Source organism: Spermophilus citellus (assembly GCF_964194105.1).
Source record: "Spermophilus citellus genome assembly, chromosome: 8".
Lineage (NCBI taxonomy): Eukaryota > Metazoa > Chordata > Mammalia > Rodentia > Sciuridae > Spermophilus > Spermophilus citellus.
Window position 1 is genome coordinate 85,400,025 of NC_138189.1, and position 72,089 is coordinate 85,472,113.

Genomic DNA, 72,089 nt, shown 5'->3' on the forward strand with positions numbered 1-72,089 from the left:
CAAATCCCTTTCGTGGATAGGGGTTGCCAAGCTTCCAAAAAACTACCAGTTTCCTTAAATCTCAGCACCCATTTTTTCACCCAATTTGATGACACTTTCAGGTAATGATCAGTACCCCAATCCCACTTGGCTCACCAAATTCCATTCTTCTAGGTTAAACCGTTCGTTGGCAGTAACAGTCTTAATTTTTATGTTTCACTGTTTTCTCCTTATGGATACATGTAGTTGGAACTCTAGATCAAACACGGATTCTGCTAGCTCTTTGAAACTTGACACAATAAAGTAGTTCCACGTTCTATCTCTATGGTTTGTTTCCAATTGATGTAGCCCTAAGCAGAGACTGGCACAAATCACTTTCATGGAAAGGGGTTGCCAATCTTCCAAGAAACTACGAGTTTCCTGAAATCTCAGCACACATTTTTTCACCCAATCTTGATGACACTTTCAGGTAATGATCAGTACCCCAATGCCACTTGGCTCACCAAATTTCGTTCTTCTAGGTTAAACCGTTCGTTTCCAGTAACAGTTTTAATTTTTAGGTTTCACTCTGTTTTCTCCTATATGGATACATGTAGTTGGAACTCTAAATCATACACGGTTTGTGTTAGCTTTTTGAAATTGACACAAGAAAGTAGTTCCAAGTTCTATATCTACGGATTGTTTCCTATTGATGTAGCCCTAAGCAGAGACTGACGCAAATCACTTTCATGGAAAGGGGTTGCCAATCTTACAAGAAACTACGAGTTTCCTGAAATCTCAGCACACATTTTTTCACCCAATCTTGATGACACTTTCAGGAAATGATCAGTACCCCAATCCCACTTGGCTCTCCATATTTAATTCTTCTAGGTTAAACCGTTCGTTGGCAGTAACAGTGTTAATTTTTAGGTTTCACTCTGTTTTATCCAATATGGATACATGTATTTGGAACTCTAAATCAAAGACGGTTTGTGCTAGTTCTTTGAAACTTGACACAATAAAGTAGTTCCAAGTTCTATCTCTATGGTTTTTTTCCTATTCCTGTAGCCCTAAGCAGAGACAGGCGCAAATGACTTACATGGAAAGGGGTTGCCAAGCTTCCAAAAAACTACGAGTTTCCTGAAATCTTAGCACACATTTTTTCACCCAATCTTGATGACACTTTCAGGTCAAGATCAGTACCCCAATCCCACTTGGCTCACCAAATTTTGTTCTTCTAGGTTCAACCGTTCGTTGGCAGTAACAGTTTGAAATTTTAGGTTTCACTCTGTTTTCTCCTATATGGATACATGTAGTTGGAACTCTAAATCAAACACGGTTTGTGCTAGCTCTTTAAAATTGACACAAGAAAGTAGTTCCAAGTTTTGTGTCTATGGTTTGTTTCCTATTGATGTAGCCCTAAGCACAGTCTGGCGCAAATCACTTTCATGGAAAGGGGTTGCCAAGCTTCCAAAAAACTACGAGTTTCCTGAAATCTCAGCTTACATTTTTTCACCCAATCTTCATGTCACTTTCAGGAAATGATCAGTACCGCAATCCCACTTGGCTCACCAAATTTCGTTCTGCTAGGTTAAACCGTTCGTTGGCAGTAACAGTTTTAATTTTTAGGTTTCACTCTCTTTTCTCCTATATGGATACATGTAGTTGGAACTCTAAATCAAAGACTTTTTGTGCTAGCTCTTTGAAACTTGACACAATAAAGTAGTTCCACGTTCTATCTCTATGGTTTGTTTCCTATTGATGTAGCCCTAAGGAGAGACTGGCGCAAATCCCTTTCGTGGAAAGGGGTTGCCAAGCTTCCAAAAAACTACCAGTTTCCTTAAATCTCAGCACCCATTTTTTCACCCAATTTGATGACACTTTCAGGTAATGATCAGTACCCCAATCCCACTTGGCTCACCAAATTCCATTCTTCTAGGTTAAACCGTTCGTTGGCAGTAACAGTCTTAATTTTTACGTTTCACTGTTTTCTCCTTATGGATACATGTAGTTGGAACTCTAAATCAAACACGGTTTCTGCTAGCTCTTTGAAACTTGACACAATAAAGTAGTTCCACGTTCTATCTCTATGGTTTGTTTCCTATTGATGTAGCCCTAAGCAGAGACTGGCACAAATCACTTTCATGGAAAGGGGTTGCCAATCTTCCAAGAAACTACGAGTTTCCTGAAATCTCAGCACACATTTTTTCACCCAATCTTGATGACACTTTCAGGTAATGATCAGTACCCCAATCCCACTTGGCTCACCAAATTTCGTTCTTCTAGGTTAAACCGTTATTTTCCAGTAACAGTTTTTATTTTTAGGTTTCACTCTGTATTCTCCTATATGGATACATGTAGTTGGAACTCTAAATCATACACGGTTTGTGTTAGCTCTTTGAAATTGACACAAGAAAGTAGTTCCAAGTTCTATATCTATGGATTGTTTCCTATTGATGTAGCCCTAAGCAGAGACTGGCGCAAATCACTTTCATGGAAAGGGGTTGCCAAGGTTAAAAAAAACTACGAGTTTCCTGAAATCTCAGCACACATTTTTTCACCCAATCTTGATGACACTTTCAGGTAAAGATAAGTACCCCAATCCCGCTTGGCTCTCCAAATTTCGTACTTCTAGTTTAAATCGTTCCTTGGCATTAACAGTTTAAATTTTTAGGTTTCACTCTGTTTTCTCCTATATGGATACATGTATTTGGAACTCTAAATCAAAGACGGTTTGTGCTAGCTCTTTCAAACTTGACAGAATAAATTAGTTCCAAGTTTTATCTCTATGGTTTGTTTCCTATTGATGTAGCCCTAAGCAGAGACTGGCACAAATCACTTTCATGGAAAGGGGTTGCCAAGCTTCCAAAAAACTACGAGTTTCCTGAAATCTCAGCACACATTTTTTCACCCAATCTTGATGACACTTTCAGGTAATGATCAGTACCCAATCCCACTTGGCTCACCAAATTTTGTTCTTCTAGGTTAAACCGTTTGTAGGCAGTAACAGTTTTAATTTTTAGGTTTCACTCTGTTTTCTCCTATATAGATACATGTATTTGGAACTCTAAATCAAACACGGTTTCTGCTAGCTCTTTGAAAGTTGACACAATAAAGTAGTTCCAAGTTCTATCTCTATGCTTTGTTTCCTATTGATGTAGCCCTTAGCAGAGACTGGCGCAAATCACTTTCATGGAAAGGGGTTGGCAAGCTTCCAAAAAACTACGAGTTTCCTGAAATCTAAGCACACATTTTTTCACCCAATCTTGATGACACTTTCAGGGAATGATCAGTACCCCAATCCCACTTTGCTCAACAAATTTCTTTCTTCTAGGTTAAACAATTCGTTGGCAGTAACAGTTTAAATTTTTAGGTTTCACTCTGTTTCTCCTATATGGATACATGTTTTGGAAGTCTAGATCAAAGATGGTTTGTGCTAGCTCTTTGAAACTTGACACAACAAAGTAGTTCCAAGTTCTATATCTATGGTTTGTTTCCTATTGATGTAGCCCTAAGCAGAGACTGGCGCAAATCACTTTCATGGAAAGGAATTGCCAAGCTCCCAAAAAACTATGAGTTTCCTGAAATCTCAGCACACATTTTTTCACCCAATCTTGATGACACTTTCAGGTAATGATCAGTACCCCAATCCCACTTGGCTCACCAAATTTCCTTCTTCTAGGTTAAACCGTACGTTGGCAGTAACAGTTTTAATTTTTAGGTTTCACAATGTTTTCTCCTATATGGATACATGTAGTTGGAACTCTAAATCAAACACGGTTTGTGCTAGCTCTTTGAAACTTGACACAATAAAGTAGTTCCAAGTTCTATCTCTATGGTTTGTTTCATATTGATGTAGCCCTAAGCAGAGACTGGCGCAAATCACTTTCATGGAAAGGGCTGCCAATCTTCCAAGAAACTGCGTGTTTCCTGAAATTTCAGCACACATTTTTTCACCCAATTTGATTACACTTTCAGGTAATGATCAGTATCCCAATCCCACTTGGCTCACCAAATTTCATTCTTCTAGATTAAACCATTCGTTGGCAGTAACAGTCTTAATTTTTAGGTTTCACTCTGTTTTCTCCTTTATGGATACATGTAGTTGGAACTCTAAATCAAACACGGTTTGTGCTAGCTCTTTGAAACATGACACAATAATGTAGTTCCAAGTTGTATCTCTATGGTTTGTTTCCTATTGATGTAGCCCTAAGCAGAGACTGTCGCAAATCACTTTCATGGAAAGCGTTTGCAAAACTTCCAAAAAACTACGAGTTTCCTGAAATCTCAGCACACATTTTTTCACCCAATCTTGATGACACTTTCAGGTAATGATCAGTACCCCAATCCCAATTGGCTCTCCATATTTAATTCTTCTAGGTTAAACCGTTAGTTGGCAGTAACAGTTTTAATTTTTAGGTTTCACTCTGTTTTATCCAATATGGATACATGTATTTGGAACTCTGAATCAAAGACGGTTTGTGCTAGTTCTTTGAAACTTGACACAATAGAGTAGTTCCAAGTTCTATCTCTATGGTTTTTTTCCTATTCCTGTAGCCCTAAGCAGAGACAGGCGCAAATGTCTTACATGGAAAGGGGTTGCCAAGCTTCCAAAAAACTACGAGTTTCCTGAAATTTTAGCACAAATTTTTTCAACCAATCTTGATAACACTTTCAGGTCATGATCAGTACCGCAATCCCACTTGACTCACCAAATTTCGTTCTTCTAGGTTAAACCGTTCGTTGGCAGTAACAGTTTTAATTTTTAGGTTTCACTCTGTTTTCTCCTATATGGATACATGTAGTTGGAACTCTAAATCAAACACGGTTTGTGCTAGCTCTTTAAAATTGACACAAGAAAATTGTTCCAAGTTTTGTGTCTATGGTTTGTTTCCTATTGATGTAGCCCTAAGCACAGTCTGGCGCAAATCACTTTCATGGAAAGGGGTTGCCAAGCTTCCAAAAAACTACGAGTTTCCTGAAATCTCAGCTTACATATTTTCACCCAAACTTCATGTCACTTTCAGGAAATGATCAGTACCGCAATCCCACTTGGCTCACCAAATTTCGTTCTTCTAGGTTAAACCGTACATTGGCAGTAACAGTTTTAATTTTTAGGTTTCACTCTCTTTTCTCCTATATGGATACATGTAGTTGGAACTCTAAATCAAAGACTTTTAGTGCTAGTTCTTTGAAACTTGACACAATAAAGTAGTTCCACGTTCTATCTCTATGGTTTGTTTCCTATTGATGTAGCCCTAAGGAGAGACTGGCGCAAATCCCTTTCGTGGAAAGGGGTTGCCAAGCTTCCAAAAAACTACCAGTTTCCTGAAATCTCAGCACACATTTTTTCACCGAATTTGATGACACTTTCAGGTAATGATCAGTACCCCAATCCCACTTGGCTCACCAAATTCCATTCTTCTAGGTTAAACCGTTCGTTGGCAGTAACAGTCTCAATTTTTACGTTTCACTGTTTTCTCCTTTATGGATACATGTAGTTGGAACTCTAAATCAAACACGGTTTCTGCTAGCTCTTTGAAACTTGACACAATAAAGTAGTTCCATGTTCTATCTCTATGGTTTGTTTCCTATTGATGTAGCCCTAAGCAGAGACTGGCACAAATCACTTTCATGGAAAGGGGTTGCCAATCTTCCAAGAAACTACGAGTTTCCTGAAATCTCAGCACACATTTTTTCACCCAATCTTGATGACACTTTCAGGTAATAATCAGTACCCCAATCCCACTTGGCTCACCAAATTTCTTTCTTCTAAGTTAAACCGTTCGTTGGCAGTAACAGTTTTAATTTTTAGGTTTCACTCTGTTTTCTTCTATATGGATACATTTAGTTGGAACTCTAAATCAAACACGGTTTGTGCTAGCTCTTTGAAACTTGACACAATAAAGTAGTTCCAAGTTCTATCTCTATGGTTTGTTTCCTATTAATGTAGCCCTAAGCAGAGACTGGCGCAAATCACTTTCATAAAAAGGGGTTGCGAAGATTACAAAAAACTACGAGTTTCCTGAAATCTCAGCACACATTTTTTCACCCAATCTTGATGACACTTTCAGGTAATGATCAGTACCCCAATCCCACTTCCCTCACCAAATTTCGTTCTTCTATGTTAAACCATTCGTTGGCCGTAACAGTTTTAATTTTTAGGTTTCACTCTGTTTTCTCCTATATAGATACATGTAGTTGGAACTCTAAATCAAACACGGTTTGTGCTAGCTCTTTGAAACTTGACACAATAAAGTAGTTCCAAGTTCTATCTCTATGGTTTGTTTCCTATTGATGTAGCCCTAAGCAGAGACTGGCGCAAATCACTTTCATGGAAAGGGGTTGCCAATCTTCCAAGAAACTACGATTTTCTGAAATCTCAGCACACATTTTTTCACCCAATCTTGATGACACTTTCAGGTAATGATCAGTACCCAAATCCCACTTTGCTCTCCATATTTAATTCTTCTAGGTTAAACCGTTCGTTGGCAGTAACAGTTTTAATTTTAGGTTTCACTCTGTTTTATCCAATATGGATACATGTATTTGGAACTCTAAATCAAAGACGGTTTGTGCTAGTTCTTTGAAACTTGACACAATAAAGTAGTTCCAAGTTCTATCTCTATGGTTTTTTTTCCTATTCCTGTAGCCCTAAGCAGAGACAGGCGCAAATGACTTACATGGAAAGGGGTTGCCAAGCTTCCAAAAAACTACGAGTTTCCTGAAATCTCAGCACACATTTTTTCACCCAATCTTGATGACACTTTCAGGTAATGATCAGTACCCCAATCCCACTTGGCTCACCAAATTTCTTTCTTCTAAGTTAAACCGTTCGTTGGCAGTAACAGTTTTAATTTTTAGGTTTCACTCTGTTTTCTTCTATATGGATACATTTAGTTGGAACTCTAAATCAAACACGGTTTGTGCTAGCTCTTTGAAACTTGACACAATAAAGTAGTTCCAAGTTCTATCTCTATGGTTTGTTTCCTATTAATGTAGCCCTAAGCAGAGACTGGCGCAAATCACTTTCATAAAAAGGGGTTGCGAAGATTACAAAAAACTACGAGTTTCCTGAAATCTCAGCACACATTTTTTCACCCAATCTTGATGACACTTTCAGGTAATGATCAGTACCCCAATCCCACTTCCCTCACCAAATTTCGTTCTTCTATGTTAAACCATTCGTTGGCCGTAACAGTTTTAATTTTTAGGTTTCACTCTGTTTTCTCCTATATAGATACATGTAGTTGGAACTCTAAATCAAACACGGTTTGTGCTAGCTCTTTGAAACTTGACACAATAAAGTAGTTCCAAGTTCTATCTCTATGGTTTGTTTCCTATTGATGTAGCCCTAAGCAGAGACTGGCGCAAATCACTTTCATGGAAAGGGGTTGCCAATCTTCCAAGAAACTACGATTTTCTGAAATCTCAGCACACATTTTTTCACCCAATCTTGATGACACTTTCAGGTAATGATCAGTACCCAAATCCCACTTTGCTCTCCATATTTAATTCTTCTAGGTTAAACCGTTCGTTGGCAGTAACAGTTTTAATTTTAGGTTTCACTCTGTTTTATCCAATATGGATACATGTATTTGGAACTCTAAATCAAAGACGGTTTGTGCTAGTTCTTTGAAACTTGACACAATAAAGTAGTTCCAAGTTCTATCTCTATGGTTTTTTTTCCTATTCCTGTAGCCCTAAGCAGAGACAGGCGCAAATGACTTACATGGAAAGGGGTTGCCAAGCTTCCAAAAAACTACGAGTTTCCTGAAATCTTAGCACACATTTTTTCACCCAATCTTGATGACACTTTCAGGTCAAGATCAGTACCCCAATCCCACTTGGCTCACCAAATTTCGTTCTTCTAGGTTCAACCGTTCGTTGGCAGTAACAGTTTGAATTTTTAGTTTTCACTCTGTTTTCTCCTATATGGATACATGTAGTTGGAACTCTAAATCAAACACGGTTTGTGCTAGCTCTTTAAAATTGACACAAGAAAGTAGTTCCAAGTTTTGTGTCTATGGTTTGTTTCCTATTGATGTAGCCCTAAGCACAGTCTGGCGCAAATCACTTTCAGGAAAGGGGTTGCCAAGCTTCCAAAAAACTACGAGTTTCCTGAAACCTCAGCTTACATTTTTTCACCCAATCTTCATTTCACTTTCAGGAAATGATCAGTACCGCAATCCCACTTGGCTCACCAAATTTCGTTCTTCTAGGTTAAACCGTTCGTTGGCAGTAACAGTTTAATTTTTAGGTTTCACTCTCTTTTCTCCTATATGGATACATGTAGTTGGAACTCTAAATCAAAGACATTTTGTGCTAGCTCTTTGAAACTTGACACAATAAAGTAGTTCCACGTTCTATCTCTATGGTTTGTTTCCTATTGATGTAGCCTAAGGAGAGACTGGCGCAAATCCCTTTCGTGGATAGGGGTTGCCAAGCTTCCAAAAAACTACCAGTTTCCTTAAATCTCAGCACCCATTTTTTCACCCAATTTGATGACACTTTCAGGTAATGATCAGTACCCCAATCCCACTTGGCTCACCAAATTCCATTCTTCTAGGTTAAACCGTTCGTTGGCAGTAACAGTCTTAATTTTTATGTTTCACTGTTTTCTCCTTATGGATACATGTAGTTGGAACTCTAAATCAAACACGGATTCTGCTAGTTCTTTGAAACTTGACACAATAAAGTAGTTCCACGTTCTATCTCTATGGTTTGTTTCCAATTGATGTAGCCCTAAGCAGAGACTGGCACAAATCACTTTCATGGAAAGGGGTTGCCAATCTTCCAAGAAACTACGAGTTTCCTGAAATCTCAGCACACATTTTTTCACCCAATCTTGATGACACTTTCAGGTAATGATCAGTACCCCAATGCCACTTGGCTCACCAAATTTCGTTCTTCTAGGTTAAACCGTTCGTTTCCAGTAACAGTTTTAATTTTTAGGTTTCACTCTGTTTTCTCCTATATGGATACATGTAGTTGGAACTCTAAATCATACACGGTTTGTGTTAGCTTTTTGAAATTGACACAAGAAAGTAGTTCCAAGTTCTATATCTACGGATTGTTTCCTATTGATGTAGCCCTAAGCAGAGACTGACGCAAATCACTTTCATGGAAAGGGGTTGCCAATCTTACAAGAAACTACGAGTTTCCTGAAATCTCAGCACACATTTTTTCACCCAATCTTGATGACACTTTCAGGAAATGATCAGTACCCCAATCCCACTTGGCTCTCCATATTTAATTCTTCTAGGTTAAACCGTTCGTTGGCAGTAACAGTGTTAATTTTTAGGTTTCACTCTGTTTTATCCAATATGGATACATGTATTTGGAACTCTAAATCAAAGACGGTTTGTGCTAGTTCTTTGAAACTTGACACAATAAAGTAGTTCCAAGTTCTATCTCTATGGTTTTTTTCCTATTCCTGTAGCCCTAAGCAGAGACAGGCGCAAATGACTTACATGGAAAGGGGTTGCCAAGCTTCCAAAAAACTACGAGTTTCCTGAAATCTTAGCACACATTTTTTCACCCAATCTTGATGACACTTTCAGGTCAAGATCAGTACCCCAATCCCACTTGGCTCACCAAATTTCGTTCTTCTAGGTTCAACCGTTCGTTGGCAGTAACAGTTTTAATTTTTAGGTTTCACTCTCTTTTCTCCTATATGGATACATGTAGTTGGAACTCTAAATCAAAGACTTTTTGTGCTAGCTCTTTGAAACTTGACACAATAAAGTAGTTCCACGTTCTATCTCTATGGTTTGTTTCCTATTGATGTAGCCCTAAGGAGAGACTGGCGCAAATCCCTTTCGTGGAAAGGGGTTGCCAAGCTTCCAAAAAACTACCAGTTTCCTTAAATCTCAGCACCCATTTTTTCACCCAATTTGATGACACTTTCAGGTAATGATCAGTACCCCAATCCCACTTGGCTCACCAAATTCCATTCTTCTAGGTTAAACCGTTCGTTGGCAGTAACAGTCTTAATTTTTACGTTTCACTGTTTTCTCCTTATGGATACATGTAGTTGGAACTCTAAATCAAACACGGTTTCTGCTAGCTCTTTGAAACTTGACACAATAAAGTAGTTCCACGTTCTATCTCTATGGTTTGTTTCCTATTGATGTAGCCCTAAGCAGAGACTGGCACAAATCACTTTCATGGAAAGGGGTTGCCAATCTTCCAAGAAACTACGAGTTTCCTGAAATCTCAGCACACATTTTTTCACCCAATCTTGATGACACTTTCAGGTAATGATCAGTACCCCAATCCCACTTGGCTCACCAAATTTCGTTCTTCTAGGTTAAACCGTTCTTTTCCAGTAACAGTTTTTATTTTTAGGTTTCACTCTGTATTCTCCTATATGGATACATGTAGTTGGAACTCTAAATCATACACGGTTTGTGTTAGCTCTTTGAAATTGACACAAGAAAGTAGTTCCAAGTTCTATATCTATGGATTGTTTCCTATTGATGTAGCCCTAAGCAGAGACTGGCGCAAATCACTTTCATGGAAAGGGGTTGCCAAGGTTAAAAAAAACTACGAGTTTCCTGAAATCTCAGCACACATTTTTTCACCCAATCTTGATGACACTTTCAGGTAAAGATAAGTACCCCAATCCCGCTTGGCTCTCCAAATTTCGTACTTCTAGTTTAAATCGTTCCTTGGCATTAACAGTTTAAATTTTTAGGTTTCACTCTGTTTTCTCCTATATGGATACATGTAGTTGGAACTCTAAATCAAAGACGGTTTGTGCTAGCTCTTTCAAACTTGACAGAATAAATTAGTTCCAAGTTTTATCTCTATGGTTTGTTTCCTATTGATGTAGCCCTAAGCAGAGACTGGCACAAATCACTTTCATGGAAAGGGGTTGCCAAGCTTCCAAAAAACTACGAGTTTCCTGAAATCTCAGCACACATTTTTTCACCCAATCTTGATGACACTTTCAGGTAATGATCAGTACCCAATCCCACTTGGCTCACCAAATTTTGTTCTTCTAGGTTAAACCGTTTTTAGGCAGTAACAGTTTTAATTTTTAGGTTTCACTCTGTTTTCTCCTATATGGATACATGTATTTGGAACTCTAAATCAAACACGGTTTCTGCTAGCTCTTTGAAAGTTGACACAATAAAGTAGTTCCAAGTTCTATCTCTATGCTTTGTTTCCTATTGATGTAGCCCTTAGCAGAGACTGGCGCAAATCACTTTCATGGAAAGGGGTTGGCAAGCTTCCAAAAAACTACGAGTTTCCTGAAATCTAAGCACACATTTTTTCACCCAATCTTGATGACACTTTCAGGTAATGATCAGTACCCCAATCCCACTTGGCTCACCAAATTTCATTCTTCTAGATTAAACCATTCGTTGGCAGTAACAGTCTTAATTTTTAGGTTTCACTCTGTTTTCTCCTTTATGGATACATGTAGTTGGAACTCTAAATCAAACACGGTTTGTGCTAGCTCTTTGAAACATGACACAATAATGTAGTTCCAAGTTGTATCTCTATGGTTTGTTTCCTATTGATGTAGCCCTAAGCAGAGACTGTCGCAAATCACTTTCATGGAAAGGGGTTGCCAAGGATAAAAAAAACTACGAGTTTCCTGAAATCTCAGCACACATTTTTTCACCCAATCTTGATGACACTTTCAGGTAATGATCAGTACCCCAATCCCAATTGGCTCTCCATATTTAATTCTTCTAGGTTAAACCGTTAGTTGGCAGTAACAGTTTTAATTTTTAGGTTTCACTCTGTTTTATCCAATATGGATACATGTATTTGGAACTCTGAATCAAAGACGGTTTGTGCTAGTTCTTTGAAACTTGACACAATAGAGTAGTTCCAAGTTCTATCTCTATGGTTTTTTTCCTATTCCTGTAGCCCTAAGCAGAGACAGGCGCAAATGTCTTACATGGAAAGGGGTTGCCAAGCTTCCAAAAAACTACGAGTTTCCTGAAATTTTAGCACAAATTTTTTCAACCAATCTTGATGACACTTTCAGGTCATGATCAGTACCGCAATCCCACTTGACTCACCAAATTTCGTTCTTCTAGGTTAAACCGTTCGTTGGCAGTAACAGTTTTAATTTTTAGGTTTCACTCTGTTTTCTCCTATATGGATACATGTAGTTGGAACTCTAAATCAAACACGGTTTGTGCTATCTCTTTAAAATTGACACAAGAAAATTGTTCCAAGTTTTGTGTCTATGGTTTGTTTCCTATTGATGTAGCCCTAAGCACAGTCTGGCGCAAATCACTTTCATGGAAAGGGGTTGCCAAGCTTCCAAAAAACTACGAGTTTCCTGAAATCTCAGCTTACATTTTTTCACCCAAACTTCATGTCACTTTCAGGAAATGATCAGTACCGCAATCCCACTTGGCTCACCAAATTTCGTTCTTCTAGGTTAAACCGTTCGTTGGCAGTAACAGTTTTAATTTTTAGGTTTCACTCTCTTTTCTCCTATATGGATACATGTAGTTGGAACTCTAAATCAAAGACTTTTAGTGCTAGTTCTTTGAAACTTGACACAATAAAGTAGTTCCACGTTCTATCTCTATGGTTTGTTTCCTATTGATGTAGCCCTAAGGAGAGACTGGCGCAAATCCCTTTCGTGGAAAGGGGTTGCCAAGCTTCCAAAAAACTACCAGTTTCCTGAAATCTCAGCACACATTTTTTCACCGAATTTGATGACACTTTCAGGTAATGATCAGTACCCCAATCCCACTTGGCTCACCAAATTCCATTCTTCTAGGTTAAACCGTTCGTTGGCAGTAACAGTCTCAATTTTTACGTTTCACTGTTTTCTCCTTTATGGATACATGTAGTTGGAACTCTAAATCAAACACGGTTTCTGCTAGCTCTTTGAAACTTGACACAATAAAGTAGTTCCATGTTCTATCTCTATGGTTTGTTTCCTATTGATGTAGCCCTAAGCAGAGACTGGCACAAATCACTTTCATGGAAAGGGGTTCCCAATCTTCCAAGAAACTACGAGTTTCCTGAAATCTCAGCACACATTTTTAAACCCAATCTTGATGACACTTTCAGGTAATGATCAGTACCCCAATCCCACTTGGCTCACCAAATTTCTTTCTTCTAAGTTAAACCGTTCGTTGGCAGTAACAGTTTTAATTTTTAGGTTTCACTCTGTTTTCTTCTATATGGATACATGTAGTTGGAACTCTAAATCAAACACGGTTTGTGCTAGCTCTTTGAAACTTGACACAATAAAGTAGTTCCAAGTTCTATCTCTATGGTTTGTTTCCTATTAATGTAGCCCTAAGCAGAGACTGGCGCAAATCACTTTCATAAAAATGGGTTGCGAAGATTACAAAAAACTACGAGTTTCCTGAAATCTCAGCACACATTTTTTCACCCAATCTTGATGACACTTTCAGGTAATGATCAGTACCCCAATCCCACTTCCCTCACCAAATTTCGTTCTTCTATGTTAAACCATTCGTTGGCCGTAACAGTTTTAATTTTTAGGTTTCACTCTGTTTTCTCCTATATAGATACATGTTGTTGGAAATGTAAATCAAACACGGTTTGTGCTAGCTCTTTGAAACTTGACACAATAAAGTAGTTCCAAGTTCTATCTCTATGGTTTGTTTCCTATTGATGTAGCCCTAAGCAGAGACTGGCGCAAATCACTTTCATGGAAAGGGGTTGCCAATCTTCCAAGAAACTACGATTTTCTGAAATCTCAACACACATTTTTTCACCCAATCTTGATGACACTTTCAGGTAATGATCAGTACCCAAATCCCACTTTGCTCTCCATATTTAATTCTTCTAGGTTAAACCGTTCGTTGGCAGTAACAGTTTTAATTTTAGGTTTCACTCTGTTTTATCCAATATGGATACATGTATTTGGAACTCTAAATCAAAGACGGTTTGTGCTAGTTCTTTGAAACTTGACACAATAAAGTAGTTCCAAGTTCTATCTCTATGGTTTTTTTTTTCTATTCCTGTAGCCCTAAGCAGAGACAGGCGCAAATGACTTACATGGAAAGGGGTTGCCAAGCTTCCAAAAAACTACGAGTTTCCTGAAATCTTAGCACACATTTTTTCACCCAATCTTGATGACACTTTCAGGTCAAGATCAGTACCCCAATCCCACTTGGCTCACCAAATTTCGTTCTTCTAGGTTCAACCGTTCGTTGGCAGTAACAGTTTGAATTTTTAGTTTTCACTCTGTTTTCTCCTATATGGATACATGTAGTTGGAACTCTAAATCAAACACGGTTTGTGCTAGCTCTATAAAATTGACACAAGAAAGTAGTTCCAAGTTTTGTGTCTATGGTTTGTTTCCTATTGATGTAGCCCTAAGCACAGTCTGGCGCAAATCACTTTCAGGAAAGGGGTTGCCAAGCTTCCAAAAAACTACGAGTTTCCTGAAACCTCAGCTTACATTTTTTCACCCAATCTTCATGTCACTTTCAGGAAATGATCAGTACCGCAATCCCACTTGGCTCACCAAATTTCGTTCTTCTAGGTTAAACCGTTCGTTGGCAGTAAAAGTTTAATTTTTAGGTTTCACTCTCTTTTCTCCTATATGGATACATGTAGTTGGAACTCTAAATCAAAGACTTTTTGTGCTAGCTCTTTGAAACTTGACACAATAAATTAGTTCCACGTTCTATCTCTATGGTTTGTTTCCTATTGATGTAGCCTAAGGAGAGACTGGCGCAAATCCCTTTCGTGGATAGGGGTTGCCAAGCTTCCAAAAAACTACCAGTTTCCTTAAATCTCAGCACCCATTTTTTCACCCAATTTGATGACACTTTCAGGTAATGATCAGTACCCCAATCCCACTTGGCTCACCAAATTCCATTCTTCTAGGTTAAACCGTTCGTTGGCAGTAACAGTCTTAATTTTTATGTTTCACCGTTTTCTCCTTATGGATACATGTAGTTGGAACTCTAAATCAAACACGGTTTCTGCTAGCTCTTTGAAACTTGACACAATAAAGTAGTTCCATGTTCTATCTCTATGGTTTGTTTCCTATTGATGTAGCCCTAAGCAGAGACTGGCACAAATCACTTTCATGGAAAGGGGTTGCCAATCTTCCAAGAAACTACGAGTTTCCTGAAATCTCAGCACACATTTTTTCACCCAATCTTGATGACACTTTCAGGTAATGATCAGTACCCCAATCCCACTTGGCTCACCAAATTTCGTTCTTCTAGGTTAAACCGTTCGTTTCCAGTAACAGTTTTAATTTTTAGGTTTCACTCTGTTTTCTCCTATATGGATACATGTAGTTGGAACTCTAAATCATACACGGTTTGTGTTAGCTTTTTGAAATTGACACAAGAAAGTAGTTCCAAGTTCTATATCTACGGATTGTTTCCTATTGATGTAGCCCTAAGCAGAGACTGGCGCAAATCACTTTAATGGAAAGGGGTTGCCAATCTTACAAGAAACTACGAGTTTCCTGAAATCTCAGCACACATTTTTTCACCCAATCTTGATGACACTTTCAGGTAATGATCAGTACCCCAATCCCACTTGGCTCTCCATATTTAATTCTTCTAGGTTAAACCGTTCATTGGCAGTAACAGTGTTAATTTTTAGGTTTCACTCTGTTTTATCCAATATGGATACATGTATTTGGAACTCTAAATCAAAGACGGTTTGTGCTAGTTCTTTGAAACTTGACACAATAAAGTAGTTCCAAGTTCTATCTCTATGGTTTTTTCCTATTCCTGTAGCCCTAAGCAGAGACAGGCGCAAATGACTTACATGGAAAGGGGTTGCCAAGCTTCCAAAAAACTACGAGTTTCCTGAAATCTTAGCACACATTTTTTCACCCAATCTTGATGACACTTTCAGGTCAAGATCAGTACCCCAATCCCACTTGGCTCACCAAATTTCGTTCTTCTAGGTTCAACCGTTCGTTGGCAGTAACAGTTTGAATTTTTAGGTTTCACTCTGTTTTCTCCTATATGGATACATGTAGTTGGAACTCTAAATCAAACACGGTTTGTGCTAGCTCTTTAAAATTGACACAAGAATGTAGTTCCAAGTTTTGTGTCTATGGTTTGTTTCCTATTGATGTAGCCCTAAGCACAGTCTGGCGCAAATCACTTTCATGGAAAGGGGTTGCCAAGCTTCCAAAAAACTACGAGTTTCCTGAAATCTCAGCTTACATTTTTTCACCCAATCTTCATGTCACTTTCAGGAAATGATCAGTACCGCAATCCCACTTGGCTCACCAAATTTCGTTCTGCTAGGTTAAACCGTTCGTTGGCAGTAACAGTTTTAATTTTTAGGTTTCACTCTCTTTTCTCCTATATGGATACATGTAGTTGGAACTCTAAATCAAAGACTTTTTGTGCTAGCTCTTTCAACTTGACACAATAAAGTAGTTCCACGTTCTATCTCTATGGTTTGTTTCCTATTGATGTAGCCTAAGGAGAGACTGGCGCAAATCCCTTTCGTGGATAGGGGTTGCCAAGCTTCAAAAAAACTACCAGTTTCCTTAAATCTCAGCACCCATTTTTTCACCCAATTTGATGACACTTTCAGGTAATGATCAGTACCCCAATCCCACTTGGCTCACCAAATTTCGTTCTTCTAGGTTAAACCGTACTTTTCCAGTAACAGTTTTAATTTTTAGGTTGCACTCTGTATTCTCCTATATGGATACATGTAGTTGGAACTCTAAATCATACACGGTTTGTGTTAGCTCTTTGAAATTGACACAAGAAAGTAGTTCCAAGTTCTATATCTATGGATTGTTTCCTATTGATGTAGCCCTAAGCAGAGACTGGCGCAAATCACTTTCATGGAAAGGGGTTGCCAAGGTTAAAAAAAACCACGAGTTTCCTGAAATCTCAGCACACATTTTTTCACCGAATCTTGATGACACTTTCAGGTAAAGATAAGTACCCCAATCCCGCTTGGCTCTCCAAATTTCGTACTTCTAGTTTAAATCGTTCCTTGGCATTAACAGTTTAAATTTTTAGGTTTCACTCTGTTTTCTCCTATATGGATACATGTAGTTGGAACTCTAAATCAAAGACGGTTTGTGCTAGCTCTTTCAAACTTGACAGAATAAATTAGTTCCAAGTTTTATCTCTATGGTTTGTTTCCTATTGATGTAGCCCTAAGCAGAGACTGGCACAAATCACTTTCATGGAAAGGGGTTGCCAAGCTTCCAAAAAACTACGAGTTTCCTGAAATCTCAGCACACATTTTTTCACCCAATCTTGATGACACTTTCAGGTAATGATCAGTACCCAATCCCACTTGGCTCACCAAATTTCGTTCTTCTAGTTTAAACCGTTTGTAGGCAGTAACAGTTTTAATTTTTAGGTTTCACTCTGTTTTCTCCTATATGGATACATGTATTTGGAACTCTAAATCAAACACGGTTTCTGCTAGCTCTTTGAAAGTTGACACAATAAAGTAGTTCCAAGTTCTATCTCTATGCTTTTTTTCCTATTGATGTAGCCCTTAGCAAAGACTGACGCAAATCACTTTCATGGAAAGGGGTTGGCAAGCTTCCAAAAAACTACGAGTTTCCTGAAATCTCAGCACACATTTTTTCACCCAATCTTGATGACACTTTCAGGGAATGATCAGTACCCCAATCCCACTTTGCTCAACAAATTTCTTTCTTCTAGGTTAAACAGTTCGTTGGCAGTAACAGTTTAAATTTTTAGGTTTCACTCTGTTTCTCCTATAGGGATACATGTTTTGGAAGTCTAGATCAAAGATGGTTTGTGCTAGCTCTTTGAAACTTGACACAACAAAGTAGTTCCAAGTTCTATATCGATGATTTGTTTCCTATTGATGTAGCCCTAAGCAGAGACTGGCACAAATCTCTTCCATGGAAAGGGGTTGCCAAGCTTCCAAAAATCTACGAGTTTCCTGAAATCTCAGCACACATTTTTTCACCCAATCTTGATGACACTTTCAGTTAATGATCAGTACCCCAGTCCCACTTGATTCACCAAATTTCGTTCTTCTAGTTTAAACCGTTCAGTTGCAGTAACAGTTTTAATTTTTAGATTTCACTCTGTTTTCTCCTATATGGATACATGTAGTTGGAACTCTAAATCAAACACGATTTGTGCTAGCTCTTTGAAACTTGACACAATAAAGTAGTTCCAAGTTCTATCGCTATGGTTTGTTTCCTATTGATGTAGCCCTAAGCAGAGACTGACGCAAATCACTTTCATGGAAAGGGGTTGCCAATCTTACAAGAAACTACGAGTTTCCTGAAATCTCAGCACACATTTTTTCACCCAATCTTGATGACACTTTCAGGAAATGATCAGTACCCCAATCCCACTTGGCTCTCCATATTTAATTCTTCTAGGTTAAACCGTTCGTTGGCAGTAACAGTGTTAATTTTTAGGTTTCACTCTGTTTTATCCAATATGGATACATGTATTTGGAACTCTAAATCAAAGACGGTTTGTGCTAGTTCTTTGAAACTTGACACAATAAAGTAGTTCCAAGTTCTATCTCTATGGTTTTTTTCCTATTCCTGTAGCCCTAAGCAGAGACAGGCGCAAATGACTTACATGGAAAGGGGTTGCCAAGCTTCCAAAAAACTACGAGTTTCCTGAAATCTTAGCACACATTTTTTCACCCAATCTTGATGACACTTTCAGGTCAAGATCAGTACCCCAATCCCACTTGGCTCACCAAATTTCGTTCTTCTAGGTTCAACCGTTCGTTGGCAGTAACAGTTTTAATTTTTAGGTTTCACTCTCTTTTCTCCTATATGGATACATGTAGTTGGAACTCTAAATCAAAGACTTTTTGTGCTAGCTCTTTGAAACTTGACACAATAAAGTAGTTCCACGTTCTATCTCTATGGTTTGTTTCCTATTGATGTAGCCCTAAGGAGAGACTGGCGCAAATCCCTTTCGTGGAAAGGGGTTGCCAAGCTTCCAAAAAACTACCAGTTTCCTTAAATCTCAGCACCCATTTTTTCACCCAATTTGATGACACTTTCAGGTAATGATCAGTACCCCAATCCCACTTGGCTCACCAAATTCCATTCTTCTAGGTTAAACCGTTCGTTGGCAGTAACAGTCTTAATTTTTACGTTTCACTGTTTTCTCCTTATGGATACATGTAGTTGGAACTCTAAATCAAACACGGTTTCTGCTAGCTCTTTGAAACTTGACACAATAAAGTAGTTCCACGTTCTATCTCTATGGTTTGTTTCCTATTGATGTAGCCCTAAGCAGAGACTGGCACAAATCACTTTCATGGAAAGGGGTTGCCAATCTTCCAAGAAACTACGAGTTTCCTGAAATCTCAGCACACATTTTTTCACCCAATCTTGATGACACTTTCAGGTAATGATCAGTACCCCAATCCCACTTGGCTCACCAAATTTCGTTCTTCTAGGTTAAACCGTTCTTTTCCAGTAACAGTTTTTATTTTTAGGTTTCACTCTGTATTCTCCTATATGGATACATGTAGTTGGAACTCTAAATCATACACGGTTTGTGTTAGCTCTTTGAAATTGACACAAGAAAGTAGTTCCAAGTTCTATATCTATGGATTGTTTCCTATTGATGTAGCCCTAAGCAGAGACTGGCGCAAATCACTTTCATGGAAAGGGGTTGCCAAGGTTAAAAAAAACTACGAGTTTCCTGAAATCTCAGCACACATTTTTTCACCCAATCTTGATGACACTTTCAGGTAAAGATAAGTACCCCAATCCCGCTTGGCTCTCCAAATTTCGTACTTCTAGTTTAAATCGTTCCTTGGCATTAACAGTTTAAATTTTTAGGTTTCACTCTGTTTTCTCCTATATGGATACATGTAGTTGGAACTCTAAATCAAAGACGGTTTGTGCTAGCTCTTTCAAACTTGACAGAATAAATTAGTTCCAAGTTTTATCTCTATGGTTTGTTTCCTATTGATGTAGCCCTAAGCAGAGACTGGCACAAATCACTTTCATGGAAAGGGGTTGCCAAGCTTCCAAAAAACTACGAGTTTCCTGAAATCTCAGCACACATTTTTTCACCCAATCTTGATGACACTTTCAGGTAATGATCAGTACCCAATCCCACTTGGCTCACCAAATTTTGTTCTTCTAGGTTAAACCGTTTTTAGGCAGTAACAGTTTTAATTTTTAGGTTTCACTCTGTTTTCTCCTATATGGATACATGTATTTGGAACTCTAAATCAAACACGGTTTCTGCTAGCTCTTTGAAAGTTGACACAATAAAGTAGTTCCAAGTTGTATCTCTATGGTTTGTTTCCTATTGATGTAGCCCTAAGCAGAGACTGTCGCAAATCACTTTCATGGAAAGGGGTTGCCAAGGATAAAAAAAACTACGAGTTTCCTGAAATCTCAGCACACATTTTTTCACCCAATCTTGATGACACTTTCAGGTAATGATCAGTACCCCAATCCCAATTGGCTCTCCATATTTAATTCTTCTAGGTTAAACCGTTAGTTGGCAGTAACAGTTTTAATTTTTAGGTTTCACTCTGTTTTATCCAATATGGATACATGTATTTGGAACTCTGAATCAAAGACGGTTTGTGCTAGTTCTTTGAAACTTGACACAATAGAGTAGTTCCAAGTTCTATCTCTATGGTTTTTTTCCTATTCCTGTAGCCCTAAGCAGAGACAGGCGCAAATGTCTTACATGGAAAGGGGTTGCCAAGCTTCCAAAAAACTACGAGTTTCCTGAAATTTTAGCACAAATTTTTTCAACCAATCTTGATGACACTTTCAGGTCATGATCAGTACCGCAATCCCACTTGACTCACCAAATTTCGTTCTTCTAGGTTAAACCGTTCGTTGGCAGTAACAGTTTTAATTTTTAGGTTTCACTCTGTTTTCTCCTATATGGATACATGTAGTTGGAACTCTAAATCAAACACGGTTTGTGCTATCTCTTTAAAATTGACACAAGAAAATTGTTCCAAGTTTTGTGTCTATGGTTTGTTTCCTATTGATGTAGCCCTAAGCACAGTCTGGCGCAAATCACTTTCATGGAAAGGGGTTGCCAAGCTTCCAAAAAACTACGAGTTTCCTGAAATCTCAGCTTACATTTTTTCACCCAAACTTCATGTCACTTTCAGGAAATGATCAGTACCGCAATCCCACTTGGCTCACCAAATTTCGTTCTTCTAGGTTAAACCGTTCGTTGGCAGTAACAGTTTTAATTTTTAGGTTTCACTCTCTTTTCTCCTATATGGATACATGTAGTTGGAACTCTAAATCAAAGACTTTTAGTGCTAGTTCTTTGAAACTTGACACAATAAAGTAGTTCCACGTTCTATCTCTATGGTTTGTTTCCTATTGATGTAGCCCTAAGGAGAGACTGGCGCAAATCCCTTTCGTGGAAAGGGGTTGCCAAGCTTCCAAAAAACTACCAGTTTCCTGAAATCTCAGCACACATTTTTTCACCGAATTTGATGACACTTTCAGGTAATGATCAGTACCCCAATCCCACTTGGCTCACCAAATTCCATTCTTCTAGGTTAAACCGTTCGTTGGCAGTAACAGTCTCAATTTTTACGTTTCACTGTTTTCTCCTTTATGGATACATGTAGTTGGAACTCTAAATCAAACACGGTTTCTGCTAGCTCTTTGAAACTTGACACAATAAAGTAGTTCCATGTTCTATCTCTATGGTTTGTTTCCTATTGATGTAGCCCTAAGCAGAGACTGGCACAAATCACTTTCATGGAAAGGGGTTCCCAATCTTCCAAGAAACTACGAGTTTCCTGAAATCTCAGCACACATTTTTAAACCCAATCTTGATGACACTTTCAGGTAATGATCAGTACCCCAATCCCACTTGGCTCACCAAATTTCTTTCTTCTAAGTTAAACCGTTCGTTGGCAGTAACAGTTTTAATTTTTAGGTTTCACTCTGTTTTCTTCTATATGGATACATGTAGTTGGAACTCTAAATCAAACACGGTTTGTGCTAGCTCTTTGAAACTTGACACAATAAAGTAGTTCCAAGTTCTATCTCTATGGTTTGTTTCCTATTAATGTAGCCCTAAGCAGAGACTGGCGCAAATCACTTTCATAAAAATGGGTTGCGAAGATTACAAAAAACTACGAGTTTCCTGAAATCTCAGCACACATTTTTTCACCCAATCTTGATGACACTTTCAGGTAATGATCAGTACCCCAATCCCACTTCCCTCACCAAATTTCGTTCTTCTATGTTAAACCATTCGTTGGCCGTAACAGTTTTAATTTTTAGGTTTCACTCTGTTTTCTCCTATATAGATACATGTTGTTGGAAATGTAAATCAAACACGGTTTGTGCTAGCTCTTTGAAACTTGACACAATAAAGTAGTTCCAAGTTCTATCTCTATGGTTTGTTTCCTATTGATGTAGCCCTAAGCAGAGACTGGCGCAAATCACTTTCATGGAAAGGGGTTGCCAATCTTCCAAGAAACTACGATTTTCTGAAATCTCAACACACATTTTTTCACCCAATCTTGATGACACTTTCAGGTAATGATCAGTAACCAAATCCCACTTTGCTCTCCATATTTAATTCTTCTAGGTTAAACCGTTCGTTGGCAGTAACAGTTTTAATTTTAGGTTTCACTCTGTTTTATCCAATATGGATACATGTATTTGGAACTCTAAATCAAAGACGGTTTGTGCTAGTTCTTTGAAACTTGACACAATAAAGTAGTTCCAAGTTCTATCTCTATGGTTTTTTTTTTCTATTCCTGTAGCCCTAAGCAGAGACAGGCGCAAATGACTTACATGGAAAGGGGTTGCCAAGCTTCCAAAAAACTACGAGTTTCCTGAAATCTTAGCACACATTTTTTCACCCAATCTTGATGACACTTTCAGGTCAAGATCAGTACCCCAATCCCACTTGGCTCACCAAATTTCGTTCTTCTAGGTTCAACCGTTCGTTGGCAGTAACAGTTTGAATTTTTAGTTTTCACTCTGTTTTCTCCTATATGGATACATGTAGTTGGAACTCTAAATCAAACACGGTTTGTGCTAGCTCTATAAAATTGACACAAGAAAGTAGTTCCAAGTTTTGTGTCTATGGTTTGTTTCCTATTGATGTAGCCCTAAGCACAGTCTGGCGCAAATCACTTTCAGGAAAGGGGTTGCCAAGCTTCCAAAAAACTACGAGTTTCCTGAAACCTCAGCTTACATTTTTTCACCCAATCTTCATGTCACTTTCAGGAAATGATCAGTACCGCAATCCCACTTGGCTCACCAAATTTCGTTCTTCTAGGTTAAACCGTTCGTTGGCAATAAAAGTTTAATTTTTAGGTTTCACTCTCTTTTCTCCTATATGGATACATGTAGTTGGAACTCTAAATCAAAGACTTTTTGTGCTAGCTCTTTGAAACTTGACACAATAAATTAGTTCCACGTTCTATCTCTATGGTTTGTTTCCTATTGATGTAGCCTAAGGAGAGACTGGCGCAAATCCCTTTCGTGGATAGGGGTTGCCAAGCTTCCAAAAAACTACCAGTTTCCTTAAATCTCAGCACCCATTTTTTCACCCAATTTGATGACACTTTCAGGTAATGATCAGTACCCCAATCCCACTTGGCTCACCAAATTCCATTCTTCTAGGTTAAACCATTCGTTGGCAGTAACAGTCTTAATTTTTATGTTTCACCGTTTTCTCCTTATGGATACATGTAGTTGGAACTCTAAATCAAACACGGTTTCTGCTAGCTCTTTGAAACTTGACACAATAAAGTAGTTCCATGTTCTATCTCTATGGTTTGTTTCCTATTGATGTAGCCCTAAGCAGAGACTGGCACAAATCACTTTCATGGAAAGGGGTTGCCAATCTTCCAAGAAACTACGAGTTTCCTGAAATCTCAGCACACATTTTTTCACCCAATCTTGATGACACTTTCAGGTAATGATCAGTACCCCAATCCCACTTGGCTCACCAAATTTCGTTCTTCTAGGTTAAACCGTTCGTTTCCAGTAACAGTTTTAATTTTTAGGTTTCACTCTGTTTTCTCCTATATGGATACATGTAGTTGGAACTCTAAATCATACACGGTTTGTGTTAGCTTTTTGAAATTGACACAAGAAAGTAGTTCCAAGTTCTATATCTACGGATTGTTTCCTATTGATGTAGCCCTAAGCAGAGACTGGCGCAAATCACTTTAATGGAAAGGGGTTGCCAATCTTACAAGAAACTACGAGTTTCCTGAAATCTCAGCACACATTTTTTCACCCAATCTTGATGACACTTTCAGGTAATGATCAGTACCCCAATCCCACTTGGCTCTCCATATTTAATTCTTCTAGGTTAAACCGTTCATTGGCAGTAACAGTGTTAATTTTTAGGTTTCACTCTGTTTTATCCAATATGGATACATGTATTTGGAACTCTAAATCAAAGACGGTTTGTGCTAGTTCTTTGAAACTTGACACAATAAAGTAGTTCCAAGTTCTATCTCTATGGTTTTTTCCTATTCCTGTAGCCCTAAGCAGAGACAGGCGCAAATGACTTACATGGAAAGGGGTTGCCAAGCTTCCAAAAAACTACGAGTTTCCTGAAATCTTAGCACACATTTTTTCACCCAATCTTGATGACACTTTCAGGTCAAGATCAGTACCCCAATCCCACTTGGCTCACCAAATTTCGTTCTTCTAGGTTCAACCGTTCGTTGGCAGTAACAGTTTGAATTTTTAGGTTTCACTCTGTTTTCTCCTATATGGATACATGTAGTTGGAACTCTAAATCAAACACGGTTTGTGCTAGCTCTTTAAAATTGACACAAGAATGTAGTTCCAAGTTTTGTGTCTATGGTTTGTTTCCTATTGATGTAGCCCTAAGCACAGTCTGGCGCAAATCACTTTCATGGAAAGGGGTTGCCAAGCTTCCAAAAAACTACGAGTTTCCTGAAATCTCAGCTTACATTTTTTCACCCAATCTTCATGTCACTTTCAGGAAATGATCAGTACCGCAATCCCACTTGGCTCACCAAATTTCGTTCTGCTAGGTTAAACCGTTCGTTGGCAGTAACAGTTTTAATTTTTAGGTTTCACTCTCTTTTCTCCTATATGGATACATGTAGTTGGAACTCTAAATCAAAGACTTTTTGTGCTAGCTCTTTCAACTTGACACAATAAAGTAGTTCCACGTTCTATCTCTATGGTTTGTTTCCTATTGATGTAGCCTAAGGAGAGACTGGCGCAAATCCCTTTCGTGGATAGGGGTTGCCAAGCTTCAAAAAAACTACCAGTTTCCTTAAATCTCAGCACCCATTTTTTCACCCAATTTGATGACACTTTCAGGTAATGATCAGTACCCCAATCCCACTTGGCTCACCAAATTTCGTTCTTCTAGGTTAAACCGTACTTTTCCAGTAACAGTTTTAATTTTTAGGTTGCACTCTGTATTCTCCTATATGGATACATGTAGTTGGAACTCTAAATCATACACGGTTTGTGTTAGCTCTTTGAAATTGACACAAGAAAGTAGTTCCAAGTTCTATATCTATGGATTGTTTCCTATTGATGTAGCCCTAAGCAGAGACTGGCGCAAATCACTTTCATGGAAAGGGGTTGCCAAGGTTAAAAAAAACCACGAGTTTCCTGAAATCTCAGCACACATTTTTTCACCGAATCTTGATGACACTTTCAGGTAAAGATAAGTACCCCAATCTCGCTTGGCTCTCCAAATTTCGTACTTCTAGTTTAAATCGTTCCTTGGCATTAACAGTTTAAATTTTTAGGTTTCACTCTGTTTTCTCCTATATGGATACATGTAGTTGGAACTCTAAATCAAAGACGGTTTGTGCTAGCTCTTTCAAACTTGACAGAATAAATTAGTTCCAAGTTTTATCTCTATGGTTTGTTTCCTATTGATGTAGCCCTAAGCAGAGACTGGCACAAATCACTTTCATGGAAAGGGGTTGCCAAGCTTCCAAAAAACTACGAGTTTCCTGAAATCTCAGCACACATTTTTTCACCCAATCTTGATGACACTTTCAGGTAATGATCAGTACCCAATCCCACTTGGCTCACCAAATTTCGTTCTTCTAGTTTAAACCGTTTGTAGGCAGTAACAGTTTTAATTTTTAGGTTTCACTCTGTTTTCTCCTATATGGATACATGTATTTGGAACTCTAAATCAAACACGGTTTCTGCTAGCTCTTTGAAAGTTGACACAATAAAGTAGTTCCAAGTTCTATCTCTATGCTTTTTTTCCTATTGATGTAGCCCTTAGCAAAGACTGACGCAAATCACTTTCATGGAAAGGGGTTGGCAAGCTTCCAAAAAACTACGAGTTTCCTGAAATCTCAGCACACATTTTTTCACCCAATCTTGATGACACTTTCAGGGAATGATCAGTACCCCAATCCCACTTTGCTCAACAAATTTCTTTCTTCTAGGTTAAACAGTTCGTTGGCAGTAACAGTTTAAATTTTTAGGTTTCACTCTGTTTCTCCTATAGGGATACATGTTTTGGAAGTCTAGATCAAAGATGGTTTGTGCTAGCTCTTTGAAACTTGACACAACAAAGTAGTTCCAAGTTCTATATCGATGATTTGTTTCCTATTGATGTAGCCCTAAGCAGAGACTGGCACAAATCTCTTCCATGGAAAGGGGTTGCCAAGCTTCCAAAAATCTACGAGTTTCCTGAAATCTCAGCACACATTTTTTCACCCAATCTTGATGACACTTTCAGTTAATGATCAGTACCCCAGTCCCACTTGATTCACCAAATTTCGTTCTTCTAGTTTAAACCGTTCAGTTGCAGTAACAGTTTTAATTTTTAGATTTCACTCTGTTTTCTCCTATATGGATACATGTAGTTGGAACTCTAAATCAAACACGATTTGTGCTAGCTCTTTGAAACTTGACACAATAAAGTAGTTCCAAGTTCTATCGCTATGGTTTGTTTCCTATTGATGTAGCCCTAAGCAGAGACTGGCGCAAATCACTTTCATGGAAAGGGGTTGGCAAGCTTCCAAAAACTTACGAGTTTCCTGAAATATCAGCACACATTTTTTCAACCAATCTTGATGACACTTTCAGGTAATGATCAGTACCACAATCCCACTGGGCTCACCAAATTTCGTTCTTCTAGGTTAAACCGTTCGTTGGCAGTAACAGTTTTAATTTTTAGGTTTCACTCTGTTTTCTCCTATATGGATACATGTAGTTGGAACTATAAATCAAAGACGGTTTGTGCTAGCTCTTTTTAACTTGACACAATAAAGTAGTTCCTAGTTCTATCTCTATGGTTTGTTTCCTATTGATGTAGCCCTATGCAGAGACTGGCGGAAATCACTTTCATGGAAAGGGGTTGCCAAGCTTCCAAAAAACTAGGAGTTTTCTGAAATCTCAGCATACATTTTTTCACACAATTTTGATGACACTTTCAGGAAATGATCAGTACCCCAATCCCACTTGGCTCACCAAATTTCGTTCTTCTAGGTTACACCGTTCGTTGGCAGTAACAGTTTTAATTTTTTAGGTTTCACTCTGTTTTCTCCTATATGGATACATGTAGTTGGAAGTCTAAAACAAAGACGGTTTGTGCTAGCTCTTTGAAACTTGACACAAGAAAGTAGTTCCAAGTTCTATCTCTATGCTTTGTTTCCTATTGATGTAGCCCTAAGCAGAGACTGGCGTAAATCACTTTCATGGAAAGGGGTTGCCAAGCTTCCCAAAACTTTCGAGTTTCCTGAAATATCAGCACACATTTTTTCAACCAATCTTGATGACACTTTCAGGTAATGATCAGTACCACAATCCCACTGGGCTCACCAAATTTCGTTCTTCTAGGTTAAAAGGTTCGTTGGCAGTAACAGTTTTAATTTTTAGGTTTCACTCTGTTTTCTCCTATATGGATACATGTAGTTGGAACTATAAATCAAAGACGGTTTGTGCTAGCTCTTTTTAACTTGACACAATAAAGTAGTTCCTAGTTCTATCTCTATGGTTTGTTTCCTATTGATGTAGCCCTATGCAGAGACTGGCGCGAATCACTTTCATGGAAAGGGGTTGCCAAGCTTCCAAAAAACTAGGAGTTTCCTGAAATCTCAGCATACATTTTTTCACACAATTTTGATGACACTTTCAGGAAATGATCAGTACCCCAATCCCACTTGGCTCACCAAATTTCGTTCTTCTAGGTTACACCGTTCGTTGGCAGTAACAGTTTTAATTTTTTAGGTTTCACTCTGTTTTCTCCTATATGGATACATGTAGTTGGAAGTCTAAAACAAAGACGGTTTGTGCTAGCGCTTTGAAACTTGACACAAGAAAGTAGTTCCAAGTTCTATCTCTATGGTTTGTTTCCTATTGCTGTATCCCTAAGCAGAGACTGGCGCAAAATACTTTCATGGATAAGTGTTGCCAAGCTTCCAAAAAACTACGAGTTTCCTGAAATCTCAGCGCACATTTTTTCACCCAATCTTGATGACAGTTTCGGGTAATGATCAGTACCCCAATCCCACTTGGCTCACCAAATTTTGTTCTTCTAGGTTAAACCGTTCGTTGGCAGTAACAGTTTTAATTTTTAGGTTTCACTCTGTTTTCTCCTATATGGATACATGTAGTTGGAACTCTAAATCAATGACAGTTTGTGCTAGCTCTTTGAAACTTGACACAATAAAGTAGTTCCAAGTTCTATATTGATGATTTGTTTCCTATTGATGTAGCCCTAAGCAGAGACTGGCACAAATCTCTTCCATGGAAAGGGGTTGCCAAGCTTCCAAAAATCTACGAGTTTCCTGAAATCTCAGCACACATTTTTTCACCCAATCTTGATGACACTTTCAGTTAATGATAAGTACCCCAGTCCCACTTGACTCACCAAATTTCGTTCTTCTAGTTTAAACCATTCAGTTGCAGTAACAGTTTTAATTTTTAGATTTCACTCTGTTTTCTCCTATATGGATACATGTAGTTGGAACTCTAAATCAAACACGATTTGTGCTAGCTCTTTGAAACTTGACACAATAAAGTAGTTCCAAGTTTTATCACTATGGTTTGTTTCCTATTGATGTAGCCCTAAGCAGAGACTGGCGCAAATCACTTTCATGGAAAGGGGTTGGCAAGCTTCCAAAAACTTACGAGTTTCCTGAAATATCAGCACACATTTTTTCAACCAATCTTGATGACACTTTCAGGTAATGATCAGTACCACAATCCCACTGGGCTCACCTAATTTCGTTCTTCTAGGTTAAACCGTTCGTTGGCAGTAACAGTTTGAATTTTTAGGTTTCACTCTGTTTTCTCCTATATGGATACATGTAGTTGGAACTCTAAATCAAACACGGTTTGTGCTAGCTCTTTAAAATTGACACAAGAAAGTAGTTCCAAGTTTTGTGTCTATGGTTTGTTTCCTATTGATGTAGCCCTAAGCACAGTCTGGCGCAAATCACTTTCATGGAAAGGGGTTGCCAAGCTTCCAAAAAACTACGAGTTTCCTGAAATCTCAGCTTACATTTTTTCACCCAATCTTCATGTCACTTTCAGGAAATGATCAGTACCGCAATCCCACTTGGCTCACCAAATTTCGTTCTGCTAGGTTAAACCGTTCGTTGGCAGTAACAGTTTTAATTTTTAGGTTTCACTCTCTTTTCTCCTATATGGATACATGTAGTTGGAACTCTAAATCAAAAACTTTTTGTGCTAGCTCTTTGAAACTTGACACAATAAAGTAGTTCCACGTTCTATCTCTATGGTTTGTTTCCTATTGATGTAGCCTAAGGAGAGACTGGCGCAAATCCCTTTCGTGGATAGGGGTTGCCAAGCTTCCAAAAAACTACAAGTTTCCTTAAATCTCAGCACCCATTTTTTCACCCAATTTGATGACACTTTCAGGTAATGATCAGTACCCCAATCCCACTTGGCTCACCAAATTCCATTCTTCTAGGTTAAACCGTTCGTTGGCAGTAACAGTCTTAATTTTTATGTTTCACTGTTTTCTCCTTATGGATACATGTAGTTGGAACTCTAAATCAAACACGGATTCTGCTAGCTCTTTGAAACTTGACACAATAAAGTAGTTCCACGTTCTATCTCTATGGTTTGTTTCCAATTGATGTAGCCCTAAGCAGAGACTGGCACAAATCACTTTCATGGAAAGGGGTTGCCAATCTTCCAAGAAACTACGAGTTTCCTGAAATCTCAGCACACATTTTTTCACCCAATCTTGATGACACTTTCAGGTAATGATCAGTACCCCAATGCCACTTGGCTCACCAAATTTCGTTCTTCTAGGTTAAACCGTTCGTTTCCAGTAACAGTTTTAATTTTTAGGTTTCACTCTGTTTTCTCCTATATGGATACATGTAGTTGGAACTCTAAATCATACACGGTTTGTGTTAGCTTTTTGAAATTGACACAAGAAAGTAGTTCCAAGTTCTATATCTACGGATTGTTTCCTATTGATGTAGCCCTAAGCAGAGACTGGCGCAAATCACTTTCATGGAAAGGGGTTGCCAATCTTACAAGAAACTACGAGTTTCCTGAAATCTCAGCACACATTTTTTCACCCAATCTTGATGACACTTTCAGGAAATGATCAGTACCCCAATCCCACTTGGCTCTCCATATTTAATTCTTCTAGGTTAAACCGTTCGTTGGCAGTAACAGTGTTAATTTTTAGGTTTCACTCTGTTTTATCCAATATGGATACATGTATTTGGAACTCTAAATCAAAGACGGTTTGTGCTAGTTCTTTGAAACTTGACACAATAAAGTAGTTCCAAGTTCTATCTCTATGGTTTTTTTCCTATTCCTGTAGCCCTAAGCAGAGACAGGCGCAAATGACTTACATGGAAAGGGGTTGCCAAGCTTCCAAAAAACTACGAGTTTCCTGAAATCTTAGCACACATTTTTTCACCCAATCTTGATGACACTTTCAGGTCAAGATCAGTACCCCAATCCCACTTGGCTCACCAAATTTCGTTCTTCTAGGTTCAACCGTTCGTTGGCAGTAACAGTTTAAATTTTTAGGTTTCACTCTGTTTTCTCCTATAGGGATACATGTAGTTGGAACTCTAAATCAAAGACGGTTTGTGCTAGCTCTTTCAAACTTGACAGAATAAATTAGTTCCAAGTTTTTTCTCTATGGTTTGTTTCCTATTGATGTAGCCCTAAGCAGAGACTGGCACAAATCACTTTCATGGAAAGGGGTTGCCAAGCTTCCAAAAAACTACGAGTTTCCTGAAATCTCAGCACACATTTTTTCACCCAATCTTGATGACACTTTCAGGTAATGATCAGTACCCAATCCCACTTGGCTCACCAAATTTTGTTCTTCTAGGTTAAACCGTTTGTAGGCAGTAACAGTTTTAATTTTTAGGTTTCACTCTGTTTTCTCCTATATGGATACATGTAGTTGGAACTCTAAATCAAAGACTTTTTGTGCTAGCTCTTTGAAACTTGACACAATAAAGTAGTTCCACGTTCTATCTCTATGGTTTGTTTCCTATTGATGTAGCCCTAAGGAGAGACTGGCGCAAATCCCTTTCGTGGAAAGGGGTTGCCAAGCTTCCAAAAAACTACCAGTTTCCTTAAATCTCAGCACCCATTTTTTCACCCAATTTGATGACACTTTCAGGTAATGATCAGTACCCCAATCCCACTTGGCTCACCAAATTCCATTCTTCTAGGTTAAACCGTTCGTTGGCAGTAACAGTCTTAATTTTTACGTTTCACTGTTTTCTCCTTATGGATACATGTAGTTGGAACTCTAAATCAAACACGGTTTCTGCTAGCTCTTTGAAACTTGACACAATAAAGTAGTTCCACGTTCTATCTCTATGGTTTGTTTCCTATTGATGTAGCCCTAAGCAGAGACTGGCACAAATCACTTTCATGGAAAGGGGTTGCCAATCTTCCAAGAAACTACGAGTTTCCTGAAATCTCAGCACACATTTTTTCACCCAATCTTGATGACACTTTCAGGTAATGATCAGTACCCCAATCCCACTTGGCTCACCAAATTTCGTTCTTCTAGGTTAAACCGTTATTTTCCAGTAACAGTTTTTATTTTTAGGTTTCACTCTGTATTCTCCTATATGGATACATGTAGTTGGAACTCTAAATCATACACGGTTTGTGTTAGCTCTTTGAAATTGACACAAGAAAGTAGTTCCAAGTTCTATATCTATGGATTGTTTCCTATTGATGTAGCCCTAAGCAGAGACTGGCGCAAATCACTTTCATGGAAAGGGGTTGCCAAGGTTAAAAAAAACTACGAGTTTCCTGAAATCTCAGCACACATTTTTTCACCCAATCTTGATGACACTTTCAGGTAAAGATAAGTACCCCAATCCCGCTTGGCTCTCCAAATTTCGTACTTCTAGTTTAAATCGTTCCTTGGCATTAACAGTTTAAATTTTTAGGTTTCACTCTGTTTTCTCCTATATGGATACATGTAGTTGGCACTCTAAATCAAAGACGGTTTGTGCTAGCTCTTTCAAACTTGACAGAATAAATTAGTTCCAAGTTTTATCTCTATGGTTTGTTTCCTATTGATGTAGCCCTAAGCAGAGACTGGCACAAATCACTTTCATGGAAAGGGGTTGCCAAGCTTCCAAAAAACTACGAGTTTCCTGAAATCTCAGCACACATTTTTTCACCCAATCTTGATGACACTTTCAGGTAATGATCAGTACCCAATCCCACTTGGCTCACCAAATTTTGTTCTTCTAGGTTAAACCGTTTGTAGGCAGTAACAGTTTTAATTTTTAGGTTTCACTCTGTTTTCTCCTATATGGATACATGTATTTGGAACTCTAAATCAAACACGGTTTCTGCTAGCTCTTTGAAAGTTGACACAATAAAGTAGTTCCAAGTTCTATCTCTATGCTTTGTTTCCTATTGATGTAGCCCTTAGCAGAGACTGGCGCAAATCACTTTCATGGAAAGGGGTTGGCAAGCTTCCAAAAAACTACGAGTTTCCTGAAATCTAAGCACACATTTTTTCACCCAATCTTGATGACACTTTCAGGGAATGATCAGTACCCCAATCCCACTTCCCTCACCAAATTTCGTTCTTCTAGGTTCAACCGTTCGTTGGCAGTAACAGTTTGAATTTTTAGTTTTCACTCTGTTTTCTCCTATATGGATACATGTAGTTGGAACTCTAAATCAAACACGGTTTGTGCTAGCTCTATAAAATTGACACAAGAAAGTAGTTCCAAGTTTTGTGTCTATGGTTTGTTTCCTATTGATGTAGCCCTAAGCACAGTCTGGCGCAAATCACTTTCAGGAAAGGGGTTGCCAAGCTTCCAAAAAACTACGAGTTTCCTGAAACCTCAGCTTACACTTTTTCACCCAATCTTCATGTCACTTTCAGGAAATGATCAGTACCGCAATCCCACTTGGCTCACCAAATTTCGTTCTTCTAGGTTAAACCGTTCGTTGGCAGTAAAAGTTTAATTTTTAGGTTTCACTCTCTTTTCTCCTATATGGATACATGTAGTTGGAACTCTAAATCAAAGACTTTTTGTGCTAGCTCTTTGAAACTTGACACAATAAATTAGTTCCACGTTCTATCTCTATGGTTTGTTTCCTATTGATGTAGCCTAAGGAGAGACTGGCGCAAATCCCTTTCGTGGATAGGGGTTGCCAAGCTTCCAAAAAACTACCAGTTTCCTTAAATCTCAGCACCCATTTTTTCACCCAATTTGATGACACTTTCAGGTAATGATCAGTACCCCAATCCCACTTGGCTCACCAAATTCCATTCTTCTAGGTTAAACCGTTCGTTGGCAGTAACAGTCTTAATTTTTATGTTTCACCGTTTTCTCCTTATGGATACATGTAGTTGGAACTCTAAATCAAACACGGTTTCTGCTAGCTCTTTGAAACTTGACACAATAAAGTAGTTCCATGTTCTATCTCTATGGTTTGTTTCCTATTGATGTAGCCCTAAGCAGAGACTGGCACAAATCACTTTCATGGAAAGGGGTTGCCAATCTTCCAAGAAACTACGAGTTTCCTGAAATCTCAGCACACATTTTTTCACCCAATCTTGATGACACTTTCAGGTAATGATCAGTACCCCAATCCCACTTGGCTCACCAAATTTCGTTCTTCTAGGTTAAACCGTTCGTTTCCAGTAACAGTTTTAATTTTTAGGTTTCACTCTGTTTTCTCCTATATGGATACATGTAGTTGGAACTCTAAATCATACACGGTTTGTGTTAGCTTTTTGAAATTGACACAAGAAAGTAGTTCCAAGTTCTATATCTACGGATTGTTTCCTATTGATGTAGCCCTAAGCAGAGACTGGCGCAAATCACTTTCATGGAAAGGGGTTGCCAATCTTACAAGAAACTACGAGTTTCCTGAAATCTCAGCACACATTTTTTCACCCAATCTTGATGACACTTTCAGGTAATGATCAGTACCCCAATCCCACTTGGCTCTCCATATTTAATTCTTCTAGGTTAAACCGTTCATTGGCAGTAACAGTGTTAATTTTTAGGTTTCACTCTGTTTTATCCAATATGGATACATGTATTTGGAACTCTAAATCAAAGACGGTTTGTGCTAGTTCTTTGAAACTTGACACAATAAAGTAGTTCCAAGTTCTATCTCTATGGTTTTTTCCTATTCCTGTAGCCCTAAGCAGAGACAGGCGCAAATGACTTACATGGAAAGGGGTTGCCAAGCTTCCAAAAAACTACGAGTTTCCTGAAATCTTAGCACACATTTTTTCACCCAATCTTGATGACACTTTCAGGTCAAGATCAGTACCCCAATCCCACTTGGCTCACCAAATTTCGTTCTTCTAGGTTCAACCGTTCGTTGGCAGTAACAGTTTGAATTTTTAGGTTTCACTCTGTTTTCTCCTATATGGATACATGTAGTTGGAACTCTAAATCAAACACGGTTTGTGCTAGCTCTTTAAAATTGACACAAGAATGTAGTTCCAAGTTTTGTGTCTATGGTTTGTTTCCTATTGATGTAGCCCTAAGCACAGTCTGGCGCAAATCACTTTCATGGAAAGGGGTTGCCAAGCTTCCAAAAAACTACGAGTTTCCTGAAATCTCAGCTTACATTTTTTCACCCAATCTTCATGTCACTTTCAGGAAATGATCAGTACCGCAATCCCACTTGGCTCACCAAATTTCGTTCTGCTAGGTTAAACCGTTCGTTGGCAGTAACAGTTTTAATTTTTAGGTTTCACTCTCTTTTCTCCTATATGGATACATGTAGTTGGAACTCTAAATCAAAGACTTTTTGTGCTAGCTCTTTCAACTTGACACAATAAAGTAGTTCCACGTTCTATCTCTATGGTTTGTTTCCTATTGATGTAGCCTAAGGAGAGACTGGCGCAAATCCCTTTCGTGGATAGGGGTTGCCAAGCTTCAAAAAAACTACCAGTTTCCTTAAATCTCAGCACCCATTTTTTCACCCAATTTGATGACACTTTCAGGTAATGATCAGTACCCCAATCCCACTTGGCTCACCAAATTTCGTTCTTCTAGGTTAAACCGTACTTTTCCAGTAACAGTTTTAATTTTTAGGTTGCACTCTGTATTCTCCTATATGGATACATGTAGTTGGAACTCTAAATCATACACGGTTTGTGTTAGCTCTTTGAAATTGACACAAGAAAGTAGTTCCAAGTTCTATATCTATGGATTGTTTCCTATTGATGTAGCCCTAAGCAGAGACTGGCGCAAATCACTTTCATGGAAAGGGGTTGCCAAGGTTAAAAAAAACCACGAGTTTCCTGAAATCTCAGCACACATTTTTTCACCGAATCTTGATGACACTTTCAGGTAAAGATAAGTACCCCAATCCCGCTTGGCTCTCCAAATTTCGTACTTCTAGTTTAAATCGTTCCTTGGCATTAACAGTTTAAATTTTTAGGTTTCACTCTGTTTTCTCCTATATGGATACATGTAGTTGGAACTCTAAATCAAAGACGGTTTGTGCTAGCTCTTTCAAACTTGACAGAATAAATTAGTTCCAAGTTTTATCTCTATGGTTTGTTTCCTATTGATGTAGCCCTAAGCAGAGACTGGCACAAATCACTTTCATGGAAAGGGGTTGCCAAGCTTCCAAAAAACTACGAGTTTCCTGAAATCTCAGCACACATTTTTTCACCCAATCTTGATGACACTTTCAGGTAATGATCAGTACCCAATCCCACTTGGCTCACCAAATTTCGTTCTTCTAGTTTAAACCGTTTGTAGGCAGTAACAGTTTTAATTTTTAGGTTTCACTCTGTTTTCTCCTATATGGATACATGTATTTGGAACTCTAAATCAAACACGGTTTCTGCTAGCTCTTTGAAAGTTGACACAATAAAGTAGTTCCAAGTTCTATCTCTATGCTTTTTTTCCTATTGATGTAGCCCTTAGCAAAGACTGACGCAAATCACTTTCATGGAAAGGGGTTGGCAAGCTTCCAAAAAACTACGAGTTTCCTGAAATCTCAGCACACATTTTTTCACCCAATCTTGATGACACTTTCAGGGAATGATCAGTACCCCAATCCCACTTTGCTCAACAAATTTCTTTCTTCTAGGTTAAACAGTTCGTTGGCAGTAACAGTTTAAATTTTTAGGTTTCACTCTGTTTCTCCTATAGGGATACATGTTTTGGAAGTCTAGATCAAAGATGGTTTGTGCTAGCTCTTTGAAACTTGACACAACAAAGTAGTTCCAAGTTCTATATCGATGATTTGTTTCCTATTGATGTAGCCCTAAGCAGAGACTGGCACAAATCTCTTCCATGGAAAGGGGTTGCCAAGCTTCCAAAAATCTACGAGTTTCCTGAAATCTCAGCACACATTTTTTCACCCAATCTTGATGACACTTTCAGTTAATGATCAGTACCCCAGTCCCACTTGATTCACCAAATTTCGTTCTTCTAGTTTAAACCGTTCAGTTGCAGTAACAGTTTTAATTTTTAGATTTCACTCTGTTTTCTCCTATATGGATACATGTAGTTGGAACTCTAAATCAAACACGATTTGTGCTAGCTCTTTGAAACTTGACACAATAAAGTAGTTCCAAGTTCTATCGCTATGGTTTGTTTCCTATTGATGTAGCCCTAAGCAGAGACTGGCGCAAATCACTTTCATGGAAAGGGGTTGGCAAGCTTCCAAAAACTTACGAGTTTCCTGAAATATCAGCACACATTTTTTCAACCAATCTTGATGACACTTTCAGGTAATGATCAGTACCACAATCCCACTGGGCTCACCAAATTTCGTTCTTCTAGGTTAAACCGTTCGTTGGCAGTAACAGTTTTAATTTTTAGGTTTCACTCTGTTTTCTCCTATATGGATACATGTAGTTGGAACTATAAATCAAAGACGGTTTGTGCTAGCTCTTTTTAACTTGACACAATAAAGTAGTTCCTAGTTCTATCTCTATGGTTTGTTTCCTATTGATGTAGCCCTATGCAGAGACTGGCGGAAATCACTTTCATGGAAAGGGGTTGCCAAGCTTCCAAAAAACTAGGAGTTTTCTGAAATCTCAGCATACATTTTTTCACACAATTTTGATGACACTTTCAGGAAATGATCAGTACCCCAATCCCACTTGGCTCACCAAATTTCGTTCTTCTAGGTTACACCGTTCGTTGGCAGTAACAGTTTTAATTTTTTAGGTTTCACTCTGTTTTCTCCTATATGGATACATGTAGTTGGAAGTCTAAAACAAAGACGGTTTGTGCTAGCTCTTTGAAACTTGACACAAGAAAGTAGTTCCAAGTTCTATCTCTATGCTTTGTTTCCTATTGATGTAGCCCTAAGCAGAGACTGGCGCAAATCACTTTCATGGAAAGGGGTTGCCAAGCTTCCCAAAACTTTCGAGTTTCCTGAAATATCAGCACACATTTTTTCAACCAATCTTGATGACACTTTCAGGTAATGATCAGTACCACAATCCCACTGGGCTCACCAAATTTCGTTCTTCTAGGTTAAAAGGTTCGTTGGCAGTAACAGTTTTAATTTTTAGGTTTCACTCTGTTTTCTCCTATATGGATACATGTAGTTGGAACTATAAATCAAAGACGGTTTGTGCTAGCTCTTTTTAACTTGACACAATAAAGTAGTTCCTAGTTCTATCTCTATGGTTTGTTTCCTATTGATGTAGCCCTATGCAGAGACTGGCGCGAATCACTTTCATGGAAAGGGGTTGCCAAGCTTCCAAAAAACTAGGAGTTTCCTGAAATCTCAGCATACATTTTTTCACACAATTTTGATGACACTTTCAGGAAATGATCAGTACCCCAATCCCACTTGGCTCACCAAATTTCGTTCTTCTAGGTTACACCGTTCGTTGGCAGTAACAGTTTTAATTTTTTAGGTTTCACTCTGTTTTCTCCTATATGGATACATGTAGTTGGAAGTCTAAAACAAAGACGGTTTGTGCTAGCGCTTTGAAACTTGACACAAGAAAGTAGTTCCAAGTTCTATCTCTATGGTTTGTTTCCTATTGCTGTATCCCTAAGCAGAGACTGGCGCAAAATACTTTCATGGATAAGTGTTGCCAAGCTTCCAAAAAACTACGAGTTTCCTGAAATCTCAGCGCACATTTTTTCACCCAATCTTGATGACAGTTTCGGGTAATGATCAGTACCCCAATCCCACTTGGCTCACCAAATTTTGTTCTTCTAGGTTAAACCGTTCGTTGGCAGTAACAGTTTTAATTTTTAGGTTTCACTCTGTTTTCTCCTATATGGATACATGTAGTTGGAACTCTAAATCAATGACAGTTTGTGCTAGCTCTTTGAAACTTGACACAATAAAGTAGTTCCAAGTTCTATATTGATGATTTGTTTCCTATTGATGTAGCCCTAAGCAGAGACTGGCACAAATCTCTTCCATGGAAAGGGGTTGCCAAGCTTCCAAAAATCTACGAGTTTCCTGAAATCTCAGCACACATTTTTTCACCCAATCTTGATGACACTTTCAGTTAATGATAAGTACCCCAGTCCCACTTGACTCACCAAATTTCGTTCTTCTAGTTTAAACCATTCAGTTGCAGTAACAGTTTTAATTTTTAGATTTCACTCTGTTTTCTCCTATATGGATACATGTAGTTGGAACTCTAAATCAAACACGATTTGTGCTAGCTCTTTGAAACTTGACACAATAAAGTAGTTCCAAGTTTTATCACTATGGTTTGTTTCCTATTGATGTAGCCCTAAGCAGAGACTGGCGCAAATCACTTTCATGGAAAGGGGTTGGCAAGCTTCCAAAAACTTACGAGTTTCCTGAAATATCAGCACACATTTTTTCAACCAATCTTGATGACACTTTCAGGTAATGATCAGTACCACAATCCCACTGGGCTCACCTAATTTCGTTCTTCTAGGTTAAACCGTTCGTTGGCAGTAACAGTTTGAATTTTTAGGTTTCACTCTGTTTTCTCCTATATGGATACATGTAGTTGGAACTCTAAATCAAACACGGTTTGTGCTAGCTCTTTAAAATTGACACAAGAAAGTAGTTCCAAGTTTTGTGTCTATGGTTTGTTTCCTATTGATGTAGCCCTAAGCACAGTCTGGCGCAAATCACTTTCATGGAAAGGGGTTGCCAAGCTTCCAAAAAACTACGAGTTTCCTGAAATCTCAGCTTACATTTTTTCACCCAATCTTCATGTCACTTTCAGGAAATGATCAGTACCGCAATCCCACTTGGCTCACCAAATTTCGTTCTGCTAGGTTAAACCGTTCGTTGGCAGTAACAGTTTTAATTTTTAGGTTTCACTCTCTTTTCTCCTATATGGATACATGTAGTTGGAACTCTAAATCAAAGACTTTTTGTGCTAGCTCTTTGAAACTTGACACAATAAAGTAGTTCCACGTTCTATCTCTATGGTTTGTTTCCTATTGATGTAGCCTAAGGAGAGACTGGCGCAAATCCCTTTCGTGGATAGGGGTTGCCAAGCTTCCAAAAAACTACAAGTTTCCTTAAATCTCAGCACCCATTTTTTCACCCAATTTGATGACACTTTCAGGTAATGATCAGTACCCCAATCCCACTTGGCTCACCAAATTCCATTCTTCTAGGTTAAACCGTTCGTTGGCAGTAACAGTCTTAATTTTTATGTTTCACTGTTTTCTCCTTATGGATACATGTAGTTGGAACTCTAAATCAAACACGGATTCTGCTAGCTCTTTGAAACTTGACACAATAAAGTAGTTCCACGTTCTATCTCTATGGTTTGTTTCCAATTGATGTAGCCCTAAGCAGAGACTGGCACAAATCACTTTCATGGAAAGGGGTTGCCAATCTTCCAAGAAACTACGAGTTTCCTGAAATCTCAGCACACATTTTTTCACCCAATCTTGATGACACTTTCAGGTAATGATCAGTACCCCAATGCCACTTGGCTCACCAAATTTCGTTCTTCTAGGTTAAACCGTTCGTTTCCAGTAACAGTTTTAATTTTTAGGTTTCACTCTGTTTTCTCCTATATGGATACATGTAGTTGGAACTCTAAATCATACACGGTTTGTGTTAGCTTTTTGAAATTGACACAAGAAAGTAGTTCCAAGTTCTATATCTACGGATTGTTTCCTATTGATGTAGCCCTAAGCAGAGACTGGCGCAAATCACTTTCATGGAAAGGGGTTGCCAATCTTACAAGAAACTACGAGTTTCCTGAAATCTCAGCACACATTTTTTCACCCAATCTTGATGACACTTTCAGGAAATGATCAGTACCCCAATCCCACTTGGCTCTCCATATTTAATTCTTCTAGGTTAAACCGTTCGTTGGCAGTAACAGTGTTAATTTTTAGGTTTCACTCTGTTTTATCCAATATGGATACATGTATTTGGAACTCTAAATCAAAGACGGTTTGTGCTAGTTCTTTGAAACTTGACACAATAAAGTAGTTCCAAGTTCTATCTCTATGGTTTTTTTCCTATTCCTGTAGCCCTAAGCAGAGACAGGCGCAAATGACTTACATGGAAAGGGGTTGCCAAGCTTCCAAAAAACTACGAGTTTCCTGAAATCTTAGCACACATTTTTTCACCCAATCTTGATGACACTTTCAGGTCAAGATCAGTACCCCAATCCCACTTGGCTCACCAAATTTCGTTCTTCTAGGTTCAACCGTTCGTTGGCAGTAACAGTTTAAATTTTTAGGTTTCACTCTGTTTTCTCCTATAGGGATACATGTAGTTGGAACTCTAAATCAAAGACGGTTTGTGCTAGCTCTTTCAAACTTGACAGAATAAATTAGTTCCAAGTTTTTTCTCTATGGTTTGTTTCCTATTGATGTAGCCCTAAGCAGAGACTGGCACAAATCACTTTCATGGAAAGGGGTTGCCAAGCTTCCAAAAAACTACGAGTTTCCTGAAATCTCAGCACACATTTTTTCACCCAATCTTGATGACACTTTCAGGTAATGATCAGTACCCAATCCCACTTGGCTCACCAAATTTTGTTCTTCTAGGTTAAACCGTTTGTAGGCAGTAACAGTTTTAATTTTTAGGTTTCACTCTGTTTTCTCCTATATGGATACATGTAGTTGGAACTCTAAATCAAAGACTTTTTGTGCTAGCTCTTTGAAACTTGACACAATAAAGTAGTTCCACGTTCTATCTCTATGGTTTGTTTCCTATTGATGTAGCCCTAAGGAGAGACTGGCGCAAATCCCTTTCGTGGAAAGGGGTTGCCAAGCTTCCAAAAAACTACCAGTTTCCTTAAATCTCAGCACCCATTTTTTCACCCAATTTGATGACACTTTCAGGTAATGATCAGTACCCCAATCCCACTTGGCTCACCAAATTCCATTCTTCTAGGTTAAACCGTTCGTTGGCAGTAACAGTCTTAATTTTTACGTTTCACTGTTTTCTCCTTATGGATACATGTAGTTGGAACTCTAAATCAAACACGGTTTCTGCTAGCTCTTTGAAACTTGACACAATAAAGTAGTTCCACGTTCTATCTCTATGGTTTGTTTCCTATTGATGTAGCCCTAAGCAGAGACTGGCACAAATCACTTTCATGGAAAGGGGTTGCCAATCTTCCAAGAAACTACGAGTTTCCTGAAATCTCAGCACACATTTTTTCACCCAATCTTGATGACACTTTCAGGTAATGATCAGTACCCCAATCCCACTTGGCTCACCAAATTTCGTTCTTCTAGGTTAAACCGTTATTTTCCAGTAACAGTTTTTATTTTTAGGTTTCACTCTGTATTCTCCTATATGGATACATGTAGTTGGAACTCTAAATCATACACGGTTTGTGTTAGCTCTTTGAAATTGACACAAGAAAGTAGTTCCAAGTTCTATATCTATGGATTGTTTCCTATTGATGTAGCCCTAAGCAGAGACTGGCGCAAATCACTTTCATGGAAAGGGGTTGCCAAGGTTAAAAAAAACTACGAGTTTCCTGAAATCTCAGCACACATTTTTTCACCCAATCTTGATGACACTTTCAGGTAAAGATAAGTACCCCAATCCCGCTTGGCTCTCCAAATTTCGTACTTCTAGTTTAAATCGTTCCTTGGCATTAACAGTTTAAATTTTTAGGTTTCACTCTGTTTTCTCCTATATGGATACATGTAGTTGGAACTCTAAATCAAAGACGGTTTGTGCTAGCTCTTTCAAACTTGACAGAATAAATTAGTTCCAAGTTTTATCTCTATGGTTTGTTTCCTATTGATGTAGCCCTAAGCAGAGACTGGCACAAATCACTTTCATGGAAAGGGGTTGCCAAGCTTCCAAAAAACTACGAGTTTCCTGAAATCTCAGCACACATTTTTTCACCCAATCTTGATGACACTTTCAGGTAATGATCAGTACCCAATCCCACTTGGCTCACCAAATTTTGTTCTTCTAGGTTAAACCGTTTGTAGGCAGTAACAGTTTTAATTTTTAGGTTTCACTCTGTTTTCTCCTATATGGATACATGTATTTGGAACTCTAAATCAAACACGGTTTCTGCTAGCTCTTTGAAAGTTGACACAATAAAGTAGTTCCAAGTTCTATCTCTATGCTTTGTTTCCTATTGATGTAGCCCTTAGCAGAGACTGGCGCAAATCACTTTCATGGAAAGGGGTTGGCAAGCTTCCAAAAAACTACGAGTTTCCTGAAATCTAAGCACACATTTTTTCACCCAATCTTGATGACACTTTCAGGGAATGATCAGTACCCCAATCCCACTTCCCTCACCAAATTTCGTTCTTCTATGTTAAACCATTCGTTGGCCGTAACAGTTTTAATTTTTAGGTTTCACTCTGTTTTCTCCTATATAGATACATGTTGTTGGAAATGTAAATCAAACACGGTTTGTGCTAGCTCTTTGAAACTTGACACAATAAAGTAGTTCCAAGTTCTATCTCTATGGTTTGTTTCCTATTGATGTAGCCCTAAGCAGAGACTGGCGCAAATCACTTTCATGGAAAGGGGTTGCCAATCTTCCAAGAAACTACGATTTTCTGAAATCTCAGCACACATTTTTTCACCCAATCTTGATGACACTTTCAGGTAATGATCAGTACCCCAATCCCACTTGGCTCTCCATATTTAATTCTTCTAGGTTAAACCGTTCGTTGGCAGTAACAGTTTTAATTTTTAGGTTTCACTCTGTTTTATCCAATATGGATACATGTATTTGGAACTCTAAATCAAAGACGGTTTGTGCTAGTTCTTTGAAACTTGACACAATAAAGTAGTTCCAAGTTCTATCTCTATGGTTTTTTCCTATTCCTGTAGCCCTAAGCAGAGACAGGCGCAAATGACTTACATGGACAGGGGTTGCCAAGCTTCCAAAAAACTACGAGTTTCCTGAAATCTTAGCACACATTTTTTCACCCAATCTTGATGACACTTTCAGGTCAAGATCAGTACCCCAATCCCACTTGGCTCACCAAATTTCGTTCTTCTAGGTTCAACCGTTCGTTGGCAGTAACAGTTTGAATTTTTAGGTTTCACTCTGTTTTCTCCTATATGGATACATGTAGTTGGAACTCTAAATCAAACACGGTTTGTGCTAGCTCTTTAAAATTGACACAAGAATGTAGTTCCAAGTTTTGTGTCTATGGTTTGTTTCCTATTGATGTAGCCCTAAGCACAGTCTGGCGCAAATCACTTTCATGGAAAGGGGTTGCCAAGCTTCCAAAAAACTACGAGTTTCCTGAAATCTCAGCTTACATTTTTTCACCCAATCTTCATGTCTCTTTCAGGAAATGATCAGTACCGCAATCCCACTTGGCTCACCAAATTTCGTTCTGCTAGTTTAAACCGTTCGTTGGCAGTAACAGTTTTAATTTTTAGGTTTCACTCTCTTTTCTCCTATATGGATACATGTAGTTGGAACTCTAAATCAAAGACTTTTTGTGCTAGCTCTTTGAAACTTGACACAATAAAGTAGTTCCACGTTCTATCTCTATGGTTTGTTTCCTATTGATGTAGCCTAAGGAGAGACTGGCGCAAATCCCTTTCGTGGATAGGGGTTGCCAAGCTTCCAAAAAACTACCAGTTTCCTTAAATCTCAGCACCCATTTTTTCACCCAATTTGATGACACTTTCAGGTAATGATCAGTACCCCAATCCCACTTGGCTCACCAAATTCCATTCTTCTAGGTTAAACCGTTCGTTGGCAGTAACAGTCTTAATTTTTATGTTTCACTGTTTTCTCCTTATGGATACATGTAGTTGGAACTCTAGATCAAACACGGATTCTGCTAGTTCTTTGAAACTTGACACAATAAAGTAGTTCCACGTTCTATCTCTATGGTTTGTTTCCAATTGATGTAGCCCTAAGCAGAGACTGGCACAAATCACTTTGATGGAAAGGGGTTGAAAATCTTCCAAGAAACTACGAGTTTCCTGAAATCTCAGCACACATTTTTTCACCCAATCTTGATGACACTTTCAGGTAATGATCAGTACCCCAATGCCACTTGGCTCACCAAATTTCGTTCTTCTAGGTTAAACCGTTCGTTTCCAGTAACAGTTTTAATTTTTAGGTTTCACTCTGTTTTCTCCTATATGGATACATGTAGTTGGAACTCTAAATCATACACGGTTTGTGTTAGCTTTTTGAAATTGACACAAGAAAGTAGTTCCAAGTTCTATATCTACGGATTGTTTCCTATTGATGTAGCCCTAAGCAGAGACTGACGCAAATCACTTTCATGGAAAGGGGTTGCCAATCTTACAAGAAACTACGAGTTTCCTGAAATCTCAGCACACATTTTTTCACCCAATCTTGATGACACTTTCAGGAAATGATCAGTACCCAAATCCCACTTGGCTCTCCATATTTAATTCTTCTAGGTTAAACCGTTCATTGGCAGTAACAGTGTTAATTTTTAGGTTTCACTCTGTTTTATCCAATATGGATACATGTATTTGGAACTCTAAATCAAAGACGGTTTGTGCTAGTTCTTTGAAACTTGACACAATAAAGTAGTTCCAAGTTCTATCTCTATGGTTTTTTTCCTATTCCTGTAGCCCTAAGCAGAGACAGGCGCAAATGACTTACATGGAAAGGGGTTGCCAAGCTTCCAAAAAACTACGAGTTTCCTGAAATCTTAGCACACATTTTTTCACCCAATCTTGATGACACTTTCAGGTCAAGATCAGTACCCCAATCCCACTTGGCTCACCAAATTTCGTTCTTCTAGGTTCAACCGTTCGTTGGCAGTAACAGTTTGAAATTTTAGGTTTCACTCTGTTTTCTCCTATATGGATACATGTAGTTGGAACTCTAAATCAAACACGGTTTGTGCTAGCTCTTTAAAATTGACACAAGAAAGTAGTTCCAAGTTTTGTGTCTATGGTTTGTTTCCTATTGATGTAGCCCTAAGCACAGTCTGGCGCAAATCACTTTCATGGAAAGGGGTTGCCAAGCTTCCAAAAAACTACGAGTTTCCTGAAATCTCAGCTTACATTTTTTCACCCAATCTTCATGTCACTTTCAGGAAATGATCAGTACCGCAATCCCACTTGGCTCACCAAATTTCGTTCTGCTAGGTTAAACCGTTCGTTGGCAGTAACAGTTTTAATTTTTAGGTTTCACTCTCTTTTCTCCTATATGGATACATGTAGTTGGAACTCTAAATCAAAGACTTTTTGTGCTAGCTCTTTGAAACTTGACACAATAAAGTAGTTCCACGTTCTATCTCTATGGTTTGTTTCCTATTGATGTAGCCCTAAGGAGAGACTGGCGCAAATCCCTTTCGTGGAAAGGGGTTGCCAAGCTTCCAAAAAACTACCAGTTTCCTTAAATCTCAGCACCCATTTTTTCACCCAATTTGATGACACTTTCAGGTAATGATCAGTACCCCAATCCCACTTGGCTCACCAAATTCCATTCTTCTAGGTTAAACCGTTCGTTGGCAGTAACAGTCTTAATTTTTACGTTTCACTGTTTTCTCCTTATGGATACATGTAGTTGGAACTCTAAATCAAACACGGTTTCTGCTAGCTCTTTGAAACTTGACACAATAAAGTAGTTCCACGTTCTATCTCTATGGTTTGTTTCCTATTGATGTAGCCCTAAGCAGAGACTGGCACAAATCACTTTCATGGAAAGGGGTTGCCAATCTTCCAAGAAACTACGAGTTTCCTGAAATCTCAGCACACATTTTTTCACCCAATCTTGATGACACTTTCAGGTAATGATCAGTACCCCAATCCCACTTGGCTCACCAAATTTCGTTCTTCTAGGTTAAACCGTTATTTTCCAGTAACAGTTTTTATTTTTAGGTTTCACTCTGTATTCTCCTATATGGATACATGTAGTTGGAACTCTAAATCATACACGGTTTGTGTTAGCTCTTTGAAATTGACACAAGAAAGTAGTTCCAAGTTCTATATCTATGGATTGTTTCCTATTGATGTAGCCCTAAGCAGAGACTGGCGCAAATCACTTTCATGGAAAGGGGTTGCCAAGGTTAAAAAAAACTACGAGTTTCCTGAAATCTCAGCACACATTTTTTCACCCAATCTTGATGACACTTTCAGGTAAAGATAAGTACCCCAATCCCGCTTGGCTCTCCAAATTTCGTACTTCTAGTTTAAATCGTTCCTTGGCATTAACAGTTTAAATTTTTAGGTTTCACTCTGTTTTCTCCTATATGGATACATGTAGTTGGAACTCTAAATCAAAGACGGTTTGTGCTAGCTCTTTCAAACTTGACAGAATAAATTAGTTCCAAGTTTTATCTCTATGGTTTGTTTCCTATTGATGTAGCCCTAAGCAGAGACTGGCACAAATCACTTTCATGGAAAGGGGTTGCCAAGCTTCCAAAAAACTACGAGTTTCCTGAAATCTCAGCACACATTTTTTCACCCAATCTTGATGACACTTTCAGGTAATGATCAGTACCCAATCCCACTTGGCTCACCAAATTTTGTTCTTCTAGGTTAAACCGTTTGTAGGCAGTAACAGTTTTAATTTTTAGGTTTCACTCTGTTTTCTCCTATATGGATACATGTATTTGGAACTCTAAATCAAACACGGTTTCTGCTATCTCTTTGAAAGTTGACACAATAAAGTAGTTCCAAGTTCTATCTCTATGCTTTGTTTCCTATTGATGTAGCCCTTAGCAGAGACTGGCGCAAATCACTTTCATGGAAAGGGGTTGGCAAGCTTCCAAAAAACTACGAGTTTCCTGAAATCTAAGCACACATTTTTTCACCCAATCTTGATGACACTTTCAGGGAATGATCAGTACCCCAATCCCACTTCCCTCACCAAATTTCGTTCTTCTATGTTAAACCATTCGTTGGCCGTAACAGTTTTAATTTTTAGGTTTCACTCTGTTTTCTCCTATATAGATACATGTTGTTGGAAATGTAAATCAAACACGGTTTGTGCTAGCTCTTTGAAACTTGACACAATAAAGTAGTTCCAAGTTCTATCTCTATGGTTTGTTTCCTATTGATGTAGCCCTAAGCAGAGACTGGCGCAAATCACTTTCATGGAAAGGGGTTGCCAATCTTCCAAGAAACTACGATTTTCTGAAATCTCAGCACACATTTTTTCACCCAATCTTGATGACACTTTCAGGTAATGATCAGTACCCCAATCCCACTTGGCTCTCCATATTTAATTCTTCTAGGTTAAACCGTTCGTTGGCAGTAACAGTTTTAATTTTTAGGTTTCACTCTGTTTTATCCAATATGGATACATGTATTTGGAACTCTAAATCAAAGACGGTTTGTGCTAGTTCTTTGAAACTTGACACAATAAAGTAGTTCCAAGTTCTATCTCTATGGTTTTTTCCTATTCCTGTAGCCCTAAGCAGAGACAGGCGCAAATGACTTACATGGACAGGGGTTGCCAAGCTTCCAAAAAACTACGAGTTTCCTGAAATCTTAGCACACATTTTTTCACCCAATCTTGATGACACTTTCAGGTCAAGATCAGTACCCCAATCCCACTTGGCTCACCAAATTTCGTTCTTCTAGGTTCAACCGTTCGTTGGCAGTAACAGTTTGAATTTTTAGGTTTCACTCTGTTTTCTCCTATATGGATACATGTAGTTGGAACTCTAAATCAAACACGGTTTGTGCTAGCTCTTTAAAATTGACACAAGAATGTAGTTCCAAGTTTTGTGTCTATGGTTTGTTTCCTATTGATGTAGCCCTAAGCACAGTCTGGCGCAAATCACTTTCATGGAAAGGGGTTGCCAAGCTTCCAAAAAACTACGAGTTTCCTGAAATCTCAGCTTACATTTTTTCACCCAATCTTCATGTCACTTTCAGGAAATGATCAGTACCGCAATCCCACTTGGCTCACCAAATTTCGTTCTGCTAGGTTAAACCGTTCGTTGGCAGTAACAGTTTTAATTTTTAGGTTTCACTCTCTTTTCTCCTATATGGATACATGTAGTTGGAACTCTAAATCAAAGACTTTTTGTGCTAGCTCTTTGAAACTTGACACAATAAAGTAGTTCCACGTTCTATCTCTATGGTTTGTTTCCTATTGATGTAGCCTAAGGAGAGACTGGCGCAAATCCCTTTCGTGGATAGGGGTTGCCAAGCTTCCAAAAAACTACCAGTTTCCTTAAATCTCAGCACCCATTTTTTCACCCAATTTGATGACACTTTCAGGTAATGATCAGTACCCCAATCCCACTTGGCTCACCAAATTCCATTCTTCTAGGTTAAACCGTTCGTTGGCAGTAACAGTCTTAATTTTTATGTTTCACTGTTTTCTCCTTATGGATACATGTAGTTGGAACTCTAGATCAAACACGGATTCTGCTAGCTCTTTGAAACTTGACACAATAAAGTAGTTCCACGTTCTATCTCTATGGTTTGTTTCCAATTGATGTAGCCCTAAGCAGAGACTGGCACAAATCACTTTGATGGAAAGGGGTTGCCAATCTTCCAAGAAACTACGAGTTTCCTGAAATCTCAGCACACATTTTTTCACCCAATCTTGATGACACTTTCAGGTAATGATCAGTACCCCAATGCCACTTGGCTCACCAAATTTCGTTCTTCTAGGTTAAACCGTTCGTTTCCAGTAACAGTTTTAATTTTTAGGTTTCACTCTGTTTTCTCCTATATGGATACATGTAGTTGGAACTCTAAATCATACACGGTTTGTGTTAGCTTTTTGAAATTGACACAAGAAAGTAGTTCCAAGTTCTATATCTACGGATTGTTTCCTATTGATGTAGCCCTAAGCAGAGACTGACGCAAATCACTTTCATGGAAAGGGGTTGCCAATCTTACAAGAAACTACGAGTTTCCTGAAATCTCAGCACACATTTTTTCACCCAATCTTGATGACACTTTCAGGAAATGATCAGTACCCCAATCCCACTTGGCTCTCCATATTTAATTCTTCTAGGTTAAACCGTTCGTTGGCAGTAACAGTGTTAATTTTTAGGTTTCACTCTGTTTTATCCAATATGGATACATGTATTTGGAACTCTAAATCAAAGACGGTTTGTGCTAGTTCTTTGAAACTTGACACAATAAAGTAGTTCCAAGTTCTATCTCTATGGTTTTTTTCCTATTCCTGTAGCCCTAAGCAGAGACAGGCGCAAATGACTTACATGGAAAGGGGTTGCCAAGCTTCCAAAAAACTACGAGTTTCCTGAAATCTTAGCACACATTTTTTCACCCAATCTTGATGACACTTTCAGGTCAAGATCAGTACCCCAATCCCACTTGGCTCACCAAATTTCGTTCTTCTAGGTTCAACCGTTCGTTGGCAGTAACAGTTTGAAATTTTAGGTTTCACTCTGTTTTCTCCTATATGGATACATGTAGTTGGAACTCTAAATCAAACACGGTTTGTGCTAGCTCTTTAAAATTGACACAAGAAAGTAGTTCCAAGTTTTGTGTCTATGGTTTGTTTCCTATTGATGTAGCCCTAAGCACAGTCTGGCGCAAATCACTTTCATGGAAAGGGGTTGCCAAGCTTCCAAAAAACTACGAGTTTCCTGAAATCTCAGCTTACATTTTTTCACCCAATCTTCATGTCACTTTCAGGAAATGATCAGTACCGCAATCCCACTTGGCTCACCAAATTTCGTTCTGCTAGGTTAAACCGTTCGTTGGCAGTAACAGTTTTAATTTTTAGGTTTCACTCTCTTTTCTCCTATATGGATACATGTAGTTGGAACTCTAAATCAAAGACTTTTTGTGCTAGCTCTTTGAAACTTGACACAATAAAGTAGTTCCACGTTCTATCTCTATGGTTTGTTTCCTATTGATGTAGCCCTAAGGAGAGACTGGCGCAAATCCCTTTCGTGGAAAGGGGTTGCCAAGCTTCCAAAAAACTACCAGTTTCCTTAAATCTCAGCACCCATTTTTTCACCCAATTTGATGACACTTTCAGGTAATGATCAGTACCCCAATCCCACTTGGCTCACCAAATTCCATTCTTCTAGGTTAAACCGTTCGTTGGCAGTAACAGTCTTAATTTTTACGTTTCACTGTTTTCTCCTTATGGATACATGTAGTTGGAACTCTAAATCAAACACGGTTTCTGCTAGCTCTTTGAAACTTGACACAATAAAGTAGTTCCACGTTCTATCTCTATGGTTTGTTTCCTATTGATGTAGCCCTAAGCAGAGACTGGCACAAATCACTTTCATGGAAAGGGGTTGCCAATCTTCCAAGAAACTACGAGTTTCCTGAAATCTCAGCACACATTTTTTCACCCAATCTTGATGACACTTTCAGGTAATGATCAGTACCCCAATCCCACTTGGCTCACCAAATTTCGTTCTTCTAGGTTAAACCGTTATTTTCCAGTAACAGTTTTTATTTTTAGGTTTCACTCTGTATTCTCCTATATGGATACATGTAGTTGGAACTCTAAATCATACACGGTTTGTGTTAGCTCTTTGAAATTGACACAAGAAAGTAGTTCCAAGTTCTATATCTATGGATTGTTTCCTATTGATGTAGCCCTAAGCAGAGACTGGCGCAAATCACTTTCATGGAAAGGGGTTGCCAAGGTTAAAAAAAACTACGAGTTTCCTGAAATCTCAGCACACATTTTTTCACCCAATCTTGATGACACTTTCAGGTAAAGATAAGTACCCCAATCCCGCTTGGCTCTCCAAATTTCGTACTTCTAGTTTAAATCGTTCCTTGGCATTAACAGTTTAAATTTTTAGGTTTCACTCTGTTTTCTCCTATATGGATACATGTAGTTGGAACTCTAAATCAAAGACGGTTTGTGCTAGCTCTTTCAAACTTGACAGAATAAATTAGTTCCAAGTTTTATCTCTATGGTTTGTTTCCTATTGATGTAGCCCTAAGCAGAGACTGGCACAAATCACTTTCATGGAAAGGGGTTGCCAAGCTTCCAAAAAACTACGAGTTTCCTGAAATCTCAGCACACATTTTTTCACCCAATCTTGATGACACTTTCAGGTAATGATCAGTACCCAATCCCACTTGGCTCACCAAATTTTGTTCTTCTAGGTTAAACCGTTTGTAGGCAGTAACAGTTTTAATTTTTAGGTTTCACTCTGTTTTCTCCTATATGGATACATGTATTTGGAACTCTAAATCAAACACGGTTTCTGCTAGCTCTTTGAAAGTTGACACAATAAAGTAGTTCCAAGTTCTATCTCTATGCTTTGTTTCCTATTGATGTAGCCCTTAGCAGAGACTGGCGCAAATCACTTTCATGGAAAGGGGTTGGCAAGCTTCCAAAAAACTACGAGTTTCCTGAAATCTAAGCACACATTTTTTCACCCAATCTTGATGACACTTTCAGGGAATGATCAGTACCCCAATCCCACTTCCCTCACCAAATTTCGTTCTTCTATGTTAAACCATTCGTTGGCCGTAACAGTTTTAATTTTTAGGTTTCACTCTGTTTTCTCCTATATAGATACATGTTTTTGGAAATGTAAATCAAACACGGTTTGTGCTAGCTCTTTGAAACTTGACACAATAAAGTAGTTCCAAGTTCTATCTCTATGGTTTGTTTCCTATTGATGTAGCCCTAAGCAGAGACTGGCGCAAATCACTTTCATGGAAAGGGGTTGCCAATCTTCCAAGAAACTACGATTTTCTGAAATCTCAGCACACATTTTTTCACCCAATCTTGATGACACTTTCAGGTAATGATCAGTACCCCAATCCCACTTGGCTCTCCACATTTAATTCTTCTAGGTTAAACCGTTCGTTGGCAGTAACAGTTTTAATTTTTAGGTTTCACTCTGTTTTATCCAATATGGATACATGTATTTGGAACTCTAAATCAAAGACGGTTTGTGCTAGTTCTTTGAAACTTGACACAATAAAGTAGTTCCAAGTTCTATCTCTATGGTTTTTTCCTATTCCTGTAGCCCTAAGCAGAGACAGGCGCAAATGACTTACATGGACAGGGGTTGCCAAGCTTCCAAAAAACTACGAGTTTCCTGAAATCTTAGCACACATTTTTTCACCCAATCTTGATGACACTTTCAGGTCAAGATCAGTACCCCAATCCCACTTGGCTCACCAAATTTCGTTCTTCTAGGTTCAACCGTTCGTTGGCAGTAACAGTTTGAATTTTTAGGTTTCACTCTGTTTTCTCCTATATGGATACATGTAGTTGGAACTCTAAATCAAACACGGTTTGTGCTAGCTCTTTAAAATTGACACAAGAATGTAGTTCCAAGTTTTGTGTCTATGGTTTGTTTCCTATTGATGTAGCCCTAAGCACAGTCTGGCGCAAATCACTTTCATGGAAAGGGGTTGCCAAGCTTCCAAAAAACTACGAGTTTCCTGAAATCTCAGCTTACATTTTTTCACCCAATCTTCATGTCACTTTCAGGAAATGATCAGTACCGCAATCCCACTTGGCTCACCAAATTTCGTTCTGCTAGGTTAAACCGTTCGTTGGCAGTAACAGTTTTAATTTTTAGGTTTCACTCTCTTTTCTCCTATATGGATACATGTAGTTGGAACTCTAAATCAAAGACTTTTTGTGCTAGCTCTTTGAAACTTGACACAATAAAGTAGTTCCACGTTCTATCTCTATGGTTTGTTTCCTATTGATGTAGCCTAAGGAGAGACTGGCGCAAATCCCTTTCGTGGATAGGGGTTGCCAAGCTTCCAAAAAACTACCAGTTTCCTTAAATCTCAGCACCCATTTTTTCACCCAATTTGATGACACTTTCAGGTAATGATCAGTACCCCAATCCCACTTGGCTCACCAAATTCCATTCTTCTAGGTTAAACCGTTCGTTGGCAGTAACAGTCTTAATTTTTATGTTTCACTGTTTTCTCCTTATGGATACATGTAGTTGGAACTCTAGATCAAACACGGATTCTGCTAGCTCTTTGAAACTTGACACAATAAAGTAGTTCCACGTTCTATCTCTATGGTTTGTTTCCAATTGATGTAGCCCTAAGCAGAGACTGGCACAAATCACTTTGATGGAAAGGGGTTGCCAATCTTCCAAGAAACTACGAGTTTCCTGAAATCTCAGCACACATTTTTTCACCCAATCTTGATGACACTTTCAGGTAATGATCAGTACCCCAATGCCACTTGGCTCACCAAATTTCGTTCTTCTAGGTTAAACCGTTCGTTTCCAGTAACAGTTTTAATTTTTAGGTTTCACTCTGTTTTCTCCTATATGGATACATGTAGTTGGAACTCTAAATCATACACGGTTTGTGTTAGCTTTTTGAAATTGACACAAGAAAGTAGTTCCAAGTTCTATATCTACGGATTGTTTCCTATTGATGTAGCCCTAAGCAGAGACTGACGCAAATCACTTTCATGGAAAGGGGTTGCCAATCTTACAAGAAACTACGAGTTTCCTGAAATCTCAGCACACATTTTTTCACCCAATCTTGATGACACTTTCAGGAAATGATCAGTACCCCAATCCCACTTGGCTCTCCATATTTAATTCTTCTAGGTTAAACCGTTCGTTGGCAGTAACAGTGTTAATTTTTAGGTTTCACTCTGTTTTATCCAATATGGATACATGTATTTGGAACTCTAAATCAAAGACGGTTTGTGCTAGTTCTTTGAAACTTGACACAATAAAGTAGTTCCAAGTTCTATCTCTATGGTTTTTTTCCTATTCCTGTAGCCCTAAGCAGAGACAGGCGCAAATGACTTACATGGAAAGGGGTTGCCAAGCTTCCAAAAAACTACGAGTTTCCTGAAATCTTAGCACACATTTTTTCACCCAATCTTGATGACACTTTCAGGTCAAGATCAGTACCCCAATCCCACTTGGCTCACCAAATTTCGTTCTTCTAGGTTCAACCGTTCGTTGGCAGTAACAGTTTGAAATTTTAGGTTTCACTCTGTTTTCTCCTATATGGATACATGTAGTTGGAACTCTAAATCAAACACGGTTTGTGCTAGCTCTTTAAAATTGACACAAGAAAGTAGTTCCAAGTTTTGTGTCTATGGTTTGTTTCCTATTGATGTAGCCCTAAGCACAGTCTGGCGCAAATCACTTTCATGGAAAGGGGTTGCCAAGCTTCCAAAAAACTACGAGTTTCCTGAAATCTCAGCTTACATTTTTTCACCCAATCTTCATGTCACTTTCAGGAAATGATCAGTACCGCAATCCCACTTGGCTCACCAAATTTCGTTCTGCTAGGTTAAACCGTTCGTTGGCAGTAACAGTTTTAATTTTTAGGTTTCACTCTCTTTTCTCCTATATGGATACATGTAGTTGGAACTCTAAATCAAAGACTTTTTGTGCTAGCTCTTTGAAACTTGACACAATAAAGTAGTTCCACGTTCTATCTCTATGGTTTGTTTCCTATTGATGTAGCCCTAAGGAGAGACTGGCGCAAATCCCTTTCGTGGAAAGGGGTTGCCAAGCTTCCAAAAAACTACCAGTTTCCTTAAATCTCAGCACCCATTTTTTCACCCAATTTGATGACACTTTCAGGTAATGATCAGTACCCCAATCCCACTTGGCTCACCAAATTCCATTCTTCTAGGTTAAACCGTTCGTTGGCAGTAACAGTCTTAATTTTTACGTTTCACTGTTTTCTCCTTATGGATACATGTAGTTGGAACTCTAAATCAAACACGGTTTCTGCTAGCTCTTTGAAACTTGACACAATAAAGTAGTTCCACGTTCTATCTCTATGGTTTGTTTCCTATTGATGTAGCCCTAAGCAGAGACTGGCACAAATCACTTTCATGGAAAGGGGTTGCCAATCTTCCAAGAAACTACGAGTTTCCTGAAATCTCAGCACACATTTTTTCACCCAATCTTGATGACACTTTCAGGTAATGATCAGTACCCCAATCCCACTTGGCTCACCAAATTTCGTTCTTCTAGGTTAAACCGTTATTTTCCAGTAACAGTTTTTATTTTTAGGTTTCACTCTGTATTCTCCTATATGGATACATGTAGTTGGAACTCTAAATCATACACGGTTTGTGTTAGCTCTTTGAAATTGACACAAGAAAGTAGTTCCAAGTTCTATATCTATGGATTGTTTCCTATTGATGTAGCCCTAAGCAGAGACTGGCGCAAATCACTTTCATGGAAAGGGGTTGCCAAGGTTAAAAAAAACTACGAGTTTCCTGAAATCTCAGCACACATTTTTTCACCCAATCTTGATGACACTTTCAGGAAATGATCAGTACCCCAATCCCACTTGGCTCTCCATATTTAATTCTTCTAGGTTAAACCGTTCGTTGGCAGTAACAGTGTTAATTTTTAGGTTTCACTCTGTTTTATCCAATATGGATACATGTATTTGGAACTCTAAATCAAAGACGGTTTGTGCTAGTTCTTTGAAACTTGACACAATAAAGTAGTTCCAAGTTCTATCTCTATGGTTTTTTTCCTATTCCTGTAGCCCTAAGCAGAGACAGGCGCAAATGACTTACATGGAAAGGGGTTGCCAAGCTTCCAAAAAACTACGAGTTTCCTGAAATCTTAGCACACATTTTTTCACCCAATCTTGATGACACTTTCAGGTCAAGATCAGTACCCCAATCCCACTTGGCTCACCAAATTTCGTTCTTCTAGGTTCAACCGTTCGTTGGCAGTAACAGTTTGAAATTTTAGGTTTCACTCTGTTTTCTCCTATATGGATACATGTAGTTGGAACTCTAAATCAAACACGGTTTGTGCTAGCTCTTTAAAATTGACACAAGAAAGTAGTTCCAAGTTTTGTGTCTATGGTTTGTTTCCTATTGATGTAGCCCTAAGCACAGTCTGGCGCAAATCACTTTCATGGAAAGGGGTTGCCAAGCTTCCAAAAAACTACGAGTTTCCTGAAATCTCAGCTTACATTTTTTCACCCAATCTTCATGTCACTTTCAGGAAATGATCAGTACCGCAATCCCACTTGGCTCACCAAATTTCGTTCTTCTAGGTTAAACCGTTCGTTGGCAGTAACAGTTTTAATTTTTAGGTTTCACTCTCTTTTCTCCTATATGGATACATGTAGTTGGAACTCTAAATCAAAGACTTTTTGTGCTAGCTCTTTGAAACTTGACACAATAAAGTAGTTCCACGTTCTATCTCTATGGTTTGTTTCCTATTGATGTAGCCCTAAGGAGAGACTGGCGCAAATCCCTTTCGTGGAAAGGGGTTGCCAAGCTTCCAAAAAACTACCAGTTTCCTTAAATCTCAGCACCCATTTTTTCACCCAATTTGATGACACTTTCAGGTAATGATCAGTACCCCAATCCCACTTGGCTCACCAAATTCCATTCTTCTAGGTTAAACCGTTCGTTGGCAGTAACAGTCTTAATTTTTACGTTTCACTGTTTTCTCCTTATGGATACATGTAGTTGGAACTCTAAATCAAACACGGTTTCTGCTAGCTCTTTGAAACTTGACACAATAAAGTAGTTCCACGTTCTATCTCTATGGTTTGTTTCCTATTGATGTAGCCCTAAGCAGAGACTGGCACAAATCACTTTCATGGAAAGGGGTTGCCAATCTTCCAAGAAACTACGAGTTTCCTGAAATCTCAGCACACATTTTTTCACCCAATCTTGATGACACTTTCAGGTAATGATCAGTACCCCAATCCCACTTGGCTCACCAAATTTCGTTCTTCTAGGTTAAACCGTTATTTTCCAGTAACAGTTTTTATTTTTAGGTTTCACTCTGTATTCTCCTATATGGATACATGTAGTTGGAACTCTAAATCATACACGGTTTGTGTTAGCTCTTTGAAATTGACACAAGAAAGTAGTTCCAAGTTCTATATCTATGGATTGTTTCCTATTGATGTAGCCCTAAGCAGAGACTGGCGCAAATCACTTTCATGGAAAGGGGTTGCCAAGGTTAAAAAAAACTACGAGTTTCCTGAAATCTCAGCACACATTTTTTCACCCAATCTTGATGACACTTTCAGGTAAAGATAAGTACCCCAATCCCGCTTGGCTCTCCAAATTTCGTACTTCTAGTTTAAATCGTTCCTTGGCATTAACAGTTTAAATTTTTAGGTTTCACTCTGTTTTCTCCTATATGGATACATGTAGTTGGAACTCTAAATCAAAGACGGTTTGTGCTAGCTCTTTCAAACTTGACAGAATAAATTAGTTCCAAGTTTTATCTCTATGGTTTGTTTCCTATTGATGTAGCCCTAAGCAGAGACTGGCACAAATCACTTTCATGGAAAGGGGTTGCCAAGCTTCCAAAAAACTACGAGTTTCCTGAAATCTCAGCACACATTTTTTCACCCAATCTTGATGACACTTTCAGGTAATGATCAGTACCCAATCCCACTTGGCTCACCAAATTTTGTTCTTCTAGGTTAAACCGTTTGTAGGCAGTAACAGTTTTAATTTTTAGGTTTCACTCTGTTTTCTCCTATATGGATACATGTATTTGGAACTCTAAATCAAACACGGTTTCTGCTAGCTCTTTGAAAGTTGACACAATAAAGTAGTTCCAAGTTCTATCTCTATGCTTTGTTTCCTATTGATGTAGCCCTTAGCAGAGACTGGCGCAAATCACTTTCATGGAAAGGGGTTGGCAAGCTTCCAAAAAACTACGAGTTTCCTGAAATCTAAGCACACATTTTTTCACCCAATCTTGATGACACTTTCAGGGAATGATCAGTACCCCAATCCCACTTCCCTCACCAAATTTCGTTCTTCTATGTTAAACCATTCGTTGGCCGTAACAGTTTTAATTTTTAGGTTTCACTCTGTTTTCTCCTATATAGATACATGTTGTTGGAAATGTAAATCAAACACGGTTTGTGCTAGCTCTTTGAAACTTGACACAATAAAGTAGTTCCAAGTTCTATCTCTATGGTTTGTTTCCTATTGATGTAGCCCTAAGCAGAGACTGGCGCAAATCACTTTCATGGAAAGGGGTTGCCAATCTTCCAAGAAACTACGATTTTCTGAAATCTCAGCACACATTTTTTCACCCAATCTTGATGACACTTTCAGGTAATGATCAGTACCCCAATCCCACTTGGCTCTCCATATTTAATTCTTCTAGGTTAAACCGTTCGTTGGCAGTAACAGTTTTAATTTTTAGGTTTCACTCTGTTTTATCCAATATGGATACATGTATTTGGAACTCTAAATCAAAGACGGTTTGTGCTAGTTCTTTGAAACTTGACACAATAAAGTAGTTCCAAGTTCTATCTCTATGGTTTTTTCCTATTCCTGTAGCCCTAAGCAGAGACAGGCGCAAATGACTTACATGGACAGGGGTTGCCAAGCTTCCAAAAAACTACGAGTTTCCTGAAATCTTAGCACACATTTTTTCACCCAATCTTGATGACACTTTCAGGTCAAGATCAGTACCCCAATCCCACTTGGCTCACCAAATTTCGTTCTTCTAGGTTCAACCGTTCGTTGGCAGTAACAGTTTGAATTTTTAGGTTTCACTCTGTTTTCTCCTATATGGATACATGTAGTTGGAACTCTAAATCAAACACGGTTTGTGCTAGCTCTTTAAAATTGACACAAGAATGTAGTTCCAAGTTTTGTGTCTATGGTTTGTTTCCTATTGATGTAGCCCTAAGCACAGTCTGGCGCAAATCACTTTCATGGAAAGGGGTTGCCAAGCTTCCAAAAAATTACGAGTTTCCTGAAATCTCAGCTTACATTTTTTCACCCAATCTTCATGTCACTTTCAGGAAATGATCAGTACCGCAATCCCACTTGGCTCACCAAATTTCGTTCTGCTAGGTTAAACCGTTCGTTGGCAGTAACAGTTTTAATTTTTAGGTTTCACTCTCTTTTCTCCTATATGGATACATGTAGTTGGAACTCTAAATCAAAGACTTTTTGTGCTAGCTCTTTGAAACTTGACACAATAAAGTAGTTCCACGTTCTATCTCTATGGTTTGTTTCCTATTGATGTAGCCTAAGGAGAGACTGGCGCAAATCCCTTTCGTGGATAGGGGTTGCCAAGCTTCCAAAAAACTACCAGTTTCCTTAAATCTCAGCACCCATTTTTTCACCCAATTTGATGACACTTTCAGGTAATGATCAGTACCCCAATCCCACTTGGCTCACCAAATTCCATTCTTCTAGGTTAAACCGTTCGTTGGCAGTAACAGTCTTAATTTTTATGTTTCACTGTTTTCTCCTTATGGATACATGTAGTTGGAACTCTAGATCAAACACGGATTCTGCTAGCTCTTTGAAACTTGACACAATAAAGTAGTTCCACGTTCTATCTCTATGGTTTGTTTCCAATTGATGTAGCCCTAAGCAGAGACTGGCACAAATCACTTTGATGGAAAGGGGTTGCCAATCTTCCAAGAAACTACGAGTTTCCTGAAATCTCAGCACACATTTTTTCACCCAATCTTGATGACACTTTCAGGTAATGATCAGTACCCCAATGCCACTTGGCTCACCAAATTTCGTTCTTCTAGGTTAAACCGTTCGTTTCCAGTAACAGTTTTAATTTTTAGGTTTCACTCTGTTTTCTCCTATATGGATACATGTAGTTGGAACTCTAAATCATACACGGTTTGTGTTAGCTTTTTGAAATTGACACAAGAAAGTAGTTCCAAGTTCTATATCTACGGATTGTTTCCTATTGATGTAGCCCTAAGCAGAGACTGACGCAAATCACTTTCATGGAAAGGGGTTGCCAATCTTACAAGAAACTACGAGTTTCCTGAAATCTCAGCACACATTTTTTCACCCAATCTTGATGACACTTTCAGGAAATGATCAGTACCCCAATCCCACTTGGCTCTCCATATTTAATTCTTCTAGGTTAAACCGTTCGTTGGCAGTAACAGTGTTAATTTTTAGGTTTCACTCTGTTTTATCCAATATGGATACATGTATTTGGAACTCTAAATCAAAGACGGTTTGTGCTAGTTCTTTGAAACTTGACACAATAAAGTAGTTCCAAGTTCTATCTCTATGGTTTTTTTTTCTATTCCTGTAGCCCTAAGCAGAGACAGGCGCAAATGACTTACATGGAAAGGGGTTGCCAAGCTTCCAAAAAACTACGAGTTTCCTGAAATCTTAGCACACATTTTTTCACCCAATCTTGATGACACTTTCAGGTCAAGATCAGTACCCCAATCCCACTTGGCTCACCAAATTTCGTTCTTCTAGGTTCAACCGTTCGTTGGCAGTAACAGTTTGAAATTTTAGGTTTCACTCTGTTTTCTCCTATATGGATACATGTAGTTGGAACTCTAAATCAAACACGGTTTGTGCTAGCTCTTTAAAATTGACACAAGAAAGTAGTTCCAAGTTTTGTGTCTATGGTTTGTTTCCTATTGATGTAGCCCTAAGCACAGTCTGGCGCAAATCACTTTCATGGAAAGGGGTTGCCAAGCTTCCAAAAAACTACGAGTTTCCTGAAATCTCAGCTTACATTTTTTCACCCAATCTTCATGTCACTTTCAGGAAATGATCAGTACCGCAATCCCACTTGGCTCACCAAATTTCGTTCTGCTAGGTTAAACCGTTCGTTGGCAGTAACAGTTTTAATTTTTAGGTTTCACTCTCTTTTCTCCTATATGGATACATGTAGTTGGAACTCTAAATCAAAGACTTTTTGTGCTAGCTCTTTGAAACTTGACACAATAAAGTAGTTCCACGTTCTATCTCTATGGTTTGTTTCCTATTGATGTAGCCCTAAGGAGAGACTGGCGCAAATCCCTTTCGTGGAAAGGGGTTGCCAAGCTTCCAAAAAACTACCAGTTTCCTTAAATCTCAGCACCCATTTTTTCACCCAATTTGATGACACTTTCAGGTAATGATCAGTACCCCAATCCCACTTGGCTCACCAAATTCCATTCTTCTAGGTTAAACCGTTCGTTGGCAGTAACAGTCTTAATTTTTACGTTTCACTGTTTTCTCCTTATGGATACATGTAGTTGGAACTCTAAATCAAACACGGTTTCTGCTAGCTCTTTGAAACTTGACACAATAAAGTAGTTCCACGTTCTATCTCTATGGTTTGTTTCCTATTGATGTAGCCCTAAGCAGAGACTGGCACAAATCACTTTCATGGAAAGGGGTTGCCAATCTTCCAAGAAACTACGAGTTTCCTGAAATCTCAGCACACATTTTTTCACCCAATCTTGATGACACTTTCAGGTAATGATCAGTACCCCAATCCCACTTGGCTCACCAAATTTCGTTCTTCTAGGTTAAACCGTTATTTTCCAGTAACAGTTTTTATTTTTAGGTTTCACTCTGTATTCTCCTATATGGATACATGTAGTTGGAACTCTAAATCATACACGGTTTGTGTTAGCTCTTTGAAATTGACACAAGAAAGTAGTTCCAAGTTCTATATCTATGGATTGTTTCCTATTGATGTAGCCCTAAGCAGAGACTTGCGCAAATCACTTTCATGGAAAGGGGTTGCCAAGGTTAAAAAAAACTACGAGATTCCTGAAATCTCAGCACACATTTTTTCACCCAATCTTGATGACACTTTCAGGTAAAGATAAGTACCCCAATCCCGCTTGGCTCTCCAAATTTCGTACTTCTAGTTTAAATCGTTCCTTGGCATTAACAGTTTAAATTTTTAGGTTTCACTCTGTTTTCTCCTATATGGATACATGTAGTTGGAACTCTAAATCAAAGACGGTTTGTGCTAGCTCTTTCAAACTTGACAGAATAAATTAGTTCCAAGTTTTATCTCTATGGTTTGTTTCCTATTGATGTAGCCCTAAGCAGAGACTGGCACAAATCACTTTCATGGAAAGGGGTTGCCAAGCTTCCAAAAAACTACGAGTTTCCTGAAATCTCAGCACACATTTTTTCACCCAATCTTGATGACACTTTCAGGTAATGATCAGTACCCAATCCCACTTGGCTCACCAAATTTTGTTCTTCTAGGTTAAACCGTTTGTAGGCAGTAACAGTTTTAATTTTTAGGTTTCACTCTGTTTTCTCCTATATGGATACATGTATTTGGAACTCTAAATCAAACACGGTTTCTGCTAGCTCTTTGAAAGTTGACACAATAAAGTAGTTCCAAGTTCTATCTCTATGCTTTGTTTCCTATTGATGTAGCCCTTAGCAGAGACTGGCGCAAATCACTTTCATGGAAAGGGGTTGGCAAGCTTCCAAAAAACTACGAGTTTCCTGAAATCTAAGCACACATTTTTTCACCCAATCTTGATGACACTTTCAGGGAATGATCAGTACCCCAATCCCACTTTGCTCAACAAATTTCTTTCTTCTAGGTTAAACAATTCGTTGGCAGTAACAGTTTAAATTTTTAGGTTTCACTCTGTTTCTCCTATATGGATACATGTTTTGGAAGTGTAGATCAAAGATGGTTTGTGCTAGCTCTTTGAAACTTGACACAACAAAGTAGTTCCAAGTTCTATATCTATGGTTTGTTTCCTATTGATGTAGCCCTAAGCAGAGACTGGCGCAAATCACTTTCATGGAAAGGAATTGCCAAGCTCCCAAAAAACTATGAGTTTCCTGAAATCTCAGCACACATTTTTTCACCCAATCTTGATGACACTTTCAGGTAATGATCAGTACCCCAATCCCACTTGGCTCACCAAATTTCCTTCTTCTAGGTTAAACCGTACGTTGGCAGTAACAGTTTTAATTTTTAGGTTTCACAATGTTTTCTCCTATATGGATACATGTAGTTGGAACTCTAAATCAAACACGGTTTGTGCTAGCTCTTTGAAACTTGACACAATAAAGTAGTTCCAAGTTCTATCTCTATGGTTTGTTTCATATTGATGTAGCCCTAAGCAGAGACTGGCGCAAATCACTTTCATGGAAAGGGCTGCCAATCTTCCAAGAAACTGCGTGTTTCCTGAAATTTCAGCACACATTTTTTCACCCAATTTGATTACACTTTCAGGTAATGATCAGTACCCCAATCCCACTTGGCTCACCAAATTTCATTCTTCTAGATTAAACCATTCGTTGGCAGTAACAGTCTTAATTTTTAGGTTTCACTCTGTTTTCTCCTTTATGGATACATGTAGTTGGAACTCTAAATCAAACACGGTTTGTGCTAGCTCTTTGAAACATGACACAATAATGTAGTTCCAAGTTGTATCTCTATGGTTTGTTTCCTATTGATGTAGCCCTAAGCAGAGACTGTCGCAAATCACTTTCATGGAAAGCGTTTGCAAAACTTCCAAAAAACTACGAGTTTCCTGAAATCTCAGCACACATTTTTTCACCCAATCTTGATGACACTTTCAGGTAATGATCAGTACCCCAATCCCAATTGGCTCTCCATATTTAATTCTTCTAGGTTAAACCGTTAGTTGGCAGTAACAGTTTTAATTTTTAGGTTTCACTCTGTTTTATCCAATATGGATACATGTATTTGGAACTCTGAATCAAAGACGGTTTGTGCTAGTTCTTTGAAACTTGACACAATAGAGTAGTTCCAAGTTCTATCTCTATGGTTTTTTTCCTATTCCTGTAGCCCTAAGCAGAGACAGGCGCAAATGTCTTACATGGAAAGGGGTTGCCAAGCTTCCAAAAAACTACGAGTTTCCTGAAATTTTAGCACAAATTTTTTCAACCAATCTTGATAACACTTTCAGGTCATGATCAGTACCGCAATCCCACTTGACTCACCAAATTTCGTTCTTCTAGGTTAAACCGTTCGTTGGCAGTAACAGTTTTAATTTTTAGGTTTCACTCTGTTTTCTCCTATATGGATACATGTAGTTGGAACTCTAAATCAAACACGGTTTGTGCTAGCTCTTTAAAATTGACACAAGAAAATTGTTCCAAGTTTTGTGTCTATGGTTTGTTTCCTATTGATGTAGCCCTAAGCACAGTCTGGCGCAAATCACTTTCATGGAAAGGGGTTGCCAAGCTTCCAAAAAACTACGAGTTTCCTGAAATCTCAGCTTACATATTTTCACCCAAACTTCATGTCACTTTCAGGAAATGATCAGTACCGCAATCCCACTTGGCTCACCAAATTTCGTTCTTCTAGGTTAAACCGTACGTTGGCAGTAACAGTTTTAATTTTTAGGTTTCACTCTCTTTTCTCCTATATGGATACATGTAGTTGGAACTCTAAATCAAAGACTTTTAGTGCTAGTTCTTTGAAACTTGACACAATAAAGTAGTTCCACGTTCTATCTCTATGGTTTGTTTCCTATTGATGTAGCCCTAAGGAGAGACTGGCGCAAATCCCTTTCGTGGAAAGGGGTTGCCAAGCTTCCAAAAAACTACCAGTTTCCTGAAATCTCAGCACACATTTTTTCACCGAATTTGATGACACTTTCAGGTAATGATCAGTACCCCAATCCCACTTGGCTCACCAAATTCCATTCTTCTAGGTTAAACCGTTCGTTGGCAGTAACAGTCTCAATTTTTACGTTTCACTGTTTTCTCCTTTATGGATACATGTAGTTGGAACTCTAAATCAAACACGGTTTCTGCTAGCTCTTTGAAACTTGACACAATAAAGTAGTTCCATGTTCTATCTCTATGGTTTGTTTCCTATTGATGTAGCCCTAAGCAGAGACTGGCACAAATCACTTTCATGGAAAGGGGTTCCCAATCTTCCAAGAAACTACGAGTTTTCTGAAATCTCAGCACACATTTTTTCACCCAATCTTGATGACACTTTCAGGTAATAATCAGTACCCCAATCCCACTTGGCTCACCAAATTTCTTTCTTCTAAGTTAAACCGTTCGTTGGCAGTAACAGTTTTAATTTTTAGGTTTCACTCTGTTTTCTTCTATATGGATACATGTAGTTGGAACTCTAAATCAAACACGGTTTGTGCTAGCTCTTTGAAACTTGACACAATAAAGTAGTTCCAAGTTCTATCTCTATGGTTTGTTTCCTATTAATGTAGCCCTAAGCAGAGACTGGCGCAAATCACTTTCATAAAAAGGGGTTGCGAAGATTACAAAAAACTACGAGTTTCCTGAAATCTCAGCACACATTTTTTCACCCAATCTTGATGACACTTTCAGGTAATGATCAGTACCCCAATCCCACTTCCCTCACCAAATTTCGTTCTTCTATGTTAAACCATTCGTTGGCCGTAACAGTTTTAATTTTTAGGTTTCACTCTGTTTTCTCCTATATAGATACATGTAGTTGGAACTCTAAATCAAACACGGTTTGTGCTAGCTCTTTGAAACTTGACACAATAAAGTAGTTCCAAGTTCTATCTCTATGGTTTGTTTCCTATTGATGTAGCCCTAAGCAGAGACTGGCGCAAATCACTTTCATGGAAAGGGGTTGCCAATCTTCCAAGAAACTACGATTTTCTGAAATCTCAGCACACATTTTTTCACCCAATCTTGATGACACTTTCAGGTAATGATCAGTACCCAAATCCCACTTTGCTCTCCATATTTAATTCTTCTAGGTTAAACCGTTCGTTGGCAGTAACAGTTTTAATTTTAGGTTTCACTCTGTTTTATCCAATATGGATACATGTATTTGGAACTCTAAATCAAAGACGGTTTGTGCTAGTTCTTTGAAACTTGACACAATAAAGTAGTTCCAAGTTCTATCTCTATGGTTTTTTTTCCTATTCCTGTAGCCCTAAGCAGAGACAGGCGCAAATGACTTACATGGAAAGGGGTTGCCAAGCTTCCAAAAAACTACGAGTTTCCTGAAATCTTAGCACACATTTTTTCACCCAATCTTGATGACACTTTCAGGTCAAGATCAGTACCCCAATCCCACTTGGCTCACCAAATTTCGTTCTTCTAGGTTCAACCGTTCGTTGGCAGTAACAGTTTGAATTTTTAGTTTTCACTCTGTTTTCTCCTATATGGATACATGTAGTTGGAACTCTAAATCAAACACGGTTTGTGCTAGCTCTTTAAAATTGACACAAGAAAGTAGTTCCAAGTTTTGTGTCTATGGTTTGTTTCCTATTGATGTAGCCCTAAGCACAGTCTGGCGCAAATCACTTTCAGGAAAGGGGTTGCCAAGCTTCCAAAAAACTACGAGTTTCCTGAAACCTCAGCTTACATTTTTTCACCCAAACTTCATTTCACTTTCAGGAAATGATCAGTACCGCAATCCCACTTGGCTCACCAAATTTCGTTCTTCTAGGTTAAACCGTTCGTTGGCAGTAACAGTTTAATTTTTAGGTTTCACTCTCTTTTCTCCTATATGGATACATGTAGTTGGAACTCTAAATCAAAGACTTTTTGTGCTAGCTCTTTGAAACTTGACACAATAAAGTAGTTCCACGTTCTATCTCTATGGTTTGTTTCCTATTGATGTAGCCTAAGGAGAGACTGGCGCAAATCCCTTTCGTGGATAGGGGTTGCCAAGCTTCCAAAAAACTACCAGTTTCCTTAAATCTCAGCACCCATTTTTTCACCCAATTTGATGACACTTTCAGGTAATGATCAGTACCCCAATCCCACTTGGCTCACCAAATTCCATTCTTCTAGGTTAAACCGTTCGTTGGCAGTAACAGTCTTAATTTTTATGTTTCACTGTTTTCTCCTTATGGATACATGTAGTTGGAACTCTAAATCAAACACGGATTCTGCTAGTTCTTTGAAACTTGACACAATAAAGTAGTTCCACGTTCTATCTCTATGGTTTGTTTCCAATTGATGTAGCCCTAAGCAGAGACTGGCACAAATCACTTTCATGGAAAGGGGTTGCCAATCTTCCAAGAAACTACGAGTTTCCTGAAATCTCAGCACACATTTTTTCACCCAATCTTGATGACACTTTCAGGTAATGATCAGTACCCCAATGCCACTTGGCTCACCAAATTTCGTTCTTCTAGGTTAAACCGTTCGTTTCCAGTAACAGTTTTAATTTTTAGGTTTCACTCTGTTTTCTCCTATATGGATACATGTAGTTGGAACTCTAAATCATACACGGTTTGTGTTAGCTTTTTGAAATTGACACAAGAAAGTAGTTCCAAGTTCTATATCTACGGATTGTTTCCTATTGATGTAGCCCTAAGCAGAGACTGACGCAAATCACTTTCATGGAAAGGGGTTGCCAATCTTACAAGAAACTATGAGTTTCCTGAAATCTCAGCACACATTTTTTCACCCAATCTTGATGACACTTTCAGGAAATGATCAGTACCCCAATCCCACTTGGCTCTCCATATTTAATTCTTCTAGGTTAAACCGTTCGTTGGCAGTAACAGTGTTAATTTTTAGGTTTCACTCTGTTTTATCCAATATGGATACATGTATTTGGAACTCTAAATCAAAGACGGTTTGTGCTAGTTCTTTGAAACTTGACACAATAAAGTAGTTCCAAGTTCTATCTCTATGGTTTTTTTCCTATTCCTGTAGCCCTAAGCAGAGACAGGCGCAAATGACTTACATGGAAAGGGGTTGCCAAGCTTCCAAAAAACTACGAGTTTCCTGAAATCTTAGCACACATTTTTTCACCCAATCTTGATGACACTTTCAGGTCAAGATCAGTACCCCAATCCCACTTGGCTCACCAAATTTCGTTCTTCTAGGTTCAACCATTCGTTGGCAGTAACAGTTTGAAATTTTAGGTTTCACTCTGTTTTCTCCTATATGGATACATGTAGTTGGAACTCTAAATCAAACACGGTTTGTGCTAGCTCTTTAAAATTGACACAAGAAAGTAGTTCCAAGTTTTGTGTCTATGGTTTGTTTCCTATTGATGTAGCCCTAAGCACAGTCTGGCGCAAATCACTTTCATGGAAAGGGGTTGCCAAGCTTCCAAAAAACTACGAGTTTCCTGAAATCTCAGCTTACATTTTTTCACCCAATCTTCATGTCACTTTCAGGAAATGATCAGTACCGCAATCCCACTTGGCTCACCAAATTTCGTTCTTCTAGGTTAAACCGTTCGTTGGCAGTAACAGTTTTAATTTTTAGGTTTCACTCTCTTTTCTCCTATATGGATACATGTAGTTGGAACTCTAAATCAAAGACTTTTTGTGCTAGCTCTTTGAAACTTGACACAATAAAGTAGTTCCACGTTCTATCTCTATGGTTTGTTTCCTATTGATGTAGCCCTAAGGAGAGACTGGCGCAAATCCCTTTCGTGGAAAGGGGTTGCCAAGCTTCCAAAAAACTACCAGTTTCCTTAAATCTCAGCACCCATTTTTTCACCCAATTTGATGACACTTTCAGGTAATGATCAGTACCCCAATCCCACTTGGCTCACCAAATTCCATTCTTCTAGGTTAAACCGTTCGTTGGCAGTAACAGTCTTAATTTTTACGTTTCACTGTTTTCTCCTTATGGATACATGTAGTTGGAACTCTAAATCAAACACGGTTTCTGCTAGCTCTTTGAAACTTGACACAATAAAGTAGTTCCACGTTCTATCTCTATGGTTTGTTTCCTATTGATGTAGCCCTAAGCAGAGACTGGCACAAATCACTTTCATGGAAAGGGGTTGCCAATCTTCCAAGAAACTACGAGTTTCCTGAAATCTCAGCACACATTTTTTCACCCAATCTTGATGACACTTTCAGGTAATGATCAGTACCCCAATCCCACTTGGCTCACCAAATTTCGTTCTTCTAGGTTAAACCGTTCTTTTCCAGTAACAGTTTTTATTTTTAGGTTTCACTCTGTATTCTCCTATATGGATACATGTAGTTGGAACTCTAAATCATACACGGTTTGTGTTAGCTCTTTGAAATTGACACAAGAAAGTAGTTCCAAGTTCTATATCTATGGATTGTTTCCTATTGATGTAGCCCTAAGCAGAGACTGGCGCAAATCACTTTCATGGAAAGGGGTTGCCAAGGTTAAAAAAAACTACGAGTTTCCTGAAATCTCAGCACACATTTTTTCACCCAATCTTGATGACACTGTCAGGTAAAGATAAGTACCCCAATCCCGCTTGGCTCTCCAAATTTCGTACTTCTAGTTTAAATCGTTCCTTGGCATTAACAGTTTAAATTTTTAGGTTTCACTCTGTTTTCTCCTATATGGATACATGTAGTTGGAACTCTAAATCAAAGACGGTTTGTGCTAGCTCTTTCAAACTTGACAGAATAAATTAGTTCCAAGTTTTATCTCTATGGTTTGTTTCCTATTGATGTAGCCCTAAGCAGAGACTGGCACAAATCACTTTCATGGAAAGGGGTTGCCAAGCTTCCAAAAAACTACGAGTTTCCTGAAATCTCAGCACACATTTTTTCACCCAATCTTGATGACACTTTCAGGTAATGATCAGTACCCAATCCCACTTGGCTCACCAAATTTTGTTCTTCTAGGTTAAACCGTTTTTAGGCAGTAACAGTTTTAATTTTTAGGTTTCACTCTGTTTTCTCCTATATGGATACATGTATTTGGAACTCTAAATCAAACACGGTTTCTGCTAGCTCTTTGAAAGTTGACACAATAAAGTAGTTCCAAGTTCTATCTCTATGCTTTGTTTCCTATTGATGTAGCCCTTAGCAGAGACTGGCGCAAATCACTTTCATGGAAAGGGGTTGGCAAGCTTCCAAAAAACTACGAGTTTCCTGAAATCTAAGCACACATTTTTTCACCCAATCTTGATGACACTTTCAGGTAATGATCAGTACCCCAATCCCACTTGGCTCACCAAATTTCATTCTTCTAGATTAAACCATTCGTTGGCAGTAACAGTCTTAATTTTTAGGTTTCACTCTGTTTTCTCCTTTATGGATACATGTAGTTGGAACTCTAAATCAAACACGGTTTGTGCTAGCTCTTTGAAACATGACACAATAATGTAGTTCCAAGTTGTATCTCTATGGTTTGTTTCCTATTGATGTAGCCCTAAGCAGAGACTGTCGCAAATCACTTTCATGGAAAGGGGTTGCCAAGGATAAAAAAAACTACGAGTTTCCTGAAATCTCAGCACACATTTTTTCACCCAATCTTGATGACACTTTCAGGTAATGATCAGTACCCCAATCCCAATTGGCTCTCCATATTTAATTCTTCTAGGTTAAACCGTTAGTTGGCAGTAACAGTTTTAATTTTTAGGTTTCACTCTGTTTTATCCAATATGGATACATGTATTTGGAACTCTGAATCAAAGACGGTTTGTGCTAGTTCTTTGAAACTTGACACAATAGAGTAGTTCCAAGTTCTATCTCTATGGTTTTTTTCCTATTCCTGTAGCCCTAAGCAGAGACAGGCGCAAATGACTTACATGGAAAGGGGTTGCCAAGCTTCCAAAAAACTACGAGTTTCCTGAAATTTTAGCACAAATTTTTTCAACCAATCTTGATGACACTTTCAGGTCATGATCAGTACCGCAATCCCACTTGACTCACCAAATTTCGTTCTTCTAGGTTAAACCGTTCGTTGGCAGTAACAGTTTTAATTTTTAGGTTTCACTCTGTTTTCTCCTATATGGATACATGTAGTTGGAACTCTAAATCAAACACGGTTTGTGCTAGCTCTATAAAATTGACACAAGAAAATTGTTCCAAGTTTTGTGTCTATGGTTTGTTTCCTATTGATGTAGCCCTAAGCACAGTCTGGCGCAAATCACTTTCATGGAAAGGGGTTGCCAAGCTTCCAAAAAACTACGAGTTTCCTGAAATCTCAGCTTACATTTTTTCACCCAAACTTCATGTCACTTTCAGGAAATGATCAGTACCGCAATCCCACTTGGCTCACCAAATTTCGTTCTTCTAGGTTAAACCGTTCGTTGGCAGTAACAGTTTTAATTTTTAGGTTTCACTCTCTTTTCTCCTATATGGATACATGTAGTTGGAACTCTAAATCAAAGACTTTTAGTGCTAGTTCTTTGAAACTTGACACAATAAAGTAGTTCCACGTTCTATCTCTATGGTTTGTTTCCTATTGATGTAGCCCTAAGGAGAGACTGGCGCAAATCCCTTTCGTGGAAAGGGGTTGCCAAGCTTCCAAAAAACTACCAGTTTCCTGAAATCTCAGCACACATTTTTTCACCGAATTTGATGACACTTTCAGGTAATGATCAGTACCCCAATCCCACTTGGCTCACCAAATTCCATTCTTCTAGGTTAAACCGTTCGTTGGCAGTAACAGTCTCAATTTTTACGTTTCACTGTTTTCTCCTTTATGGATACATGTAGTTGGAACTCTAAATCAAACACGGTTTCTGCTAGCTCTTTGAAACTTGACACAATAAAGTAGTTCCATGTTCTATCTCTATGGTTTGTTTCCTATTGATGTAGCCCTAAGCAGAGACTGGCACAAATCACTTTCATGGAAAGGGGTTCCCAATCTTCCAAGAAACTACGAGTTTCCTGAAATCTCAGCACACATTTTTAAACCCAATCTTGATGACACTTTCAGGTAATGATCAGTACCCCAATCCCACTTGGCTCACCAAATTTCTTTCTTCTAAGTTAAACCGTTCGTTGGCAGTAACAGTTTTAATTTTTAGGTTTCACTCTGTTTTCTTCTATA